Source organism: Jaculus jaculus, chromosome 6 (assembly GCF_020740685.1).
Source record: "Jaculus jaculus isolate mJacJac1 chromosome 6, mJacJac1.mat.Y.cur, whole genome shotgun sequence".
NCBI classification, from domain to species: domain Eukaryota; kingdom Metazoa; phylum Chordata; class Mammalia; order Rodentia; family Dipodidae; genus Jaculus; species Jaculus jaculus.
Genome location: NC_059107.1, coordinates 11,127,927 through 11,200,015, shown reverse-complemented (window position 1 = coordinate 11,200,015; position 72,089 = coordinate 11,127,927). Strand labels below are relative to the sequence as shown.

Below are 72,089 nucleotides of genomic sequence, written 5' to 3'. Positions count from 1 at the left end.
CTTTAATCCCAACACTTGGGAGGCAGAGGTAGGAGGATCGTGTGAGTTTGAGGCCACCCTCAGACTACATAGTGAATCTCAGGTCAGCCTGGATTAGAGTGAAACCCTACCTTGAAAAACTAAAAGTTGGCTGGGATTAGAATGTGGGTTATTATTGTGAGCTATTATAAATGAGTTTTATCATCCTAATGACATTTCATCTTTTGGCTGGGATGAAAGATATGCTCACCAGGAAAGAGAGAGGATATTTTCAAGTAGTGTCCCTCACTCAGAGAATATACAACACAGGATAATTTACATGCCATGATTAGTTTTCTTAGTATTTAGAGGATCATCTGTTGGGAAGAGGTTTTTGTTCAGCTGTGTGCTCCACCTCTCACCCATACGGGCTCCCCACAGGAAGGTTCTGTGCTGCGGAGTGGCTGAGCTAGTGTGACTGGTGTCAAAACCTACCTGGGCTATGAGATGCAGGACTAGCAATAATGCATGGAATCTAATGGAGGATAAACCTTAGTGCATGTGAGGAGTAAACCGAAGTTTCTATTAAAAATGCAAATGTTGCTTGGGAAATATTATTTTATTTGTTACAAAATATGGGGATGAGTTATATGTGCATGTTCACTATAAAAATTAATATCTCTTTCAGTGACAAATCATCACAGAGAGGAAAGTATGGAGCTGGCAGAGGGGAGGATGGGCTGGGGAGATGTCACAGCGTTTAAGTGTGCTTCTTACTCAAGCATGAGGAACTGAAGGAGCCTGAGACCTATCTAGTTTGAATCTCCAGAACCAAATAAACAGAATGGTGTGTCCGCTCACTCCTGTAACCTCAGTCCACATTTTCAAAATAATAATAATAATAATTAACAATTTTAAATGGCAAGCTCTTGAATCAGTAAGAGACTCTGGTTCAAACCAGCACAGATGGAAAAGTAATGGAGCTATATACTTGATGTTCCACTTGGGCCACTTTTGGGGAGTGAAAATATGAGAGTCTGCAAAGGCACATAAATGTGCATATGTCACACATACATAGCACTTGGGAGATTGAAGTGTTGGATACAAATTCAAGTCCAGAGCTGAACATGGTGGTGCATGCCTTTAATCCCTGCATTCGAGAGGCAGAGATAGGAGGATCACTGTGAGTTCAAGTTCACCCTGAGACTACATAGGGAATTCCAGGTCAGCCTGGGCTAGAGTGAGACCCTACCTTTAAAAACCAAAAAGAAAAGAATTCAAGTCCAGCCAGGGGTCAAAATAAAACAGGAAGGAAAGGGAAGGAAGGGAGGGAAGGTAAGTGGGAAGAAGGAAGGAACAATGGAGTGAAGAGAGAGGGAGAGGAGGGGAGAGAGAGGAGTTAAGGTGAAAGGACAAGGAAAAGAAAGGGGTCATGTATCAACTCACAAGGATGCCTATCCTACTTCAGTATTTTATCAAAGATTATTTTATAGGTATTGATTTTCATTCACTTCTAAGCATATCAACTTTAAAAATTTTTCTTCTACATCAACTTTAAGTCACTGCCCTCTACTTAGCAATATAAATTTACAATTAATTCGTCACTTTCAAATAACCACACTGTAGGGGTAATATAAGTATCTTACACTGACAAATTATTCCACTGTATCTTTGTATTCATCAAGATATAACCATGCAATTGACTTTTGCCATCTATCTGTCATTTAAGTCATTTAAGATTAAGAAAAATAAAACTTTAGCTACACTTATTCTTTCTTTATTATAAATTTCTTGAATTACTGTCCTTCTACTTTTCCTTCCAGTATGTTGATCCCATTTGGTCATCTTCCTCATTCTACTTTCCTCCAGAGAAATTCTATTACTACTTCTTGAAAGGCAAGTTATTTAAAAACAAATTTTATTAATTTATTATTTGTCATGGAAAATATTGATTTCTCATTGATTTTTCTTCTCTAAATATTCAGTCTTCTTAGACATTTTAAAATTGATGCATTTTAGAGCAGTTTAACTCACAGTAGTATTGTACAGAGGCTTCTCACTTCTCCTTTGTCTCACACATGCATAGACTACTATGTTAACCATATCTACACCAGAACAGCTCAGTTGCCACTACTGATGAACTTACATGAGACATTTTTATCACCCAGAGTCCATCATTTGCATTATGTGTCACTGGTTTTGGTTCCTGTATGCTCTTTGGGTAATATTTGTTGAAAAAAACAAAACTTTGAAGCCAGGCGTGGTGGTGCACGCCTTTAATCCCAGCACTCAGAAGGCAGAGGTTGGAGGATCGCCATGAGTTCGAGGCCACCCTGAGACTACACAGTTAATTCCAGGTCAGCCTGTGTTAGAGTGAGACCCTACCTAGAAAAAACCAAATAAATAAAATAAAATAAAATAAAAACTTTGACAAGACAAATTTCAAAATGAATTATGTTATGGTTCCTAAACTCCCTTTACACTTTGATGTATTACACGTGCAACTTTAAGCATTCTTAGTTAATATTTGTGTATGGGCTAGAATAAGGGTCTACTTCAATGTTTCTTAAGTGTAAATATCCATGATTCCCAAGAGAGAAAGAAAGACAATCAATTTAGATAGGAAGAAATAGAGTCACATCTGTGTGCAGATTTCAATAATCATATAAGTAGAATATGGTCAAGACACAAACAAGCAACCAAAAATATTAACAGAAATAATAAAAGAATTCAGTAAAATGTCAAGATACAAAAGTAAATTGCATCTCTAAAGACAACCAGTCATCAGAAAATTAAGAAAACTATTTAATTCATAATTTCAATAAATAAACAACAGTTCTAATAATAAACTTAAATGAATAAGTAAAACAAAATCACTAAATCTCCTAATTTTATTTATAGTTTTGCCACAGTCAACCTCTAAAAGAACAAATTGTTATATTCTAGTGACTGTCTAGTATGCTAAAATGTGTTTGTAACTAATCTGTTTCTTTCTTTCTTTTTTTTTTTTTACTGATTTATTTATTTATTTTTTATTTTCTCAAGGTAGCCTAGCCTGACATGGAGTTCATTATGTGTTTTCAGGCTAGCCTGGGAGTAGCAACAATCCTCTTATCTTAGCCTCTTGAGTTCTAGGATTAAAGGAATGTGGCACCATGCCCAGCTGATCTGCTGATTTCTAAGGAAAAAAATGTCATGGATATTGGACGGAGTGTCAAATTTTTACTCAACAAATTTTAACATTCAAGTGCTAAGAGAGAAAGTAATAGCAACTTAGCACCTATTTTGTACCATGAAGTAAGATACTGATATTTATTTGTGCACATACTATGTTCTCTACTACTGAGGATCTCAAAGTTGATAGAGGGACAAAGCCATCTTTAAAATAATCTCCGTGAGTGTCACTGACCTAGAAAGAAGTTGAAGAAAGAGGGGGAGTCTAGAGAAAAAGTAAATATCTCTTTCTTGGGGAGATGATGAGGGCTAAACTTACCAGATGTAAAAGAAGTACTCACGGCATGGAATTTCATCTTAAGAAATATATCAGTCGTGATGTTTTTGCAAGGTGGAGTTAAAGTTTCTCAGTCCTTTGTGGGCTAGTCTTCAAATATTGCTGAAGTACGGATATGTGCTAAACTGCAGGAAGCAGATAAGCATCCAAGGGGCAAGTGAACTTATTCTGGCTGGTCCTCCCTCCTGATCTACTGAAACAGTCCTCCCCAGAGACTACAAAAAGAAGCCAAAGAGGAAAAAAAAAAAAAAAAAAAAAAAAACAGAATAGCAATGCTATATCTTTCACACTAGAATGGGACATCAGTTTTCACATAACTCTTTTGGGGTTCAAATGGCAATGCTGTGAGGAAGGAGATACCACATCCCCACTTTCAATATGGGAAATATAATATCCAAAGCATTAGATATCCTGGACACACTCATGAAACACACAGACAGAAGGAGTAGTGAGCTTCCAAAGAAAAGGCCGGATCTCTGTGAGTATAGTGATTTCTATACTAAATAATAGAATTAAGAATAGAAGACTCAGGCAAACTGAAATGAGTAGCAAAGTATAAAGTGAAACCCACGCTTCGGACTGTCTAATGAATAACATTTTAATTCGTATTCTTCATAGTGTTACAGGATTTTGAGGACACAAAGCTCTAGATCCAGCAGTTTCAACAGCACCGCGCGGCGGCTCGTTGTATTGTCAACTACAGAGACAAGGCGAAAAGCAGAGAACGGAGACTTAAAGCACCCTGAGAGAAGAACAGATAAAGAGACCAGTGGCCCTCAGGTCTCTTCAGGGTACAGATTTTAAGTAGAAGTGGTGTGCGTAGTTAAGCGGTCCTGACCAAAATGTGGTCCTACGAATCACTGTGTCACCTCTGATCCTTCAATATTGATCCATAACTTGTTAAACGTTGTCTTCTGAAGAGGCCGATCAGATACCTGCCACATGGTCTGTTGCAGGGTATAGTCTCGCCATCTCAATAATTTTTTCCCCCCTTGTTAGTTGTCAATCTTGCCTTTAGGCCTTGCTGTTCCTGGAATCCAGGGTGAAAGGCTATGGTAAGTTTCAATACCAGTTTGAAAGAAGGATTCATTTTGGTGGGCTTTTCAGATTGGCCTCAACTGGAACTTATCTTTCTGGCCTTCATTTCAATTTTCTACTGCATAACTCTCTTCAGCAACACCACCATCATCATTGTCTCACAACTAGACCCTCGGCTGCAAACGCCTATGTACTTCTTTCTCTCCCAACTCTCCTTTCTGGATCTTTGCTACACCACCAGCACTGTGCCTCCGCTTCTGGTCAATCTCTCTGGGTTCTCCCAGACCATGAGCTATGCTGGGTGTATGGCTCAGCTCTTCATAGTGCTGTCCCTGGGAGGTACCGAGTGCGTGCTCCTGGTGGTGATGGCCTTTGACCGCTACGCAGCTGTATTTCGACCGCTGCTCTATGCAACCACCATGCATCCCCTTCTCTGCAAGGCACTGGCCCTCACCTCCTGGATGGGAGGCCTTATAAACTCTATGATTCAGACAGGCATCATCATTTCCATGCCTCTCTGCGGCATCCATCGCCTAAACCACTTCTTCTGTGAGATGCCTGTACTCCTGAAACTGGCCTGTGAGGACGCGGGAGGGATGGAAGACAACTTCTTTGTCCCTGCAGTCATAATCTTGGTCTGTCCTGTAGCACTAATCCTAGGCACCTATGCACACATTGTTCAGGCTGTGCTAAAGATGAAGTCAAGTGCTGGGCGCAGGAAGGCTTTCCAGACTTGTGGGTCCCACTTCACGGTCGTTTTTCTTTTCTACGGCTCAGCCATGTACACGTACTTCCGACCTGTCCACAGCTATTCAGAGAATGAAGGGAAGTTTGTTGCCCTTTTTTACACCGTCATCACCCCCATGCTAAATCCTCTGATTTATACGCTGAGGAACAAAGATGTGAAAAGGGCTCTATGGAAGTTACTAGGGAGAGACACAGAGTGAGGGTAGGAAGAAAGAGGGATCTAGTGAAATTATGTATAATTTCTCTCGCTAACAAACCCAAGCAATCTGTGAGGAGTATTGTCACTAGAAAATACCTGTGTGTAGGCCTTATGGATTGTCCTTAGACTATCAGCTTCTTGGATGTCAGAAATCATATTTATGTCTGTATTACCTTCAGGCCATGGAGACACAATGAATACATTTTGGTGCTTTAATTAAACTGAAATATGCTAAATGAATGTCTACAACAAGCTAGGAACCTCATGCACAGAGCTTCAGGAAAGATCATACTAACATCATCTTACTGACATTCAAGCATGTCATTAAAACTTTGTCATCTTTTAAGGTCACAAAACTAATATTAGCAAAACTATTTCCCTGTAGCATATTATGCATCATCAAGTGAACATGGATAACTTTGCGTATGAACTTTTGTTTCCCATGATGTCAAGAAAAAGACTATTCACTTATTATATAATTTGAATAAATGTGTATATTGGCAATAAAAGATGAAATAAGAAATACTAATAAATTACATGTTATAGTTGAATACAAGTGAAAGCAGTAACCGTATTAAAGGGGTTATATATTAGATGCATAAAACATAAAAATATCTTACAATATATGAGAGCTCTTTTAGGTGATCAAAATAGAACAAGTTTGAGGTATGGTGAACATGGTAGGCTTCAAATAAGACATGGAATTTGGTGTGGTCAGTGAAGGGTAGGTAGAATTAGTCAAAATAGGGGAGTAGAAGAAATTTCACATTGAAAATAAGGAGTTGTGTTCTGAGGATACTGAACAAGTCACATTGGTTTAGCAGAACATTGAGAACAGAGAGAACTGACTTAAAGAAACAATTAGTTGATCATTATTACCACAATGGTGAACAGAGGTCTCCAAGGTGACCCCTAGTAATTAACTCACTTTCCACTGCATTGAAGAGTACTCACCAATGCTCTGAGACTATATAGTGAATTCCAGGTCAGCCTGAGCTAGAGTGACACCCTACCTCGAAAAAAAAAAAAAAAGATTTATGCTTAATTAAAAACATTTTCATATTTTTATTCCTAACCACATTTTATCAACAGTCCTTTATAGGTATCAGTATTTTCTCATTTCTTAGTTATCATTTTTTAAAACTTTTTCTTCTTTTGTTAAAATCATTATCACCCACTTTAAGTAGTTTTAAGTAGAACTGACACTGCACATTGATAAATAATTCTTCATTTTCTAATTGCTACATTCTTTAATGGTAATGTAAATGTATTATGCTAACAAATCATATCTCTTATAATTCATAAACTATAATGATAGAATGCACTATCGCAATGATTATTTTGACCTGTTATCTGTTGGGCCAATGAAGAATTAGAAAAAAAAAAAGCTTGGTCTGGAGAGATGGATCAGTGCTTAAGATGCTTGCTTGCAAAGCCTGACAGCCTGGGTCCAATTCCCCAGTATCCACATAAAGCAAGATGCACAAAGTGGTGCATGCATCTGTAGTTCATTTGCTGTGGCCAGAGGCTCTGTTGCACCTATTTTCTTCCTCTCCCCCCTCTCTCTTTTTCTTTGTCTATCTTTATTTCTCTCTCTCTCTTTGCAAATAAATATATAAAAACATTTAAAATAAAAAAGCTGGGCATGGTGGTACATGCCTATAATCTCCGCACTTGTGATAATCTCTGCACTTGTGAGGTTGAAACCACCCTGAGACTACAGAGTGAATTCCAGGTCAGCCTGAGCTATAGCAAGTCCCTACCTTGAAAAACAGAACAAAACAAAAAATATTTAAAATAAATAAATAAGCCTTTTATTTTACCTCTACTATGCCTTCCCTAATACATTTTTATTTCTTCATGGTGATCCAATTTGATCCCTACATTATATCAATTCTCCCTGAGTAATTTTTTTAACATTTCTGTCAAGGTAACTTTTCTATCAGCAAATTGTTATAACTTTCATTTATCATACTAAGAGTGAGAGTGAGTATGGACATGCCAGAGCCTCTTGCTACTACAGATGAACTCCAGATACATACACCACTATGTGCATCTGGCTTTATGTGAATACTAGGGATTTGAACCTCTGTAGTCAGACTGTTCAAGCAGCACCTTTACCTGTTGAGCCATCACTCCAGCCCAGTTATTTGACATTTTTTTGTTAGATTAGATTTTTATTATTCTTAAAGATTTTAAAATAGGATGCTATTTTAGGACAGTTTAACTCACAGCAATATTGCAAAAAGATATACCACTTATCCTCTGCTGGACACTTGCATGGCCTCTCACATTATCAATATCTCCTACCAGAATAGTACAGTTGTTACAACTGATAAACCTACTTGGAAATATCATTATTACCCAGAGTGCAGAGTTTATACTGGGTTTCACTTTCATTGGCTCATTTATGCTTGAGGTCTTAAGTTACTGGAGTACTTGACTTATTAAATATATATACATGCATATATGTTATATATATCTATTAAATGGAATATTGTCAATTACAAAAGGAACAGTGTCAGGCATGGTGGCATACCCCATTAATCCCAGCACTTGGGAGGCAGAGGTAGGAGGATTGCTGTGAGTTCAAGGTCACCTTGAGATTACATAGTGAATTCCAGGTCAGGTTGGGATAGAGCAAGACCCTACCTCAAAAAAAAAGAAAAGAGGGCTGGAGAGATGGCTTAGTGGTTAAGGGCTCGCCTGTGAAGGCTAAGGAACCCAGTTCGAGGCTTGATTCTCCAGGAACCACATGAGCCAAATGCACAAGAGGGCGCATGCATCTAGAGTTCGTTTGCAGTGGCTGGAAGCCCTGGCGTGCCCATTCGCTCCCTCCCTCTCTCTCTCTCTCTCTCTCTCTCTCTCTCTCTCTCTCTGTCACTCTCAAATAAAATAAATTAAAAAAAAAAAGAAAAAAAGGAACGATGTACTGAAATATGTACCTGCATGGATGAAACTTGAAAGAATTGTACTAAGGGAAAGAAGGTAGACACAAAAGAAGACACCTTGTAAACTGCCTTAGTATTAGATACTCAAAGAGGGAAAATGTATGGAGGCAGGAAATACAGTCCTTGTTGCCTAAAAATGAGAATGATGATAAATAGTATCTGCAAAAGGGCATTAATGTGAGGAAACATAATATCCTCAAATGAAACACACATCTGGGCATAATGTATAAAGAATTATCGACATCCTTGTATCTTTTGTATATGCAAACTCCATAAAGAAGAAGACAAAAGTAACCTGGGAGAATCTTTCCACAGCTTTCTCAAGCTTGTCTGAGAGTTAATCTTGATTGTTGACCTGATTGGATTGAGAAGCACACTGGGATCAGTAAAGGAGACTTCTAGCCATGTCTTTGTTTCAGGAAGGAGGAACCAGCTTGAGCGTGTGCTGCACAAACCCCACAATGAGGCACAGATGGACTAAAATTTAAGCCACACAGTAAGCCGTTTGGCACAAGCATTGGCTCTCTCTGCTTCCTGTTGCCATGATTTGACTTACGGTGGTTCACTATGCCCTCTGTACCATGAAGGCCTGAAACAGTCAGTCAAAATAGTACCCCACTTTAGATGCTCTGGCTGGTATTTTGTCATAGTGATGAAAAGGCTGATTAGCGACATCTGCATATGTATAAATTCCGACCTCATCTTTATTGTTACAGAACTATGGCAAAGAGGCTTTGGAGAACCCATTTTCTTCATTCAGGCCTGGGTTTTGGAGCCATGAGTTGGCATTGTGTAGATGTGTAACTGACACTGGGTGGTTGGTGCATGATCACGCCCTACCGTGGGGCAGGCATGGTACTGGGAACCAGCATTAAACGTCACTGAGCATGAACTGAGTCACCACGCTCAGTTTTTAGCAGAGTGCCTGGTATATTTGAAGCTCTATGTAGTTTGAGCCTTATTTTTCCTTTCATGGGTCATCTGATCAAAGTTAAATTTGGCATTGTTGTATAATGATTTTTATCATTTCTATTCATTGTGCGCGAAGCAAGAGTCAGTATGCTACTATTGCTTTCAATAACTGTAATGTGGCTGTTAATGTGTTTGTGATTCTTATATGATGCTAAATACTGTTGGACTATATTGCTACTTTGTGATCATTTCAAGTGCAGTATGTCTTTCTAAGCCTATGGACACCCTTAGAACAGAAGACCATATATATAGTTTGCACCACTTTGGGGCAACAGAGACACTGTATAAATTTTAGTTTATAGTACGCTCCCACAGAATGAATGTCTACTCTCCACCAAGGCACCTCACAAACCATATGGAATTAATCCACAAACAGTGGTAGAGGGCAAATTATGTAGCATAATCATACTGACAGGAAAACTGAAATCAGGCATGCCAGGTCACATAGCTAGCAATGGCAAAGCTATTTTCTAAAAATCAAATTATGATTCTTAAAGTGAAAATAAGTGCATTTGTACATTATTCTCATTTTCAATAGTGTAAAAGGGTGTTATTTGCTCAATAATTGCATTTGAATAAATGTATGAGGATTATAAATCTACTAGCAAAACAAAATGACATGCAATAACAAATCTTAATACATTGAATATTATAATAGACAAACACAAAATTGCATCTCACATAATAAAGGAAATGAATATCAGTTAGCTCAGGATATGGGAACCATATGAAGCTTACAGAGAGAATGAACTACTTGTGTGATACACATAGTAAAAACGCCATGTAAGATATAACAATGATCTGATAAGTGAAGGGCTGGTAAGGCTGGGGTCAAAGTAGAGAAATAGAAGGAATCTAGGTAAGAAGTTACTCTGAGGATAAAAATTTGGTCAGCTAGGTTTAGCAGAGCATGGGGAATAGGGAGAGCCAAGAACTGCAAGTCAGATCTTGAAGAACCAGTCAAGTTCATTATAATTGCCACTATGGGAGCTAAAGTCTCCAAGGTCCTCATTTAGTAAGCAACTCACTCTCAATAGCTCTTAAAGAATTCTTTTGATGACCTGTGGATATAACTCTGCTTGCCTAACATGGTCAAGACCATAGGTTCAGTTCTGTTTCAAAATATATGAATAACAAAAGGAATGTTTCAGAATTCCCTCAGGACTGAAAGAGTATATACAACCTTAGAGTCGGGAGGATATGTGATAATCCACCAGCTGCTTCCTGATCGGTTGGTTAGAGAGTTGAGCAGGGTTTGGTGAACATGCAGCCATTCCCTGCATTTTGATGTCAGTACTTTGCAGTGTATTGCTGTCATTAATTTTTAAGCACAGGAGCTCTACCCTGAAACTTTCCTACCATAAGCAATACGAAGACCAAAGAGGAAAGTGTCTTTTAGACAACAAATATGCCACCAGTCTCCAATGAACCTCAACATCTCTCTTTGAAGTCAATATAATTGAGGGAAGTAGATGCAATAGGTTTCTGTTCTTGAGTTCCAGGTGAGTAATGGCTGGGTGAACTACTTGGATTACACAATTAAAGACTATGTTAAAATAATATTCTATTAGCTAATTATTGATGGGCTCCATAAGAACAAATAAAAATTTCATGCAAATATTTTAGCCATTATTATGTCCTTCATTCTCCATCATCCATTCAGCCTCCATCTACTTTATATGCAAGATGTCAAAAAAATATTTGCATCAGTTATATGAAATTAGGAAAAAGCATATATATATATTTTTTGTTGTTGTTGTTGTTGTTTTTTGTTTGTTTGTTTTCTGTTTTTCGAGGTAGGGTATCACTCTTGCCCAGGCTGACCTGGAATTCACTATGTAGTTTCAGGATGGCCTTGAACTCATGGTGATCCTCCTATCTCTGCCTCCCGAGTGCTGGGATTAAAGGCGCGTGTGTGCCACCATGCCTGGCAGAAAAATATATTTTAAAAAACATAAACAATGAGGATAGAATTAAAATACTTTTATGTTCCTCTCTACACTCAAAGTCTGTGATGACAAGGCATGTATACATAGTAAATTATGGGCATAAGAGTAATGAGAGAAAGAATAGAGGCAAAGTGTTAGAAATAAACCAAGAAGAGTTTCTAAGAGGAAAAATCAACAGAGGAAACTCATCAGCCCTAGTGAAATAAGCAATTTGTTAATTCACTGTGTAAATTTCATCTAACCTATTACAATGCTTGGTTTGGAGATCATTTATTGAAAATTTAGGGGGTATTATTATTGGATATTTGATAGAAATGTTTAAGATATCTCCATAGACACTTGCAGAATAAAATATGATACTATGTGATTTGTAGCGCAAAATAGGTAAGGACTAGACCAGAGAATGAATGAGTCTACAGAGGAACAGGGGTGATGGGGGTAAACATAGTTTTGTCCCTACTTACTTTTTAAAGTGATGTTATGAACACCAATAGGGGAGCTTCACCTCCAGAAATAATGGAAGGAAGTAAAAATAGATCCCACTTTGTCAGTACATGCTCAAGGAATGAAGGAGTGCAGGCATTTGTGGGACCTCCTGCTTTGGCCAGAGAGATTAAATTGTATGCTTTAACATGGATCTGTTATAGTCTGACAATCTCACTAAAACAGTGATGTGGGCTGAAGGATTTAGTACTGCATATGTTGGAAATGAAGTTATCATCAACAAACATTGTGTATAGTAACACAGACATACAGAGAGGTGGATACAGATAATCAGTCTATTCTCGGTGGTTTGCCTTTAGAAGAAGAATGACAAGCAAGTTTACGACCATTTCCAAAAGGAGAATCTTTAAGCACAGATGCACACCAGCACACTTATCCTTATGCATTTTCTCTTCTAACTTATGACTCAACTAGAAGCACTTCTGAAGCAGGATGTTCACATGTGCCCAATCAAGTTTTATTACCACCTGTTCTAAATATGTGCTCAATAAATGTTGTAATCTAAATCCATGGCTAGGAGCATACAAGATATTTAATAGTCAATGTCAGAAATGCACACTGTTGGATTTTTTAAAAAAAATTTTAATAAATTTCTTAATAGCTGACGATGGTTTTTCAGAAAAAGTGGATCCTAATGGTGCCTGTAGGTGCCAGCTTGACATCATGCTTTGACTCTCTAGGATGAAAATTTCATCAGGCCTTCAAGCAGTTGCCTTCACTTGAGAAATATGAACCATAATGAATTTGCATATGACAAATTTCCCTGAAAGTTCGAGTTCAGTTGTTGACAGGTCAGTGCCTTTTGTGGGCTCCACTGAGTCCTGTCCACCTGTCCCATACAGGCACTGAGCTCCCACTGTAAGGCTTGGTTCTGCCTAAACTCTGAACCAGTTTGACCAGTTTCAAAGACCAACTGGGAATATGAGATATCACACTAGGAATAATGTGGGAGACACACCAGAGGCTTAAGTTGAATCCATGTGAATAGTGAGTTGCTATCACTATTCAAGAATTGATATGTTTCCCAGAAAGTTTCTTTTTAAAAAAAAATTAGTTATTTATTTTCAAAGAGAGAGAAAAGAAATAGAAGAAAGAGAGAGAGAGAGAGAATGGGCGTGCCAGGGCCGCTAGCCACTGCAAACCAACTCCAGATGCATGTGTCCCTTGTGCATCTAGCCTATGTGGGTCTTGGGGAATTGAAACTGGGTCATTTGGTTTTGCAGGCAAACACCTTAACCACTAAGCCATTCTTCCAGCCCATAAGGTTCTTTTTCTCATCACTAAATGTGGACATCAGCCAGACCCTATCTACTGACCACAAGGAAGTGTGGAGGAAAAGTATGTAGAGAGGTTTGACGAGTCATACAGCAGAAGCAGCTGCTTCCTGAATGGCAGACAAGGGGTTGTACAAGGTGAGCAAGGTGGGCTGAGCACACGGAGCCACTAGCCTAAGTCTCACTGACGTTTCAATGATCCTGGAGGGGGCACACGAGTGCTATAGTTCTGTATACCAGCCTAATGTCCACAGTTCCCTGATAATTAAAATGTAAGGCACATTCCACAAGCAAGGGACACCTAAGCAAGAATGTAACACACACACACACACACACACATACACACCTCAAAGTCAAGCCTTTTTCACTACTTATTCCCTCAGTATATACATATACATATACACACACACACACATTATATATATATACACACAGTTCAGAATAACTGACCATATCCCAAGGAAGCAGGTCACCTTCCTCAGCCCACTAATACGAATGAAACTGTTTTCTAGCTTCAGGTTTTCAAGGTCATGCCCAACAGTTTGGTGCAGGACAATGTTGCCGGCACCAGGCACTTCATTATTCTGTATTTTTTTTCTTTTTTGGACCTGTTACTGTTCCAGGGACTGACAAAAACCTGTGCAAGCTAGTTAAGTTATTGGTCTAATTTCTGTGAGACAGACTAAAAATGGCATGTTTCCAGAAATGGGTGCTTGGTGCCTGATGGATAAGAGAAAGAGATTCCACATAAAGACAGAAGGGAGTGTGCGTGCGTGTGTGTGTGTGTGTGTGTGTGTGTGTGTGTGTGTGTGTGTGTAAGATGGATGCAAAAGTCCATGAAACTATGAGGCAGATTTCATTGAACAAATTCTTGTTTTGTGTCCTGCATAGGACATAAGGCATCACAGGACAGAAACCACTGGCAGGAAATTATTTTCGAGCCTTATTCTAAGCTACAGAGGACAACATCCTCTGTTCTGAACTCTGCTTGTTTTGATCTTGACTTTACTGTGTTCAACACTCAGCCATGCTGTGTTGACGTGTGTTGAGGCTCTGGTCATTATACCTTTACAGCATCGCCTTCTAGTTTCTTAGTAATTGGCTGTCAAATTTGTAAGTTCCCTGGCACCCACTCTATACTTTTCTTTTGTGGAGGAGGGCCATGAAAGGGTCTCTCTCTCTAGCTCAAGTTGGCCTGGAATTCCCTATGTAGTCTCAGGCTGGCCTCAAACTCATAGTGATCCTCCTACCTCTGCTTCCAGAGTTCTGGGATTAAAGGCGTGTGCCATCATGCCCAGATATATTTATTCATCTAAGGTTTTGAACTAATTTCAATTTTCCAAGTTCTTTGTTATTTTCTATGTTCCACTTTGATAATTGTTTATTGGCTCATTAAATTCTGATTTCTTATAGTGAAAATGTTTTGGATTAGGATTCTAATATACATGTGGTAGTTTGAATAACTATCCCCCAATAGATTCAGGAGTTTTATTAAAACTTCTTAGATTTCAAGCTACTGGGCTGGAGGAGATATCACTGGGTAGATCTTAGCGTTCAGCCCTAAGATATAGCAGTGGGTTTGGCATTCCAGTGTGTGGCTTTTGGGTTTTTTTGTTTGTTTGTTTGTTTGCTTGTTGGCTTGTGGCTTTTCTCTCTCTCCTCACACACTTCTTCTGCCATTATGGAACTTCCTTTAGATCTGTAAGCATCAACAAATATCCATCTTCCTCCACAACCGTGCCTCATTTAAAAGCTCATCTCAGTGACCTAAAGCTGTCTCCTACAATGTATATATCACATAATTAGAATCTCAGCTTCTCTTCACTTCCAAATATAGTAAGTATTTTTATTTATCTCAAAATTATTAATAGATGTGTGGAACTGTTTGGTTAAATGGTTATGCCCTCTACTGAGAAATACTGCAGGTCTGTTCATTTTCACATACTTTATAGGAAAACGGTATTCCTGGGATAGTTATGTGCTCTAGGCATGGTGCCAGCATGCAGGATGTACTCATTAATACCTTCAGAAACAGTCACTGAAACCTTTGTATGATTCCTTTTGCTTTATTGAAATGTTGGTCCCCCCACTTTCTTTGGCTAAGAGATTCTGTCTATGTAGACTAGACTAAACACAAACTCACAACCCTCCACAATACTGGGATTATAGGCCTGTGCCATCATACATGGTTGTGTTCAAAATCTCTAATCACAATCATAATTTGCAAGTAAATGATTTATTTTTGTTTTAAAGCTTGGAAAACTAAAACTCACATAAGTGCATTTTTAGAGCATCTGGAAGACAAGAAGTCTGTGAGCAGATCTGTGTGACCTACCAATGAATATAATCAGCCTATCCCTTACTTATAGGAGCCATCCATATAAAAGCAGCTGGGTGAACTATTTAAGGTACATGTATTTTCTTAGTCTTATAGTTTTCATATTTATATTTGTGGAATCATAGCTTAATGAATGATAATTGACTTGATCTTCCTGTTCAGTAAATTGTACAAGCAACATCAATTATTCTAATAACAATTATTTACACTCTACACTTGATAACATTTTCTTCATTAATGGCTTGTGTGTCTTTTTAAAATTTTTTATTTATTTGACAGAGAAAGAGGGAGAAAGAGAGAAAGAATGGGCACACCAAGGCTTCCAGCCACTGCAAAGAAACTCCAGACCTGTGTGTCCCCTTGTGCATCTGGCTAACGTGGGTCTGGGGGAATAGAACTTGGGTCCTTTGGCTTTGCAGCCAAATGCCTTAATACCTAAGCCATCCCTCCAGCCTGCTTGTGTGTCTTTTATATTATTCATTGTTTGTTTAGACCATGCTCTTCTCCATGTTTGTACATGGGGTCTCATCAAGTTCAGGCTAAAAATAAGTTTCAACTCAAGATGGTCCTCCCTTCACCTCTCAGGTACTGAGATTACAAGGTAGTCATATTTTTTTTAATTTGATTTATTAGTTTTCTTTTCATCAAATACAGGCAGTTTGGTACCATTGTTTAGGCTCATCTATGATCTACCCTCTCCCATTAGACCCTCCTTGTTGATGTAAATGGGTCGTGCATTGTGGAGTTAGTCCCCAGTTATTGGTATGCTAAATGTTTCTGCAAATCATGACCCAACATGTGACTCTGACATTCTTTCCGCCCCCTCTTCCACAAGATTTCCCTGAGCCATGTTGGGTTCATTTTTGGTCTGCTTCAGTGCTGAGGTGTTGGGGGCCTCTGAGGCTCTGGCTCTCTGATTTGGTAGGAGTTGATTTTTCTCTGCATTGATCTCCTTCCCCTTTGTGCTGGTATCCGGTTCACAGGAAAACATCACCCTTGCTTGTTTCACCAATTGTCCTTAGTTTCAGTTGGGCCCCTTTTGAGGTATGTTGGGGCAGCTCTCTCCATAGGATCTGCATCTATCTGAAAAAGAGAAGCAGATTCTCCAACGGAGAGTAAGTTAGCACCCGGAAAATTGAAATAACACTTTTTTGATAGACAGTTTGATAGGTGTAGGCCCTCTTGTACCCCATGATTGATGATAGCTTGATATTATAGAGTGGACTTGTGTTTGGGTATGGTTCTGACTTGTTTCCCAGCTCCAGCTATGAGTCTAGTACCACTGAGTGGATCAGTTAGCCAAATCAAGAGTAGTTGGTTTCCTCACCATGGCTGTGTGCCACTATTGCACTTGTGTGGGCATCACGTCAGGTTATTTGTTGCTAATTAGATTAGACAATGAGTTGCTTGGACAGATATTGGTCATTTCCCCCAGTCGCCCATGTAGCGCCTTCTGGCACTAGACACGCTGACTGTCTGGGGACTGACTCTCACCTGGCTTCCAGCCATGCCATTCGATTTTGTGTATCAGCTGCATATGGAGCAATAGGGTCTTACCACTGGCCTTTGGTGGGTCATCAAGTACTCTGACAGAAGTCTGTCATTGTTTTGTAGGTTTCTCTGATCAAAAGCTCATTGTGGATGGTAGCCCTAAGCTGGAAGTGGGGGTTACAGGTCAGTGCCCACTAATAAATTGAGGAAAAACATAACTAATATACAAGAGTTAGAGAGGAGAGAGATAGAGGGGAGAGGGGGAGAGGGAGGGAGGGAAGATGTAGAAGATTTAGGTTAGTCTTGATCCTACCCTCTCCAGTGTCTTGTGGTTCAGGTGTTTCCTGTAAAGGGAGACTCCTAAAAAAGCTGACTATAGAAATACCAACAGACCCAGTTATATACCCTTACTGGGCATCTACCCTAAAACCTTCAAACCAAAGGCCAGAGAGATTTGCTCAGCCATGTTTGTAGCGGCTCAATTCGTAATAGCTAAAAGCTGGAATCAACCCAGATGTCCATCATTAGAAGAATGGATAACAAAGATGTGGTATATCTACACAATGGAATTCTATATAGCAGTAAGAAAAAATGACACAAAGAAATTTGAGGAAAAATGGTTGAACCTGGAACAGATCATTCTCAGTGAACTTACCCAATCACAGAAAAAAAATCGACACATAGTCTCACTCATCTACAACACCTAACCTGAATCTACCCAAGATCCCTTACATACCCAGCAAGCACCTCATGGACTAAACAATAGGATGGATGGGAGGGCAGGGAGGGCATTGAAGGGTGGAAAACAGTAATCTGGACCCAAACGGTATTGGTACCATAAAATTCTACTTCCTAAAAGTCAGACCAAATGGTAGTCATATTTTTTCATAAACTCGTTTTCTTAGTTCTTTTTGTAAATTATACTACTTGAATATGGTGGCTTGAAGTTGTAATTCCAGCACTTGAAAAACTGATTCAGAAAAGCCAGGCATGGTGACACACACCTTTAATCTCAGAACTCTGTAGGCTGAGGTGGAAGGATTTCCAAGAGTATCAGGCAAGTTTGGGGCTACTGAGTGAGTTCCAGGTCAGTCTGGGCTGCCTTGATAAAAAAAAAAAAAAATCCAATCAAAACAAGACGAGACAAAACAAAACAAAACAGATGCAGGAGGATCTGCAGTGAAACCACCATGGGCATGAATTTAGATCATGTATTTAGTAATAAAGAAGAAAAGAAATAATTAATGAGAGAAAGAAAATGGAAAGCAAGGAAATACACATCAAAATTTAATCGAGAACATTTTATGGTTACCTTACTACCATAGCTTATCAATGACCATTGCAGGACTAGCTTTTCATTCAGCATATCAATTAGTCAATTTTATTTCCTGTTTTAACTGTTTTAAGACATTGCACTAAGGGTGGAAATATACATTGATAGTTATTCCTTTGCTTTCATATGACCATGTTTGGCTGCAAGTATAGTATAAGTATCTTGCACTAACACATTATTCTATTGGCATTAATGTTGCTCATCAAATTATAATCATAGGGAATATTTATGTTATCTTTAGTTGAAATATTTTCTGTCATGACAAGTGAGTGAAAACATCTAACTCATTCTTGGCTATTCCTCTGTCAATCTGACGAAAGACACAGCTATCTCATAAACTCAGGGAAACATCCACACAGAACACTAGTGTTGCAGTTTATGCGTTGGAATCAGTTTTCACACCATTCCTTTGTGGTCCTGATGTTAATATGTGAGGAAGGCAGTACATCATCTCAACTTTCACACTAGTCCACATCGTGTCAAAAGGGTGGAGTAACTTTGTTACTATCATAGAACAAACAGGCACAGAAATAGGGTGCAAGCCAAGGTGATTTGAATATAGGCCCAGTGACCTCTTTATTAGGAAGGAGCTGAATTTAGAAAAAAGTAAAACAGAATGAGACATAACAACAACATCAACAACACCTGTAACTTCAAGTGCTTGGGGAATATTATGATAGAACGTTTTAATTCATGTTCCTCATGAGATACATTGAACTGTCATCCTTTATTTACACAGGTGGAACTCCATGGAAAATCTTAACACCAGTTCCACAGAAGGCTTCGTTTTGGTGGGCTTCTCAGATTGGCCTCGCCTGGAACCTGTCTTCTTTGTCATCATTTCTGTTTTCTACTCCCTAACTCTCTTCGGCAACTCTGCAATCATCGTTCTGTCACGACTTGACCTTAGGCTGCGCACACCTATGTACTTTTTCCTGTGCCACCTCTCCTTCCTGGACCTCTGCTACACCACAGGCACTGTGCCTCAACTTCTGGCCAGTCTCTCTGGACTTGATAGGACCATCAGCTTTGGAAGGTGTGTGGCCCAGCTCTTCATAATGTTGTCCCTGGGTGGAACTGAATGTGTGCTTCTGGTGGCGATGGCCGCTGACCGCTCTGCTGCTGTGTGTCGTCCACTCCGCTACACGACCATGATGCACCCCCGCCTCTGCAGGGCTTTGGTTGCGTCCTCTTGGGTTGGGGGCCTTGTGAACGCTCTGATTCAGACAGGCCTCCTGATGGTGATGCCTCTCTGCGGACACCGACTGAACCACTTCTTCTGCGAATTGCCCACCCTCCTCAAGTTGGCGTGTAAGGGCACGGGTGTTACAGAGGCAAATTTTTACGTGGCCCGAGTCATCATGCTGGTCCTTCCCGCACTGCTCATTCTCGGCTCTTACGTGCTCATCGCCAGGGCAGTGGTGAACATCAAGTCAATGGCTGGTCGCAGAAAGGCTTTTGGGACTTGTGCCTCCCACATTCTAGTTGTGTCTCTTTTTTATGGCTCAGCCATCTACGCGTACCTCCAACCTGTCCACAGGTACGCTGAGCGCGAGGGGAAGTTTGTTGCTCTTTTTTATACCATAATTACCCCCATGCTCAATCCTCTGATTTATACCCTGAGGAACAAGGATATGAAGGGGGCTTTGCGGAAGGTACTAGGGAGAGGCATAGATTCTGGGTAGGAGTAAAATATTTTTAATATCTCTTATATTATGAAACTTCCCCTGTTTTACAGGGCATTTGGTCACTAGAAAGTAGCTCCTACTAGGATTCTTGGATTTATTTCCCTCCTTGCATTGAAGGTGGGAGTGAGTTCTTTCTCATGGAATGCATTCTAGTTTAGCACTTACAATCATTGTGCAGCAGTGAGTAAATGTTGATTTCTACTGTAACATCCCAAAGATGGCAGAACACACATGGGTTTTTGACCCATCTGGAATGAGAGGAGTCTAAATCCAGAATTATACTCCCTGTCCAAAATCAATACAACATGATGCCATGTAGCTGGTACTGCCCCAGAGACAGAACCCAAGTTTTTCTAACTCTTTCATAAGTGATCGCACATCAGTCACACGCTCTCATACTTCGGGATGCATGGCTATCATCGCTTCCCATGATTATGCTTTTCTAATGGGTACAACATTAGGAAAAAACATGAATAACTATTTTATAAACTGCATTAGGTTTCAAATCCGATGTAATTTCCATTCCTTAAAAAAAAAAAAAGAAAGAAAAACTGGAAAAAGCATTGACGTGGCACAGAATGCAAGGAGGTACCAGTAGCTACCACATCACGAGCAACAGAATACAGGCTGTGACACAGAAGGCCACTTCCGTGCTGGCACAATTCACAACCACCTAGTTCAGCCATAAGCAAAGAACACGTGGTGGTTCTTATAAACAGTGGACATTTGATCAGCCAGGAGGAAAATTAGATTCTGTTACAACATGGAGGATGTTAGTTCATGGAAAATATGATGGACAAAGACAATAAATTGTCACAGCTTTTCAGTCATCTTTTGAAGCTCAAAAGTTGTTAACATATAATCAGAGCATAGAACACTGGTTATGAGAGGCCCAAAATGGGGAACATGAATGGGGACAAGTTATGCAGTAGATACAAAAGTGCCCTTTGGAGGACTGCATCTTCATGTGGTCTATTCCAAGTGTGTGGACTATGTTTTCAACAATATAAATATACATACACACATATATTCAAAAATACTAGAACAAGAAAGATTAAAGATGGTTCCCAGGTAGAAATAGTAAAGCTTTGAGGTAGTGGGAGTACAAATTATTTTGGCTTTATTACCTTTTAAATATATGTACAGGGTTGGAGGGATGGCTTAGTGGTTAAGGCACTTGCCTGCAAAGCCAAAGGACACAGGTTCAATTCCCCGGGACTCACATTAGCCAGATGCACTAGGGGGTGTATGTGTCTGGAGTTCGTTTGCACTGGTTGGAAGTCCTTGTGCACCCATTGTCACTCTCTCTCTCTCTCTCTCTGACTCTAATATACAAAAAAATTTAAAAATATATATGTACAAATTATCAAGCTGAGCCTATGTATCCATGTAATTGCTATATGCCTGTTAACTAGAATTAACAAATTGGCTGGAGAAATGGTTTAGTAATTAAGCGCTTGCCTGTGAAGCCTAAGGACCCTGGTTCGAGGCTCGGTTCCCCAGGACCCACGTTAGCCAGATGCACAAGGGGGCACACGCGTCTGGAGTTCGTTTGCAGTGGCTGGAAGCCCTGGCGTGCCCATTCTCTCTCTCTCTGTGTCACTCTCAAATAAATAAATACAAATGAACAAAAAATTTTAAAAATATATAAAAAAATAGAATTAACAAATTATGTCCAAAGAGATAAAGCTCAAGGGAAAAGGAAGTAGTAGAGAAACACATTAGGCAATGACAGGAGAAATGATACAGGAAAAGTTGAATAGGAAGCAACACAAATGAATGTAGAGAAGAAAGAGAGGCTGAAACAGGATTATAGGCAAAACAATATTCCTGTGGGGAGGAATACTTAGAAGTTCTAAGAGGTAGCAAGCTAAGTAGAAGGTGAACGAATGTCAGTGTGATTTTGTTGCATGTGATTAGTCATTTATTTGTTACAAAACCACACATATTTCAGAAGGAGCAAAGTAGAAGATAAGATCTTCTAGGGATCAGGTCAACTGAAACAAAATGCCTTCACAAGCACTACTGGGGCCAAGAAAGAAGCTATAATAACCAGAAATAGTATAATGATAACCAAAGAGTCGTTGAAAAAGGCAGAAAAGAAAGTGTTGCACATCATCCTTCTTTGAACTTCAAGCAGAATTGACAGACAGTTCAGTTAAGGCTGTAGCCTTGAAACCCTATACAGTGCCCATCAAAGTGAAAGCTAGTACCTTGACCTGTCCCTTCAGGCCAACCCACCAAAACTATCACTATCTTGGACAAGTAATTTCTGTCACCATCCCTCCTTGTACTCAGACAGCAGAAGGGTGGACAAGGTGCCAACTGTGAGGCAGAGGGCATGAAAGCCAGTGCAGGACTTCACTTTGGAGCTCAGGGCCAGAACACCACTTGGACAGAACCACTGAGACATCTGTGGTTCCTCTATCCAGGCAGAAGCTTCAGATTAAGCCTCTTGACCTTGTGCAATGTCAAACTGGTTCCCATGTCAAACTAGTAATTCAGAGTCAAGTTTTCACTTGCATCATTTTAGCCTGTATCGTCGCCACTTTTGGAGTGGGCCTCGGAGCACTATTCCTTCCCCCTGGTCTACCGTCAGCAGTGTTAACCAAGGGGCCCTCCTTACCCCCCATTTCCTGTCTCAGGCAGCACAGAGTTACCAGGTGATTGATTGTAGCTAGAGTCTAGAGCTGCCTCATAACCAGGAAGAAGCCTGTGCTCCTTGGTATATATGTCTCTCACCTTACACTATCACCAGCTGAGGGTGCACCGAGAGTCTGCACATGTACGCAGATATAAGACTCAGGATTAGCTCAGCTCAGTGCCAGTCCAGGTGTCCAAAACACTGTTTTGCTCACAGTTCCTCAATATTTGGCATTATAATGGGGTCCTACAATCTCATTTTCTGGGATTTTTAATCACAGGGCCTTGTTTTGGGACTCAGTGCTGGGCTGGTGAAATCTCTCACTGTGAAGATCCTATTGCATTCCACCCTGAGGTTAGTAGTGCCCATGGACAGATCTTGTGGAATAGCCAGAGAAGGCAAAAGGAACGTGTATTGCCCTGAAGTCACACTTCCGTACTGGCTAGGAAGATGACCTGAGGCTGGTTGCAGAGACTGGGTTGATGAATCTATCTGAGAAGTAGGAAGCACATGCTATTGGGTGCATTAGTCTTATTGAGACCTGAAGTGGTATGAGAAGGTCATAGATTCAGTGTGTGAAATACCACCATGGCAACTTTGGCCACAGGTGTGCCTAATGTTTGGGATGGAACTCATCCTTTTATGATGAATCTAACCAAGCCAGGTGAGTTCCATAGCTCCAGACCATGGGTCATTGATTGGGAATGAGCCATTATATAGTGCACTCCATATAGGTCATTCTGCTATCACACTGCCCTCTATAGGATCTCCATTCACTCCTATGAAACACCATGCCAACTACATATGGTGGAAAAATGTGGGCTTGGATAACCCTCTGGCACTGAAACAATGAACAAACACAGGTGGTATTCATGGGGCAAACTACGACTTTACATGTCACCTAGTGATCAAAGGTAGCTACAGGTTAAGAGAAAATAGTATGTAGCCTACTTCAATATCTGGAAAGAGAGGCCCAAAGCCAGGTTACAACGGCTGTAATGAATACCTAGTGCTTCAGCTCACAAATGATGTTGCTTACCAACAAACAAGCAAACAAATGCTCAGGAGAACATGACTTCACCTGACAAAAGAAGGAATCAGAAGCCACTCACGTGATGACCCACATAGGAAAATGCTTAAACGGAGAACACAACACAGGTGTCTGAGGAAACTCACTGAGAAATCTTAACGACAGGACAGAAACCATTCAGTGCTCTGGCAGCAAAACTTCATAGAGGTATGAAAGCAATTCAAGAAGTCATTCAGAAGAGCTAGGGATGTTGTTTAGTGGCATAGGGCTTGTAAAACCCTTGAATTGCTCCCTAAAATTGTAAAAGGATGAAAAAATCAACCAGAATCCTTTGATGTCTGCATATAATTTCAAGTGTGGTTGAAGGCATCAATGGCTGACTAAGCTAAGTGGAAAGGAGAAATGGCACACTCCAAAATAGAGCACCTGAGATACATGGCTGAAAGAGAAAGGAGGTAAAAAATGAAATGGAACTAACAAAGCACAAAGCATATGTATCTTGGTACAATATTAGAAGAGAAATCATGCAATTTTCTGGGGTTCAGATACAGGAGGATCCAAGATCACCAACAAGGAGAAATTTGGTGAATTCTGCTGCAAAGCTTTTGATGATCAACCTGTCTATCATGACATAGAAAAAGAAGATATCAAGGATTCAGGAGAAAGGAAATAGCACATAATAATTCACTAATTTTCATGAAAACCAGTGGACCTCCTGTCTCTAGCCCCTTCACTGCTGAAATTACAGGCATGCTCAGCCATACCCACTTTTTAAAAAATCACTGCTTGGGCTGGAGAGATGGCTTAGCCTTTAAGCGCTTGCCTGTGAAGCCTAAGGACCCTGGTTTGAGGCTCAGCTCCCCAGGACCCACGTTAGCCAGATACATAAGGGGGCGCATGCATCTGGAGTTTGTCTGCAGTGGCTGGAGGCCCTGGCATGCCCATTCTCTCTCTCTCTACCTGCGTCGTTTTCTGCCTGTCACTCTCAGATAAATAAATAAAAATAATAAACAAATAATAAAATAAATAAAAATTAAAAAATCACTGCTTGGGATAAGACTTGGGTCTTCATGCTTGTGCAGCAAGTGCTCATACCTGTTGAATCATCTCCTTAGCCCTAGAATACTCTAATATTATCAACACAATTTGTAAATTAATTAGACCTTCATTGTGAACAATATGAAATAAAACATTAACTACATCAACATGGTTAGAAGTTATTTATGTGGAAATATGTAAAATAGAACACAAGAAACAAAACATGGTGAGGAAAGGAACGCAAGCACAGAGGTTTTATAGTATTATTTCTATTCCTTTTTCTTTTATGCTCATATCACTTCAAAATGGCTTGTCATAAACGAGTTGTTTCTTGTGAAGCTTATGGTAACCACAAAGCAGACAACTATAACAAACAATAGCAAATAATAAATATACACAATTAGAATAAGTCATTTAATGACATGGGAATACTTTAAGAAGACAGGGAAGGGGTTACAATGTGTTGAGAAATCAAGTTACAGGATTAGTAGGATGGAGAATGGGGACAAACAATATTCTCCCTAAAAACCTGAAAATAAATCTGACCCATGGCTGTAGAAAGAGATGATAAGGTGAGAATTTAAGAGAGGGGCACAGTACACAGTGGCTACAGAGAAACAAACCCAGAAATATTGAACATTGGATTTGCAAAAGAAAACAGAGGTCCCTGATATCCAGTGCTTAAAAAAAAAAAAGTGGTATGGATGGAGGAGAATCTCCCTTCTACTCTAGGACAGAAAATTAAAAAGGAAAACCTCTGGGAGAAAATAGTGGTAAAAGATAATATTCAATGGCAATTCTGACACCTGGGGAGGGACTTGGGACGCTCTACTTGCTAAGCTCCTATAAAGGAAGGAGCTCATTCTGAAAGTCTATGACCAAAGCTCTGTGTGGCTCCTCTTCTGCCTCCACACTCTAAAGCTCTCCTCTTCCACTGACCGAGGAGCCTGGTAATTACAGGAACACAAGATGAGGGCTGCCCTGGAAACACTTAGTGGACACAGCCTCAGAGAGAGACTGTCGGACTCTGGAAGCAAAACAACCTGAGCTCTGGTAAAAACAAACAAACAAAAAAAAAACCAGCAATAGGCAGCAGGATAAGTAAATATAGGAGTGGACAGTCCCTGCAGAACTCAGACGGTGAAATCAATATGTGGAAAATGGGACCATACAGACACTGAGCAAAAATGACATGATAGACAATTTGGATGAACTTCAGAAAAACAAGAACTTCAAGACATCTTACTGTGGATCTGGAGTATGACACAAACTGCACTGAATGTACTTGTTGGACATTTTAAAAACTGTATCTGAGAGAAAAAAAAAAAGGAGGGAGAGAGAGAGAGAAAGAGTGGGCATATCAGTGCCTTCAGTTGCTGCAAACAAGCTCCAGACACATGTGCCACTTTGTGCCTCTGGCTTACATGGGTCCTGGGGAATGGAATCTGGGTCCTTTGGCTTTGCAGGAAAATGCCTTAACTGCTAAGCCATCTCTCCAGCCCCTTTTTAAAAAAAATTATTTATTTGACAGGGAGAGAATTGTTGGATATTTTTATCCAAAGCCTGGGTTCAAGTCTCTATTACTTATAAAGTTTAGTTCCTGAAGATAACTGTCCATCAGTGGGTATTATCATCTATTTATGCCATGATGAACTTAAATGGACAGCTAAAGTTATCAAGTCATTTTATCCTGATTCCCGAGTAACATAGACTTGGTGCTTATTGTTATTTGTGTAAGAAATATTCCTCCACATCCTCATGTATTTGAACACTTGGTCCTTGGCTGGAGGCACTGTTGGGAAGGTTGTGAGAACTTTAGAAAGTATATCCTCAGTGGAGGAAGTGGGTCACTGAGATTTTTGTAGCATGGTCCCACTTCCTTTTATTCTGTTTCCTGACTTATCAAGCATTACTCAGAGAATATGTGCATGGAAAAGTGGGATGTTCTTGTAATAAACCTGATCATGTGGTTTACTGATCTTTGGAACTGGATTGTGGGGGAAACGTAGAGGAGTTTCAAACTTTGGCCTAGAAATTCCCTAGAATGCTACAAAACAAAGCTTAATGTGCCACTGAAATGAAAGTTGGGAAGGCTATAATGCCAAGAAAAAAATTATATAGAGCAGGTCCAGCTTGTGAGGTATCAGAAAGGATCCAGGACTCTGTCACGAACTGGACTAGAGGCAGTTCATGTTTAATGCTAGCTAAAACCTGACTGAATTTTGCCCATGTCTTAAAAATTTGAGTAATGGACTCATTCTCTGGCAGAGGAAATTTCAAGACAGCTTAGTATTCATGCTATGACTTTGTGGTGGTTTGAATGTAAATGGCCCCATAGCCTCAGGTACTTTTTTTCTTTTTCTTTGTTTTTTTCTGTTGTTGTTGTTTTGTTTTGTTTTGTTGAGGTTGGGTCTCACTCTAGCTCAGGCTGGCCTGGAATTCACTAGGTAGTCTCAGGGTGGCCTTGAACTCACAGTGATTCTCCTACCTCTGCCTCCCAAGTGCTGGATTAAAGGCTTGCGCCACCACATCTGGCTTGCTGTGGTGGTTTGAATAGATGGCCCCCAATATATTCAGTTGTTTATTTATTTGTAGATTGCATCTTTGCATCTGCTGTCACCTGGCTGGAGGCAATGTCACTGGGTGGCTCTTAAGGTGTGCTGGTGGGTTTCAGATTTCAATCTAAAGATATGCAAAGGGTGCCTAGCTGGAGTTCCTAAAGTGTGCTGTGGCTTTTGACCTTTAGGCTTGTGCTTCTCTCTCTCTGCTTGGTCCTGTAAAGGCAGGACAGCTTCTTCGGCCATTTATAGAACTTCCTCTGGATCTGTAGGCTTCAATAAATATCCCTTCCTCCATAACGGTGCCTGGTCTGGAAGTTCACCTCAGCGAACCTGAAGCTGTCTGCTACCCTTGCCTCAGGTACTTTTGATTAAGCTTCCTATTTAGTCCCCAGCAGGTGGGGCTCTGCTAGAAGAGGGGTGACACTGGGGGCGAATCTTGAGCCCTAATGTGCGGTGAGAGTTAGCTCATGCTTGCCGGTCCTGGCTGCTGTCTCTCTGCTGCGCATGAATGATGAGGTGAGCCAGCTTCTTCTGCCATGATGAAACTTTCCCTGGATCGGGAAGCCATAAATAAGCCCTTTCTTCCACTATGTGCTTCTGGTCAGTTGTGTGTTCCAGCAACGTGAAAGCAGCTGCAACAGTATGTTCACTGCTCAGTGCTCTTATTCAGTTCCCAATGAAAGAGAGCAAAAATAAGTTTTAAAACTGAAGTTTAGGAAGGAAAAGTTTGCGAACACGTTTAATGTTCTGGGCAAGGAGGCAAGAACCTACCAAGCATCTGGGATTTTTAAAGAAATTAACCGGCAACTTCTCTCTTTCTCCTGCGATAACAGACCAAGTGGCTTTAGGGCAAGACCCTACTTGCCAACGGCTCTAACTTGTAAGAATGCAAATTCTTTTGAAAGGAAAAAGGCTGAGGTGAAGAATGTCATGGAAGGGGTTCCATCCTAATAAATACCTAGGAAAGTGTTTTCCTGGAACCCAAAGCCAATGCACACAAACAACTAAATGGGAACCAACACTGAACATTACTGTGAACATGAACTGGCTCATAACGTACAGATGTTACAAGGGTGTCTGGCAGATATGAAGCTCTATGTCGTTTTAGTTTTTTTCGTTGTTGTTGTTGTTTTTACTTTCATGGGTCATCTGATCAAAGTTAAATTCTGCCATTATTTATATGGTAATTTTGCCATTTGTGTTAATTGTATATGAAGCAAGAGTCAGTGTGGTACTATTGTTTTCAATATTTGTAATGTGACTGTTAATGTGTTTGTGTTTCTTATATGAAGTTAAAGACTGTTGCATTGTATTGCTACTTTGGGATTATTTCAAGTACAGAATGTCTTTCATAGTCTGAAGACTCCCTTGGAGCAGAAGATCATATTTTCTTTTTAAATTTTTTTTGTTTATTCTTATTTATTTGAGAGTGACAGACAGAGAGAGAAACAGGCAGAGGGAAAGAGAGAATGGATGTGCCAGGGCTTCCAGCCACTGCAAACGAACTCCAGACGCATGTGCCCCCTTATGCACCTGGCTAACATGGGTCCTGGGGAATTGAGCCTCGAACCAGGGTCCTTAGGCTTCACAGGCAAGTGCTTAACTGCTAAGCCATCTCTCCAGCCCCATATTTTCTACACTACTTTTGAGCAACAACAACACTGTATAAATTTTAGCTTAAAGTGCAGCAGACACCTCACATACAGTATGGCATTAATTCACAAACAGTGGTGCAGGATAAATGATGCAACATCGCCATCCTGATGGGGGAACAGAGACTCAAGAATGCAGGTTACATAGCACAGCTTGGCAAAGCTATTGCCTTAAGTAGAATTATGATTGTTTAAGTGAAAATATACTTTATTTTCATTTTCAATAAAGTATAAAAATGTGTTATTTGCTCAGTAATTGCATCTGAATGAATATATGAGTAGTATAAGTCTACTAGAAAAAAAAAATAGACATAGTAAAACAAATGTTAATACACTGTGGCAGAGAGACCCAAAATCATACTTCACATAATAAAGGACACAAAAACCAGTTGGATCTTCACTTTGTGAAGCTTCCAGAGAAACAGGAAACTTCTTGTGTGGTAAGCACAGTAAGCTCCAAGTGAGACATGGTATTTGGTCTAGTGAGGGAGGCAGCTAGGACTGGAATCAAAGCAGAGAAACAGAAGGAATCCATCACCAGGTAAGAAGTTGTTCTGAGGATACAGATTTGGTCACCTAGGTCTGGCAGAGCATGGGGAATAGGGAGAGCCAAGGACGGCAGATCAGATCTTGAACCAGTCAAGTTCATTATAATTGCCACGCTGGGGGCTAAAGTCTCCAAGGTCCTCACTATATAAGCAGCTCACTCTCTATAGCTCTTAAAGAATTCTTATAATAGTCCGTGGATATACTTCAGTTTGCCTAACATGGTCAAGGCCATAGGTTCATTTCCCAGTTTCAAAATATTTTTTTAAAAAACTAAATTCTTCTAAATTCCCCCAGACCAGAATGAGTATATGCAACCTTTAGAGTCGGGAGAATATGTGATAATCCAGCCGCTGCTTCCTGATCTGTTGGTTATAGAGTCAAGCAGGGTTTGGTGAACATACAGCCATTCCCTACGTTTTGACCTCAGCACTTTGTAGTGTTTTGTTCTCATCATTTCTTTAACACAGGAGCTCTACCCTGAAACTTTCCCACCATGGGAGAAAAGAAGAGCAAAGAGGAAAATGTCCTTTAGATGACAGATGTTCCACCAGTCTCCAACAGACCTCCTCATCTCTCTTTATGTCAATACAATTGAGGGAAGTAAATGCAACAGGTATATTGAACTCCAGGTGAGTAATGATTGGGTGTGAGCTGTGTGGAATACACAATAAAAATAATATCCCACTAGGTAGTTAGTGATGGACTCCATGGTCTAGGGTCCCTGGGATATGAGCTGTATGACTAAGCATATGGTAGGAGACACCCCAGAGGTTGAAGTTGAATCCACATGTGTCAGGAGGTACAATTGCTTTTCAAGAATGGAAGTGTTTCCGGGGAGTTTCTTTCAATGATCACTAAATGTGGACCCAAGCCAGACCCTAGCTACTGACCACAAGCAAGAGTGGAGGAAAAGTATGTGGGGAGTGTTGACAAGGAGTCACACAGAGGAAGCAGCTGCTTCCCGAGTGACAGACAAGGGGACAAGTGGTGGCACCAGGTGAGCGAGGTGGGCTGGGCTGAGGGCAGGGAGTCTCTGGCCTTAGTCTCGGAAACGTTCCATTGACACTGCCCGGGGCATGGGTGTTGTAGCTCTGTCCATAGTGCCCTGGCAATGAAGGTGGAAGGCACATTCCACAAGCAAGGGACTCTTAAGAAAATGTAGACATCAAAATCTTGTTTAGTTTAGGTGGCGGCGGGGAGGGGGAAAGAGTTAATTGATAGAACAGGGTTAGGAAAAAGAATCCTTGACCTTGAGGTTATATGGGTTGGGGACTCTATAAGACACAGTCCAGAATAACTGGCTATATCTTGAGGAAGCAGGTCACCCTCCTCATCCCACTAAGGTGACTAAAACTGTTTCCTGGCTCCATACCTCTCTAAGGTCATGTCCATCATGATGCAGGACAATGCTGTAGGCACTAGGCGCTTCATTATTCTACAGTTTTTGGACCTGTCATTGTTTCAAGAACTGAAAATAAAAAGTGTGATCTAGGTAATTTATAGGTCTAATTCTCATAACAGAGGCTGGAGAATGGCATAGGGATTCCCCCTAAGACAGAGGGGGTGAAAGACAGATTCAAAAGTCCATGAAGAAATGAGGCAGGGATTCACTGAACAAATTCTTTTTTTTTTTTTAATTTTTATTTATTTATTTATTTGAGAGCGACAGACACAGAGAGAAAGACAGATAGAGGGAGAGAGATAGAATGGGCGCGCCAGGGCCTCCAGCCTCTGCAAACGAACTCCAGACGCGTGCGCCCCCTTGTGCATCTGGCTAACGTGGGACCTGGGGAACAGAGCCTCGAACCGGGGTCCTTAGGCTTCACAGGCAAGCGCTTAACCGCTAAGCCATCTCTCCAGCCCAACAAATTCTTATTTTATGCCCTGTGTAGGAAATTAGGCATCAGAGGACAGAAACCACTGGTAAAAATGACTTTTTTGAATTTTATTCTAAATTGGAGAAGTCAAGACACTATGCTTGTTTTCATCTTGAATTTGTTTCTATTCAACACTCAGCCGTGCTGTGTTGACTTGCTTGAGGTTTTGGTCATTATACCTTGACAACTTGTATCTTCTAGTTTTTTAGTAAATGGCTGTCAAATTTCCCAGTTCCCCCCTTCCCCCCTCACCTCACACACATTCTGTATTTGTTAATCTGAGATTTTAAAGTAGTTTGAATTTTCCAAGTTCAGCATAATCATCTATATTCTTTTTTGCTGATTGTGTATTGGCTCATTAAATTTTGCTGTCTTATAGTCAAATTCTTTTGGATTATAACATACACATATGACATAGTTAGAATTCCAAGCTTCTCTTCAATTCATGATATAGTATTTTATTTATTTTAAGGATATTAATAAAACTGTAAGAGCGGGTTTGGTTAAATGGCTATGCTCCCAGCTGAGAAACACTGCTTCTGTTCCCTCTCACCTACAGTAAAGGAAACAAGGATTCCAGGGATAGTTATGCACTCTAGGCACGGTGCCAGGGTGCAGGATGCATTCATTAATACAGTCAACAACATCTGTTGAAACCTTCGTGTGATTCATTTTGTCTTGTTATAATGTTGGATACTCCCCCCTGCCCCGCCGCCTCATTTGGGGTTAGAGAGTCTCCCTATGTAGCCTAGGCTAACCTCAGACTCATAACCCTCCTGCCTCAGTCTGCTGGAATTACAGGCCTGTGCCACCATACACAGTTGTGTTCACAACCTTTAAGCTCAATCAGAATTTGCAAATCAATGTGTTTTTTTTTAAAGCTTAGAACACTAAAGTTCACCCAAGTGCATTTTCAGAGCAGCTGGCAGACAAGCAGCCTGTGAGCTCATCTGTGTGACCTGTCTGTGAACATACACAGCCCATCCCTTTCTTATGGGAGCCATTAATATAAAAGAAGCTGGGCAAACTGTTTGAGGTGCATGCATATGCTTAGTATATAGTGCTCATATCTATCTTGTTGAACTCATAGATTCAGGACTAAGGATTGACATCATCTTCCTGCTCAGGGAACTTTAAAACAATTGAGATGTTATTTGTTATAAAATTCATTCCTTCTGGGCTGGAGAGACGGCTTAGCGGTTAAGCGCTTGCCTGTGAAGCCTAAGGACCCCGGTTCGAGGCTCGGTTCCCCAGGTCCCACATTAGCCAGATGCACAAGGGGGCGCACGCGTCTGGAGTTCGTTTGCAGAGGCTGGAAGCCCTGGCACGCCCATTCTCTCTCTCTCCCTCTATCTGTCTTTCTCTCTGTGTCTGTTGCTCTCAAATAAATAATTTAAAAAACAAATTCATTCCTTCATTAACACATTGTTCTATTTGCACTATTGTTGCTCACAAAACTACAATCACAGGGTACTTGGGTTGTCTTTATTTGAAATGTTACCTGTCATGACATCAAGTGAGAGTAAAAACATGTAACTCATCCTAGTTGTACTTTCTTCTCAATCTACTGACACAGTCTGTTTCATAAGCTAATAAAAGCAAGAAACAGAGCCACACAGAATACCAGTGCTACTGTTTATGCATTGGGATCATTTCTGCATTATTACCCGGTGGTCCTGATGTCAGTGCTATGAGGAAGGAAACACATCATCCGTATTGTTGCAGCAGTCAGCGTCATAACCACAGGAGAGAGAAGCCTGGCTATTGTCATGAACCAAACAGGAAGAGAAATAGGGTCCAAGCCAAGGCCATTTCACTACTAATCCAGTAATATCCTAACTAGAGAACACCTGAATTTAGGAAACATAATGACACCAACAACAACCACAATTTTAAAGTGTTTGGGAAATATTATGTTAGAACATCTTAATTCAGGTTTCCTTATTGGACTGTCTTCCTGTATTCACATAGGTGGAACTCCATGGACAGTTTTAACATCAGTTCAGCAGAGGGCTTCGTTTTGGTGGGCTTATCAGATTGGCCTCGCCTGGAACCTGTCTTCTTTGTCATCATTTCTGTTTTCTACTCCCTAACTCTCTTGGGCAACTCTGCAATCATCGTTCTGTCACGACTTGACCTTAGGCTGCGCACGCCTATGTACTTTTTCCTGTGCCACCTCTCCTTCCTGGACCTCTGCTACACCACCAGCACTGTGCCCCAGATTCTGGCCAGTCTCTCTGGACTTGACAGGACCATCAGCTTTGGAAGGTGTGTGGCCCAGCTCTTCATAATGTTGTCCCTGGGTGGAACTGAATGTGTGCTTCTGGTGGCGATGGCCGCTGACCGCTATGCTGCTGTGTGTCGTCCACTCCGCTACACGACCATGATGCACCCCCGTCTCTGCAGGGCTTTGGTTGGGTCCTCTTGGGTTGGGGGCCTTGTGAACGCTCTGATTCAGACAGGCCTCCTGATGGTGATGCCTCTCTGCGGACACCGACTGAACCACTTCTTCTGCGAATTGCCCACCCTCCTCAAGTTGGCGTGTAAGGGCACGGGTGTTACAGAGGCAAATTTTTACGTGGCCCGAGTCATCATGCTGGTCCTTCCCGCACTGCTCATTCTCGGCTCTTACGTGCTCATCGCCAGGGCAGTGGTGAACATCAAGTCAATGGCTGGTCGCAGAAAGGCTTTTGGGACTTGTGCCTCCCACATTCTAGTTGTGTCTCTTTTTTATGGCTCAGCCATCTACGCGTACCTCCAACCTGTCCACAGGTACGCTGAGCGCGAGGGGAAGTTTGTTGCTCTTTTTTATACCATAATTACCCCCATGCTCAATCCTCTGATTTATACCCTGAGGAACAAGGATATGAAGGGGGCTCTGCGGAAGGTACTGGGGAGAGGCACAGATTCTGGGTAGGAGGAGAAAGTGGAGGCAGTGAAATATTTTTAATATCTCTCATATGATGAGAAAGAGATCACATACTTAATTGCAAGCCAGAAACTACATCTAGTGTTCTAGGTGATTATTTTATTTAACTATCCTAGTGGCCCGACCCACAGCGGGACATTATGAAACATGTTCGGGTTTGCAGTTCTGTACCTTCGTGGTCAGTGGCATATGGCTGTTTTCAGATCATTTAATTGCTCTGGCCTCTGGCTCCATCATCTGCAAAGGACAGAAACTGTGATTACACAAGGTGGGGGGGGGGATAAAGGAAGTTAATAAATGCAAAGCATGTGACATCAAGGAGGACAAGCCCAAGTCATTCTGTATCATGATCACATTCCTTTCTACTTACAGCAAAGAATCAGTAACAAGTCATATACTGTATGCAGTATTGTCACTTGAGCCAGGTCTGGTGACACATGCCACATTCCATTCTGTCTACTACATGATAATTGATAAGTCTGCAGAGCTGTTGTATCTCTCACATGCACACTGTTTTAAAGACACTAATAATGTTATGTTACATGTTTATGGCACTATACTTTCCATAATTATTTCAGCTGGTAGCCCTGCTAATGAAAAACCACTGTGGAGCTCACTCTGTCTACTTCTGCCCTGATGATCTCCTGTCATGCTTTACCTGTCACGATAAAACATTCCCTTGGGACTGTAAGCCAGAAATAAACCTTATTCTTTCACTTAAAAAAAGAAATACTGTAAGATACTGTGCTTTGTCACCCTGGGAGCAGACTGGGACACTGCTATCTTGTAAATCTCCTGATCAAATCAAGAGGCCACGTGGGTGATTAACTTAGAGCACAGCTTGGTTTGTGCCAGAGAGAGGCAGAACCAGGCAATCCCAACAGCAGTGCATGTTCTGCCCGCGACAACCAGAGGAGAACTGGTCAAAATTCCCCTTTTCTGTTCAAGGATCCACTGAATCAGCCATACTGGCAACATCCAATTTCCCAAAATCAGAGACGCTTAGGCCAGAAAGGTGAATAAGTACAGAACATCCACTCTGTGATTGGGATTGATCATAATAGTGGGTCCACAGTTGTTCCCCTGGGCTGCCGCAAAAACAAATCTTGGGCTGGAGAGATAGCTTAGCAGTTAAGGGGCTTGCCTGCGAATCCTAAGAACTCATGTTCAAACCTCCAGGTCCCACATAGCCACACACACAGTGACACAAGCATGCAATGTCACACATGTGCCAAAAGGGGTACATGCGGGCATCTGGAGTTTGTGCACAGCGGCTGAAGGCCCTGGTGCTCACTCTCTCTCCCTCTCTCTCTCTCTCCCCCTCACTCTCTCTCTCAAAAAAAAAAAAAAAAAAAAAAAAAAAAAAAGCTAGACCAAGGATAATGTCCAACAGGGTTCTTCTAAATAAACAGCAAAGGTGGCTCAGACCAGTCCAGACCCCTGGTGTGTCAAGGAAGAGGGATCTATTTCTTTTTTCCTTTTTTTTTTTTTTTTTTTTTTTTTTTGTGGTTTTTCTAGGTATGGTTTCACTCTAGCTCAGGGTGTCCTGGAATTCACTATGTAGTCTCAGAGTGTCCTCAAGCTCAAGGCGATCCTCCTACCTCTGCCTCCGGAGTGCTGGGATTAAAGGCGTGCGCCACCACGCTGGGCTCCTACTTGGGGTTCTGAATGGGGTACCGCAATTACACCGCCCCGGTCTTACCCATCAAGAACCTGTTGAGCTGCTCCATGGCAGCTCTCTTCTCTGAGTCGTAGACTTCCACGGTGACTCGGAAGCCCAGCTCGAGGACTGCGGGCAGGATCACAGGCACGTCTCTTTTGGAGGGCAGCAGCAGAGGGATTTTGCGTTTCCCGGGCTTCCGAAGACCCGATGAGGGCACTAGATTCCTCGGGGTTTGCTGTTGGCTTGGGGGACCGTGTTTAGCTTTTTCATGCTTGGTTTTGCTTTGTGGTATCACCGAGGCTGACGTGCTAGGCTGGTGTCCATGCGCACTGGCTTCCCCTGCGGGCACCTGGAACTGGCATGAGGCTGGGTCCCGCAGCCTGGTATCAGCCGGAGTAGCATCGCCCGCACCATTTCTCTTAGGCAGCAGCCCCGACGTGGAAGTGCAGGAGCTGGCAATCGCATTTCTTTTGCCGCTGCGTCTCTTAGAGGAAGTGTGGGATGGCAAATCCAGGCAGGCTGATGAGTTATTGCAACGGAAATCTCTGTTCAGAGGCCCAGGCCGGGGTACAGATGAAGCAAGCGCTCCATTAACCGTCAGACGCGTGAATGCAGACCGGGTTCTCACACTGCCATCACGGTCTCTTCCCCTACCCCACTGCCTGCGGCTCACTGGGAGGCTCTCTTTCTTGCTAGCGAGCCCTTCCCCGCTGGCTCCCGGGGTGCTGGCCTCTTTCTCTTCCTTGGCTTGCCCTTGACTGGTCTTTTCCAGACTGCTTCTGTGCGTCTCCTTCCCACGTGGGCTTGCGAGGCGGCCAGTGAGGAAATCCCACAGAGTCAGCACTGATCGCTCCAGAAGCAAATGGAGAGAGACATGACCAATCTTAGCAGATGCCACATTCAGGATCACCGAGCTGCAGGGCTCTCTGTAGCCGGGAATGGTGGCCACCGGCTTCTGGTGGCCCCTCCAGAAAACTGAGGCAAAGATTCCCAGGAACCAGTGTCTCGCCTGCTCTGCCAGGTGGCCGTGCCAGCGCAGGTCCACAGGGCGCCCGCGGTGCTGGACCCCACAGGGCAGCCTGCTGGCCGGGCTCTGAAACTGTGGAGCTGGGGGGTCATCGCAGGCGCGGTATGAGGGCCTCTGCGGCTGCTCCCCAGGACACAGAGTCCGAAACAGTGGGCCAGGGCGAACCCAGCTCAGGAAACTACCCATGGGGGACAGTTCTGCACTAAAGGCACCTTCAAATGGAGCCAATGGTACCAGGAGGTTTCCTTGGCTGCCAGAGAATCCCACTCAAGCGCACAGCGGCTTGTGACGCAGGATTGGAACCACGAGCGCATAAAGGGCGCCTAAGGGGGGAAGGGCATGGCCAAGGGTCCTGCTGCTGGTGGGACATGACGTCAGCAGGATGAGCTGCTCTCTTGGACTCCTAAGCTCAGGCCACCCTATTCGGGGGCAATCCTGCAGGACAATGATCCACATCCTTGGGCTGCAAAACGTCTGGATGGCTATCGCCCTCTGGAGGCAGGAGATTCGGTGCCTGTATCTAATCATCTGTGCGTCCTTTCGCTGTGCTAATGGACCAACAGCTGCTCGGAAGTAGAGACTGGCATCGCCGCCAAGTTCCTGCCCTGGACCAGAGACTCGGAGCAGGCTGGCTAAGCGGAAGCAGGTTCTCTGCATCTAGGCCAGGCGGGAGATTGGAGGAAGAATAGAGTTTTAGGAGCTTCCCCTGTCTTCCCCTCTACCCCCTCTTCCCAAAGACATTATATCCAGAAAGTAAAAGATTATGCTATTTATTATTCCAGAGTTTAAGATGAAACGATTTGAACAATATTGATGACCTCTCTAATTTCTTCAGCATGCTGGATTTTAAGGCCTGTTTTAAAATGAAACAAAAATATGATAATGTGAAATAGAATTATCATGGGCATTTAGAAGAAATTCTAAAATGCAATTAAAATTCCATAAAACTTGCTTATCCACTTTAAATACACATCAAATTAAAATATTCATTTTGATTGTGGAACAAGTTAAATATTAAAATTTTAATATGGGCATATCTAAACTACAATAATGGCTTTGCATATTTCCTACAAATATTATCATGAGTAATTCCTTCTTTATACTCTTTTAAAATTTTATTTATTTCTTTTAGAGAGAGAGAGATAGGCACACCAGGGCCTCTTGCCACTGCAAACGAACTCTAGATGCATGCTCCACTTTGTGCATCTGAGTTTACATGGGTACTGTGGAATTGAACCCCAGCCAACAGGCTTCACCAAGCAAGTGCCCTTAACCACTGAGCCATCTCCCCAGCCCTCCCCCCACCCCCCTTTTATGGTTTTTCAAGGTAGGGTCTCACTCTAGCCAAGGTTGACCTGGAATTCACTATGGAGTCTCAGGGTGGCCTCGAACTCACAGTGATCCTCCTACCGGATTAAAGGCGTGCCCCACCATGCCTGGCTTCCCCAGCCCTTTTTAACTTAACTTTTTCATTGACACCTTTCACACCCGTACAGAGTACTGTCATCATAATCTCCTCCGGGACCTTCTGTGCACCCTTCCTCTCATCCTCCCTCCACTGAATTCCAGCTTGTTTACTACTTACTCTTCTGTTTTTGTGATATCCTTTTGACCTTCTCTATTATCCATGATAAAATGTTTGTGGACCCAATTTTGTGCATGTTTTATAAAGTAATGACAGTCTCTGTGGGGTCATAAATACAATAGCCACTTCAGATCCAGAAGATAATAGCACTTTCAAGCAATCCTAATTTTCTGAGTATTGCATTGTTCCTTCCCACTCCTCCATAGTATTTCCTAAGCTCTGGAGGGCATGGCAGAGCTATTTTAATTAATGTTATGCATTCAACCCCATCACTTGGTCTCAGCAACTTTGAAGATTTTTTTTTTTTTTTTTTTTTTGGTTTTTCGAGGTAGGGTCTCACTGTAGCCCAGGCTGACCTGGAATTCACTATGGAGTCTCAGGGTGGCCTCGAACTCACAGCAATCCTCCCACCTCTGCCTCCCGAGTGCTGGGATTAAAGGCGTGCGCCAACACACCCAGCTAACTTTGAAGAATTTTAAGTCTCCCAGTGGTCACCACTGTCTACAAAAAGAAGCTTCGCTGACTAAAGGTGAGAATGACACCCTTCTTTCACACGGTGTAAAGCTTTTGAGGTTTATCTATGATGTGGAATGCATCCATACTTCTTTCTTTCTTATTGCCTAATTCTGGTGAAGTCTGAGAAGGGAGGGAAAGCGTAATTCTTCTGAAGTCTCTGTCTTACAGATGACCACTTCTCTGCATCTCTGTGCTATGGTAGTGGTGTGTCCTACTCCCTCATTTTTATGAGAAATCCCAACGCTTTCACTTAAAAATGTCCTCAATTAGGGCTGGGGAGTTTATTAGTAGTCAAGGCACTTGCCTGCAAAGCCAAAGGACCCAGGTTCAATTCCCTAGGACCCACATAAGCTAGATGCACAAGCTGGCACATGCATCTTGAGTTTGTATGCAGAAGCTAGAGGCCCTGGCATGCCCATTCTCTGTCTCTCTCTCCCTCTCGTTCACAATACAGAAATAAAATTTTTTTTTAATTTCTTCAATTAACATGCTATTTCCAAATAGAGTTACATTCTAGGTACTGAGGGTTAGGACTTGAGCATACAAATCAGGAGAAGAAGACACTTCTTAGCCCACAGTACACCACCCAGCCCACGGGTTCATGTCTTACGTACATACTACACGTCCTCAAGGCCGTCAAATTCAGATGTCCCCTTTGTTCCACTCTCAACTTCAAACCTCATGTCACCAGAACCAAAATATTTTGTGGGTGAAACAAAGTATCAGGCTGATTTCCCCTTCATCAGTGAAGCTGTGAACCCAGATAAGTTATCTGTTTCCAAAATGTGAGGATGTGGTTAGATAGGATAGGTATTCCCATTGGAACAGGGAAAATGAAATATTCAAGGATCGTATGGAAATCCAAAATCTAGTGGGCCAAATTCCATTAGGTTTTTAATTTTGATTTTGATTTTGCTTTCTTTTGAGGCAGGGTCTCACTCTGTCTCAGGCTGAACTGGAACTCACTCTAGTCCTAGGTTGGCCTCAAACTTGCCACAATCCTACCTCAGCCTCCCACATGCTGGGACTAAAGGGGTAAACCAGCACACTAAGGCCATCATTAGAATTTAAAATTTTTTTAATAGAATTTTTTTTTAAATTTTTATTTATTTATTTATTTGAGAGCGACAGACACAGAAAGAAAGACAGGTAGAGGAAGAGAGAGAGAATGGGCACTCCAGGGCTTCCAGCCTCTGCAAACGAACTCCAGACGCGTGCGCCCCCTTGTGCATCTGGCTAACGTGGGACCTGGGGAACCGAGCCTCGAACCGGGGTCCTTAGGCTTCACAGGCAAGCGCTTAACCACTAAGCCATCTCTCCAGCCCTAGAATTTAAAATTTTTATTCAAATATTTTTATCAATAGTATAATAATGTAATCTATAATATAACATGATAATATACAATAATATAAGTATTCTCCAGTATGTCATATTTCTATAGCTCACACTTATAAACAACAATGTATGCAACTAATTTTAAGCAGCATTTCTGCCAAGATCCATTAATGTGTAAGGCCCATGAATATCTTCTTTATCTCAATGATCTGTAACCTGAGCCTGTAAGTTTGGCATCCTGTATCTTTGTTTGTGGCCAGAAGTTTTAGTTGATCTGGAACCAAAGAGGAGGCAGTCCATCCCCTGAGCCTGTAGTCTCTGTACCTAGGACAGCTGTGGCAGCCCTGCTGACCTCTGATCCACCTTCAGGATCATTCCTTCACAGTCTTAAAGTATAACAATAATTCATAACTGGGTGGATCAATAGCCCTGTGCCCTGCCTGTAAGTAGAAACCCAACCAGAACCTTCCTTAGGTTCCTCCTGCTTCTCTCCTCTTCAGTTCAATCCCACCACCAGAGTACACAGTTTCCATTTCTCCGCAGCCTCAACTGTTGTCTCCATCTCTAGCCATCCCAGTGGGTTAACAGTGGCATTTCACTGTATTTTCAATTTTCATTTCTCTAAAGACTAATAATATTAAGCATATTTTCATGAAGTAAATGGCCACTCATTTCCTATCTATTCATGTCTGCACATTTTAAAATATGTCCATTCATCTTCATATTACCAGGCCTGAGTTCTTTATGTATTCTGGATACAAATCCATTACAAGATAAATTGCAAATTTTTTCTCCACATATATGGCTAATATTTGTACTGCATTGTAGGTATTTTTTGGACACAATAGTTTTTTATGCTTATTATCATTATTAACAATATATTTTGTATTGATACATCATGTGTTGGCACCTCTTTTCCCTCGTCCCTGCCCCATTCCATTGGGGACACTTCTCAGTGGGATAGCAGGTATTCCCCATGGCATTCTAGTATATACATTGTGGGAGCAATAGTGAGTTGTTTGGGGGGGAAGGAATGCCTCTGGGCATGATGTCTCAGCCTGTGGCTATTACAATCTTTCTACCCCCTCTTCCACAAAATTCTCTGAGCCATGGTGGGTAAGTTTTAAGTCTACTTCAGTGATGAGCTCTTAGGAGACCCTGGATCTCTACTTTGTTAGGTATTGAGTATCCTCAGGGCCTGTTTCATACACCCTGGTGCTGATTATCAGGAACAGCATGGAAGCAGCGCTCTTGCTCATCTCCCCATTCCTCTGTGGATTGAGCTACAGCTTGGCTGAAGTGAGAGGGGTGGTTTATCTCCTTTGGTCTTGCTACCTTCTATAAAAGAAAAATAGATTCTCCAACAGAGAGTGAAACCAACACAGTGTAAATAGAATTGTGATCTTGTTCCCAATTTAAGATATGAGTTCCCTTAAACTGAGAGGCTCTCTTAACCAATCAGAAAGCTATTGTTTACCCATGAGGCTGTGTGCCACTATTGCACTGGCATTTACAGAGTGTCAGGGTGTTTGCTTCTGAGTGGCTTAGACCTCTGGTTGTTCAGACCATTGTTGGCCATTTTCCTGTAATAGCTCATGTAGCTGCACCAAACATGCTAACTGTCTGCGGACTGAAGAAATCATTGTCTAAGGTTAAAGAGCTTCAAGATCTATGTTGTTTGTCGAGATTTTGTAATTTGAGCTCTTACATTTAGGTAGATGATCCATTGTGAGACAATCTTGTTCACCAAAAAGATGAACTGAGTTCTCTGGTTGTGATTATGATAGGACTTCTAAGTGAAGGAATGTGCTCTTTGTGAATAAAGAACTCTACATATCACCTAATCTAAATGCTATCTTTTTCTTCACTGATTGCACAGAACCCCAGTGCAATGCTAAGTAGGAGTGATGAGAGTAGACATCCTGCCTTCCTCCCAATTTTAGAGAGAATGACTCTGTCTTTTATCACTAAGACCTTTATATGATGTCATAGGTTAGCTGGAATATTTTGCAAATCCCTCATCAGATTGAGGAAATTATCTCATATTCCTAGTTGTGAAGGATTTTATTAAGAATAGATGGTATATTTTGTGAGCTTTCTTTTATTATCTTTCATTTCTTGACTCATTTTTGAAATTCAGTTTCATACCTGTACCTTAGGTAATTTGACGAGACGACACTGATGTCTCTCAGTGCCCACCAATCTTTGCCTCTAAGTCTATAACCATGGCCAAGAAAGCCTTGAGGGGTGACATAGAAAGTGTGATGTTATTAACATCAATTGAAATAATATCAGGTGTTCAGTGTTGTTAAACTTATATTTAATTTATTGGATATTAGAGACTAAGCATTCCTTCACAAGGGGTGAAAAATAGTGCACTTCTGGCTGCAAATGAGATAGTCATATCATGTTAGGTGGAATTCTGACCTTGTTGTTTTCATTTGCAAATGAAGTCTGACATAAGGAAATGTGGTTTGGTATCAAGTTTATAAGGAGTGAGCTACTGATGATGAACTTGTATTGTCAGTTTGATCAGATAAGGAATCAAGTAACAGGCATGCCTCTTGGGTGAGTGTGAGTGAATTTCCAGAGAGGATAAACTGAAGCAGGAAGCACTTCCTCTAGAAGGCGGCCTTTCCAGTGGTGGACTCCATAAGAAAAAGCTCCAGAAGAACAGCACCTTTTCATCTGATTTCCCGCAGTACTCACTGTTGTAGAACTTTTACCTAGCCAGCCTTGCTACTTGCTGGAGTGTGCATCTACTCTGTTTCACATATCCTTCGTGGAAATTGGAACCTAGTGCCATCATTGTCTAACATGGACCAAAGACCAGTGTCTCCTCAGGAATCCCCCAGAACTTCATTACCAGATTGGTAGTGCTAAGGTATACAGCCTTGTGTACTGAGCAGCTACAGGATTCTCACACTCCAGTGTGTGTGCAGCCTCACGGACTGAGCAGTAACTGAGTTCTCTAACTCCAAACTTCGGCATTATAGTGCCCCACTGTGAATCACAATGCCTCACTATGACATCAAAATATAGTGGCTATGACATCATAATACTTGCTGAGATATCATAATACACACTAGCCCAGTGCACTATTACACCTGATATTACCTGACATAACAATGCCTAGGATAAACATCACAATGCCCTATTGTGACATAAAATGCTCTAATGCGACCTCAGGATGTCTCTATCTGAGAGTGCAATGTCCTGCAGTGATATAACAATACCTTACTCTAATTTTACAATGGCCCTTTGTTGTTTCACAATGTCCCATTGACATCACAATGCTCACTATGAAAGCACAATGTCCTGCTATGACATCACAAGACCCAGATAACATCATGGCACACACTGTGATATCACAATGATGACTGCATATCACATTACGCTCCTGAAACACCGCAATATCCAACTGTGGTACTGTTCTACACTGTCTCTCCTTAAGACCAGTGCATGTTCCAACCCAGTACTGAAGGGTGGAGGTCTTCTTGGAGAGCCACCAGTCTCCAGTCCATGCGAGGAGGCTGAGGAACTCAGTTCCAGTGCCGAGGAAGGATGGCCAAGCAGGACAGATGCACATGCAAGCAAGGGCCCTCACCAGCAAGCAGCACTGGCCCCCAGGGGGAGGAAGGGGCTTTGTTGTCCCAGGGTTTTCTTACATAAAGCCCACCACCAGGAGGCCCACCAGTCTGGGGGAAGGGCACACTCTGGAAGAAGGACTTCTTAGTTCAGGTTATCCTTCCTGGAAGCAACCTCAGAAACCTACCCAAGAGGAATGCCTGTGAATTCTTAATCAGATCAAGTTGACAACAGAACTTGACCATCGCACAACCCATGGATGCAAATTAGACTATCCTGAAATGGCTTTTGAAATCTTCCGAATTCTAGTTGTTACGTGATAAATGTACCCCAAATTCCTGCGCTGTCACTCTGAGACTGACATTGTTTACACGCCAAAATTCAGTGCAAAGCTCAGCACCAAACCACTACTGCCAACCACCACTTTTTTTCAATACTTTCTTTGCAAGTTAATATTGAAACAGTTACTGATGAATTGTGGTCTTCAAGTTTTACCTTTGTTACCTGATAAAAATGATTTGCTCAACACAATCTGCACTCATCAGTTTATTCCTGGTTGAATCCAGTTCCATATTTTCCTGTATATATGCCAGTGTTCTAGGTCCTAATCTTAGAGAGCATTCTGGGAGTGAGAGCACTTTGATGGATAAATTACATCATAAAAATTAAGCCTATGATAAAGTATAGTGGATTACAACTATGATTGCAGGATTCTGGAGGCCAGGGGAGGAGGATTTCTGTGATGCAAATCAATATATACACAAGCTAATTAGCATCAGATATTTTCCATATTTGGGCACATATGAAGAGAACAGCTATAATTTTTTACCACTGTATATAAATCACCACTTTCATTCATTTCACTATATACCAAAGTTTTTGTTCTCTAGGTCATGTAAGCATCATAATATGATAAGGAATTTTAAAGCAGTATCAGGTAGAATTGGAGTATTGTATATGACACATACATTTCTTTCAGATGATAGTGTTTCTCCTGAAAACAAGATGGCCATGTATATAGAGAAGGACATGTTGGAACCCACTTAGGACACCAAAGGACACAGGATTTGAATTCTACAAAATATTTACAATATACAAGAAGGCTGCATAAAGTACACCATGTAGGGAGTCTACATCCCTATGTGTCCATCAGAAATACCTCAGATCACATCGTAAAATCATAAGGTAAACTATTCAATGGTCGTTTATTTGCTTTACTTAGGCAGATATTATGGATAGGCATTATATAATTCCTTTCAATTATTATGTCTGAGTTTTGAGTGTCAGAAGTGTATTTTTCCTGGCTTTCAAAGGCCAAAGGCTAAGAATTTGTGATGTAGCATATTAGTGCATATGATTATAGTTAATCTTTTTTTTTTGAAGGTAGAAACTTAGAGCCATCAACCATTATATAGCATTCTTTCAGCTCTTGGATTTTCACACTCAGTTCCCTTGATATTTCACAATTCTACACATCTCATTAGCTGAGTCAATAAGTGTTGAGACATAGGGATGTCAACTCCTTACATGGTGTATTTTATGCGGCCATCTTGTAGCAATAGCAATAGCAATAAAGCCACTTGGACAATCATTGGGGCCTATTTGGAAAGAAGCATAATTGCCTGTCTCTTGAATTGTCCTTTGGAAAAGTGAAAAGTGCTTCTTTTAAACCTATATGCATTTGCCACTGGATATTATCAGTGTCACACCCAATACTTTCTCATCAGATTGAGTACCAAATCCATCTGTAGTGGGTGAAAGTGAGGTTAAACAGAAAACTTCTCTATCATGGCTAAAGCAAAATCTCCAAGCTTTCATGTGTTATCAAGAATGGCTAAAACATGCACAGTTAATTATAACTTGAAGAAGAAATTATTCCCAAATTGATTACATTCATGTGGTTTTCACCTGCATGAATTCTCTGGTGCCTAGTGAGTGTTGTCTTTGACCAGAAAGCTTTCCCACATTCAGAACATCTACATGGCTTCTCACCTGTATGGGTGGTTTAATGCTGAGTGAGTTGTGACTTGGTGGGGAAAGCATTCTTGCAGTTGTTACATTTGTATGGGTCCTCACTTGTATGACTTCTCCCATGCCTAGTGAGTTGTGTCTTCCAGGTGAATGTTTTTCCACATTCATTACACTTGCATAGCTCTTCACCTGTATAACATGTCCAATGCACAGTGAGTTGATACTTCCAGCAGAAAGCTCTTGAACATTCCTTATATTCATATGGCTTCTCACCTGTATGAGTTCTCTGATGCAGCATGAGCTGTGACTTGGTGGGGAAAGCTTTCCAACATTCCTTACATTGTTATGACTTCTCACCTGTATAAACTTGGTGATGTACACTGGGTTCTGGATTCAAGAAGAAAGTTTTCTCATACTTGTTACATTTGTATGGGTTCTCAACTGTATAGGGACCTTTGATGGTCAGGGAGTTGAGACTTCCAGAAGTCTTTCCCACATTTATGACATTTGTACAGAATCTCGTTCATATGATTTCCTTGATGCAGAGTGAGTTGTGATTTCATGGGGAAAGCTTTTGTAAATTCATATGGTTTCTCACCTTTATGAGTTCTCTGATGCCTAGTGAGTTCAGACTTCCAGTTGAAAGCTTTACAAAATTCATTACATTTAAATGGCTTCTCACCAGCATGAGTTCTACAATGCACAGTGAGTTCAGACTTCTGGAAGAAAGCTTTCCCACATTCATCACAAGTATGTGGCTTCTCTTTTTTATGAATTTTCTGATGGAAAGTGAGATGTGACTTGTTAGCAAAAACTTTCTCACATTCTTTACATTAATATGGGTAAATGCCTGTATGAGTTTTATGAGGCTTTGTGAATTCTGTCTTCTGGCAGAAAACCTTCCCACAATCATCACATTTATATGGCTTCTGACCTGTATAGGACCTCTGATGGACAGTAAGTTGAGACTTCCAGAAGAAAGCTTTCCTGCATTCACTACATCTGTATGGCTTGTCATCTGTGTGAGTTCTCTGATGCACAGTGAGATGTGCCTTGATGGCGAATGTGTTCCCACATTCATTGCATTTGTATAGTTTATCAACAGTATGAGATGTCTGATGCCTAATGAGTTCAGACTCCAAGCTGAATGTTTTACTACATCCCTTACATTTATATGGCTTTTCTCCTGTGTGATTTCTATGATGCCCAGTGAGTATAGATTTCTAGAAAAAAGTTTTCCCATGTCCATTACATTTGTACAGCTTATCAGCTACATGGTTTCTTTGATGCTTAGTGAGTTCAGATTTCCATTTACTCTGGTAAGTGTGTACACTTCATTCCTCCATTTATGGACTGGATAGTTTGTATTATTGTTGTTTGATTTTCTTGCCAACATTAGTACAATATTCTACTACAATGACATAAGACTGGCTTTTGTTTCTGGTCTCCCAATTACTACCCTGTTCCTCAGAGCAGATTCATGGTGGTTTTCTCCTTTTTACATGTGTGTAAATATGAAAGTGTGCATAAATTGGGAAAAGCATGTTACGTGATACACATGTGGAGCTGAGAGGACAAATGTGGGTGTCAGTTTTTGCCTTCTACTTTATTTGACAGAATCTCATGCAGGTCACTACTGTGGATGTCATGTTAGCGACAATAGTGAAATATAGGAGACTTTCCCAAAAGCTCTAGGTCAGTACATGAGCTTTTGGGAAAGTCTTCTATATTTCACTATTGTATATGCCATGCTATTTGGACTGGTACCTGTTTCTATCTCCCATTGCATGCCATGTGTTGGGGTTTAAAGAATTCAAGCTCTTGAATCAGGTTTCTGGTATGTTCTGGGTACTTGAACTCAAACTGTCCTGCTTGTGCAACAAGCAAAGCACATTTCTCCACCAAGTGATCGCCCCAGCTAAGGTTGAGATTTGTAATGGCTGTGGACATGATTCTTTTATATTTCTCTCATTATTTTTATCTAATTATAATAGTTGTTCAACATTGTTTTGATCACTGTTATTCCAGGAGAAGGAGAAGCAAGAATAAAAAAAAAAACAACAACAAAAAAAAAACAGAAGAGACTGTATGAGAAAAAGTAAAACAGCAAACAACAATATATTACTAAATAAAAAATTTTAAAAACAGTAAATAAGGTGAGAAGAATAAAATTCAAACATGAGAGATATCACACTATGAAATGAAGTGGAAGCAGAATGAAAAATGTAGGACAAATAGTTTAAAAATAGAGTTCTTAGCAGGAGTCTAATGTACTTCCTCTGTTCTCACAGTTAGAGCTGGTTATATACACTAGCTGATGGTTGGGCCCAAGAATAATGTCGATGACATTCAATATAAGGGATGTGTTTTCATACAATGAGCCACTGGGGAACTAAATAACCTTTAAGCTGATGGACAAGGGATAATTCTGCTCATGATAAAGCCTCCACATTTCTTACAGGTACAGGCAAAGAGACAGTAATATATCAGAGGAAACTAAGATTTTAACTCATTTCAGGGCTTTAGGAACCCAACAAAGAGTCATCCACATGTGATAAGTGGAAGGATTCAACTATCTAATTGACCTGAGCTCACAATTTTCAGTTCTATATTGCAGCTAAACAAGTGAAGTAGTAATGAATGTTTAGAGGCCAATCAACCTGGTCAGTATAGGCTTAGCATTCTCTCACTCTGAAGTCTACTTAAAGTCTCGTGTGAGCTTAAAATCCAGAATTCCAGCCCAGTTAGCAACACTTGCTGTGAAGGTTACCCACTTACTGAGAATATTTCTTCTATACATTTCAAATAATGTCTCAATTGTAATGATTTGTGCTTATGGCCTTAGCATATGTGACTTTCAGGTGTGCATAAAGGATCCAAAGATTTCTAAGTATTCTGGAAGAGAGCCTTCTCTCCAGGAGCCATAATGGTCAGGTTGCTGATCACTACAACAAAGCCCACATTATGCAATGGTTAATTTCCTACACAAGTTCAAGTCCCAACGTGGTGGAATCTCAGCAGTGAAAGTGAGGGCACTGACTGTAAAAGAATGAGATCCTGTGACTTGGAAAGGAGATGTGTGCAAAGACCCTGGTAATGCTGAAGGCATTGAACTGTCAGATTCTAACGGCTTTTATTTTCTTTTTTGCATGAGGATATAGCTTTCCCATACACAGAAGCAGATCTATATCACTGTGCCCCACCCCTATAATATTTTCTCTTTTCCCATTTTTTATTTTTAATTTTTTGGACAGACACACACACACACACACACTCAGAAAGAATTGGTGCTCCAGGGCCTCAGCCACTGAAATCGACCGCTAGACGCTTGTGCCACCTACTGGGCCTGGGTGACTCCTTTCCCTTCTCATGTTCTCTTAATTTTTCCCTGTGGCAGTTTTGAATGTAAATGACCCCCCACAGACTCAGGTATTTTTGACCAAGATTAGTCTTCCTATTTAAGGTGGACCCTGCTGGAGGAGGTGTGTTACAGAGTGCATACCCTAAGTCTAAGCTGAGCCAACTTGAAACCTAGCTGTTCTCTCTCTCTCTCTGCTGTGTATGTGTGCTGAAGTGAGCCACCTTTTTCTTCCATGATGAAGCTTCCGCTGGAATCTCTAAGCCTGAAACAAATAAGCTGTTTTTGGTTGGATGATTTGTTCCAGCAGTGAGGAGAATAACCACTACATCCCCATTTCTATTCACCTCACTCCCTCAGATCTCCTCAGGCCTCCCTCTTTCCTGAGAGCTAGACTTCAGCCTCAGATTCCTTCCAAATTCCCTCTTCCCTCAGAACGTTTTCCCTGATCTCTCCTCCATCAGACCCTCACTGCCTCCCTCACACCATTGCCCCATTCCTGAGACCCCCATGCATTCTCTCTGAGAGCCAAATCTCTTAGGCGTCCCTTAGGCACTGGCCTCTAACCCTCAGTCCCTGGCCACCTCCCTCGCACCATGACATCTTCCTTCACACCTATAAGCCCATCTTCCTCTTACAAATCCTCCTTCCACAGACCCTTGAATCTCTCATCCATGCTAAGTGACTGGGAACCACCAGTGACCCATGCCTCTCCCATCCTTTTTAGAACCCTCTGTGCTCAGTGAAGGCGCACTCACCTGGAACCTGTGGTAATCAAGCCACTGGCCTATTTCCTAGGTGATGGACAATGGGGGACCCACCAACCAAATCCGCAATCCCTGGCATCAGCTTCCTTTACTTTAGAGAAAGCCAAGCTCCATATCCAGCTGATCTCCTAGGTTTCAAGGCTCCAGAGGGAGTTCTGGTAGGGTTTAAAGAAGCTCTGGCTGTGCCAAAGCAACTCTTTGTTCTTTCCAAGCTGCAGCCACACCACACTGGCCAGCAGAGAGCAACATCACTCCATTCTCCAGGAAAAAAAAAAGTCAAGGGTGGGACCTGGTTTATGTAGGTGCCACTGAGATAAAGTGATTGGGAATAACCTTAAGACACAGGCCACGCTCTCTATCCCTGAAATTTATGCAATTGGTTTTTCTTTATTTGAGATAAAAATTTCATTAGGTGACAGTTTGGTCTTAAAATCTCTCCGTACACCAGGCTGGTATGGAACTTGTGACCCTCCCTCCTGCCTTAGCCTCCTGAGTGACTGTTTCACCTCCATGCCTGCTTTGGAAGTGACGCCAACCCCAGGTCTTGGTGAACTCCCCTGTTTCGCCTTAACAAGGCACTGAGGGAGGACACCGAGACAGAAAAGAATCCTCTGGACAGCGCAGCTCCCAGTACCTGCATCCAGTGGGAACCATCCACCTGGATGAGGTCTCAACCAGCAAAAGTGCCTTCCCAAACCAGGGCTCCATACTGATTTTCATTGTCTTACAAAGACGCCGCAGACAGAGAAAGAGAGACAAATATGAGGAACAAGGGCTGGAGAGAGGGCTTAGTGATTAAAGCACTTGTCTACAAAGTCAAAGGACCCATGTTCAATTCCCCAGGACCCATGCAAGCCAAATGTACAAGGTGGCATATGCATCTGGAGTTTGTTTGTAATGGCTGGAGGCCCTGGCAAGCCTATTCTCTCTGTCTTTCTCTCTTCCCCAAATAAGTAGAAAATTTTTTACAAAATTTAAAAAAATACCAAGTAACAAAAAGAGTCAGGTTGCTGGAGGTTGGTTGGTGCTCACGTGTATGAATCTCAATACTTGGAAGGCAGAGATGAGAGGAAAGCTTGGGTTGTGGGTTCCAGGTCAATCTAGGCTACCGAGTGAGTCAGCGATATCAAGGCTCACAATGCCTAGCAATACCTTCACAAGATCCTCATAATAGGAGAAAAAGACAATGGCATCAAAGTAAAAGAGAGAGAGAGAGTAACAGCGAGAGGGAGAGGATATGATAGTGGAGTTGTGAAGGGGAAGGTGGAGGAGGGGAGGAAAATATCATGGTTTATTGTCTGCAAGTATAGAAGTTGTCAATAAAAAAAATGTTTTAATAAAAATAAAGAAAAGAAAAACAGGGAAAGAACAGAGAGACAAATTTCCAGAGACACGGGGAGAGCCAATGCCTGGGAAAGCTTGGGATACATGCCTCATTCCTCTGCCCCCAGGATCCACCTGATGTTCTGGGGGGTCTAGTGGGAGAGATATATTAAGCACCCCACCCTGCCGGGCCTGGTCTGATCAAAGTGAGTCTCAAGGTAACACACACACACACGCGCGCGCGCGCGCGCGCACGTTTCACCTCCATGCCTGCTTTGGAAGTGACGCCAACCCCAGGTCTTGGTGAACTCCCCTGTTTCGAGCCTTGAACCGGGGTCCTTAGGCTTCACAGGCAAGCGCTTAACCGCTAAGTCATTTTTCCAGCCCTAGATAATAAATTTTTCAATGCTGCTATTTTAAGGCAAAACTTCCTGTGGGAGATCATGAATGAACTCAATGCAAAATCTGCACTGAACCTTGTATCGGCATAGGAAATACATATACAAATGGGAAAATTCTGACAATCTTCCTGTTCTAATTTCGTGTGATTTTTTTTCCCCCAAGAACTGTTTTGTTAATCAGCCTGAGCTTTGAAATGGGAACCAATCCCTCCAAACAACTCAAACTGTAGTCACAACTCCCAAATGCCCTTAAAGATAATAGAACCTGTCTATTACCTTTAAAATTGCTGGTATATGTTTTATTTACTTTCATAGTTAACCAACCTGTACTTAGATGCAAAAACAGCATTTTATCCAAATCATGCAGTGTACCAGTTCAGAGACTACCATGGGGTTCCTTGCTGGGCATGAGTCCATCTTCACTCATTCCACTTTTGGGGAAAGCTTCCTTTTGAATTCCTGTCTTCAACCTTCAGCAAGCCTACCTGGTGGACTGTAAGGAACCTCCTGTGCTTCGCTGGTCCACGTGAAGAGTAAGGTAACCCAATTACTCTTTCATAGGTTTGCTCTGTAAGGCAAGGCAGGCACAGTACTTGCTTCAGCAGCACGTACTAAAATTAGAATGCAAGGGGAAAGATTAGAATAAGCCCGTTGGCACTGTCAAAGGAGTGCGGTACCTGAGTATCTCCTCTCCGTATTACACGTGGACACTTACTACACACTCAAGTGGAAAGATTTCGGCAACGATGCATTCAATAAAAGTATTCTTAACTCATAAAACTTGCATTTTTAAGGGTCCTGTTTTATCCACCTGCAGCTTGTGGGAGATAAGATGAAGTGGAAGTTTGCTGGGCTGAGGAGTGGGGATGGGCACCTTCCCGTCACGAGCAGGTCTGAGCTCGGTTTTCCCCAGCTGCTTTTCACAGGTGTTCTGAGCTGGGGAAACTCTTGTGGAAGGGGCAACACGGACACGCCCCTCACCTCTTTGGAATGCCAAGTGCCTACGCTGCTTAGGTGCAATGAAACCTGATGGCCACCAGGTGGCGATCCAGGCCTACTGGTCACCTCCAGAGGTAGATACTCACCTGGAGTCACGAGCGAGGCCGACTTGAGTAGGACTTGGCTCTGCTGGGTCGAGATCTGGTCGCACAGGCCTCAGCTGTGAGCAGTTCCTCAGTTCACGGGCGCGCAGAGCTCAGGGCTTGCTAAGGCGACACAGCACAGGCCACGGCAGGAGGAGGCGTCACAGGGATTGATCTGTCTGGAGTTGACTGTGATGAAGTGCTGGCGGCAGCCAAAGCCTTTGGAAACAAGGAGCAGCCGCACGGGCCGCTTGGCTTCCGCAGCTGTGTGCTGGGGACCATCTCAGCCGTGGCACGGGGCTGTGCTCTGGACGGCACAGGTGGCATTTCAAGGCCCTCTGAGTGAGCACACGAATTAGAGGGTGTCATCCCCCCATTCGGTCACAGGTCAACGCCACATTCAGATGTTCTTAAAGTGACATGCAAGGCTTCAGCCAATGCAGTGCAATGTAGTAAATTATTTGTGTACAAATGATACATTGCAATAACAGGTCTGAACAAGCCACAACAGCCATCGATAAAGCTATTGTCACTATTACACAACACAAGATGGCTGCAACCAAGTATTATGTCGGAATCAGTAGACATAGATTTTTTTTTTTTTGGTTTATTTTTATTTATTTATTTGAGAGCGACAGAGAAAGAGGCAGCGAGAGAAAGAATGGGTGCGCCAGGGCTTCCAGCCACTGTAGATGAATTCCAGATGCATGCACCCCCTTGTGCATCTGGCTAACGTGGGTCCTGGGGAATCGAGCCTCGAACTGGGGTCCTTAGGCTTCACAGGCAAGCACTTAACCACTAAGCCATCTCTCCAGCCCCAGTAGACATAGATTTTTATACAGATGAAAAAATTACGACAATATTGAACAAAAGACTACCTTTAAAATATGACATAAGGACAGATATCTGAGAAAACAGCAGGAATAATGGAAAGTAAATGGGATAAATGATCAATGTGCTAAAAAGAGGGGGCTGGAGGGATGAGTCAGTGGTTAAATGCCCTTGCTTGCAAAGCCTGCTGTTCTGGGTTCAATTCTCCAGTACCCACATAAAGCCAGATGTATGAAGTGGCAATCCATCTAGAGTTCACTGGCAAGAGGCCGTGGCATGCCCATAGTCTTTATCTCTCAAATAATTAAAAATAATGTTGTTTAAAAAAAACACTGAAAACAAAACAAGGGTTTGAGCTAAAGAGACAACTTAGCAGTTAAGGTGTTTGCCTACAAAGCCTAGATTCAACTCCCCAGTAAGCCAGACGCACAAGGTGGTACATGAGTCTGGAGTTGATTGCAGTGACTGGAGGCCCTGGTGTGCCCATTCTCTCTCTCTCTCTCCATCTACCTATTTCTCTCTCTTTCTCACTTATCAAATAGATAAATAAAATATTTTAAGAAAACAAGGGTTAAACAAGTGTAAGTATATTTCATGTACTTAATAATAGAATTTATCATAAAGATGCTAATATTTTAACCAAGTCAAAGCTGGTCCATGACCTTGAGCTGAGAGAGGAAGTCGGGGACCCTGAAGCAGCGTCCAGAAGTCACCGCCAAGAAACTTCCCTTCCACTGCTCTGCTTCCTGCTGTTCCTGCTACACGTTTGGTATTGTTCACAAAAAATTGTTGATCCCGTTTGTGTGTGACAGGAGCCATGCAGACAAGTGGAGCCATCTCTCACCCGGTTTTTACAGGGAGAGACATAGCAGCTGCCCATTGCAAGCTGAGTGACACCACAAAATTTATTACTGACTTGTAAAATTAACATATAACAAGGAAAGAGCAAATATGGATAGCCATTCATGGACAGGAATGAGGAGAGCGTCACCCTGTGGACAAGGTGGGAACTGTAGCGTTCTGTCATGACCGGCTGTGGTGCAGAGCGAGGCTGGTCCATCCCACGGGTGTGAAATGAGAAGCTTCCTGCTCCATCCACTGAGGAAAGGAGCCGCGCTTTAGGCAAGAAGTGCCACAGGCAAGCCAAGCTTACGTGGTATGGAACTTATATGGTTTAAATTAATTTGGTTAGGTCAATGTTAATTGCATTCTGTACATGTATATGTGCTAAAAAAAATGGGAAAATCTGCTGTAGGTCATTGCTTATAAATCACTGAGTGTTGTGGTTTGATTCAGGTGTCCCTCATAAACGGAGGTGTTCTGCATGCTGGGTTCCCAGCTGATAGAGATTTGGGAATTAACGCCTCCTGGAGGGAGTGTATTGTTGGGGGCAGGCTTATGGAAATGTAGTGGTTTGATTCAGGTGTCCCCCATAAACTCAGGTGTTCTGAATGCTGGGTTCCCAGCTGATGGAGATTTGGGAATTAATGCCTCCTGGAGGGAGTGTATTGTTGGGGGCGGGCTCATGGGAATGTAGTGGTTTGATTCAGGTGTCCCCCATAAACTCAGGTGTTCTGAATGCTGGGTTCCCAGCTGATGGAGATTTGGGAATCAACGCCTCCTGGAGGTGGTGTATTGTTGGGGACGTGTTTATGGGTGTTGTAGCCAGTTTCCCCTTGCCAGTGTTTGGTACACTCTCCTGTTGCTGTGGTCCACCTTATGTTGCCCAGGGGGTGATGTCCACCCTCTGCTCATGCCATTGTTTTCCCCTGCCATCATGGAGCTTCTGTAAGCCAAAATAAACTTTTCCCACAAGCTGCTTTTGGTTGGATGGTTTCTACCAGCAAGGCGAACCTGACTGTGACACTGAGGAAGAGTATGTCACTCCTTTGCCCCATGACCCCCAAAGGGAGTAAGACCTGGGCTCACGAGCCCGCAGTGCGGAAGTAGGGGTGTCTTCTGTGGCGCCCCGCAAGCCTCTGCACTTGAGACTCTCTCTGCCAGGCTCCTTCCCCATCACGCACCTGTCCTGCTCGCTCGCTCAGCTTAAGGGTTTTCGCAGGCGTCACGTTGGTGATTCAGCCACCACTAGTCACACCGCGGGCTCTCAGGTCCATGGTCGTGTTGTCCTGACATTCTAGGCATCACCCTTGGTTATTTCATTCTCTTTCCCCCTGGTGCCATGTAGACACCAGGAGGACAGAAGGTTGGGCTTTATAGCCACCCATCAGAAGGATGCCACACGGTAGATGTTCTCTGCCTCCTCCTCCTCCTCCTCATTCCTGAACTCCATCCTTCCATACGCGCCCACAGCTGCCTAACATGCTTATGTTAGAGAGGACTTTCATGAAAGGTGCTGAAAACTGTAAAAATACATAGGAGAAAATGCAAGTTTTTTAGCGCTCTGGGGAATGAAGATGTCTCGACACTTGGAAGCCCATCACTGCACGGAATCCCACAAACTAGTGGCAATCATTTGTGTTTAGGATTCTAGAAATGGCGTTCTGGAGACAGATGGAATAGCAGTGAATGATAAGATGGGATTCCTAGTGGGCTAGTTCATTTTAATCTCCCAAGTGTCATAAAACTTCTTTTTTTAATTTATTTTTTTTAATATTATCTGCCTTGCAAAATATGCCTTACTTAGACTTAAATAAAGCCGGAGAATTTATCAGCTTTGGTCCAAATCCCACAATACTGAAGAAAATACCAGTTCATTCATGGAGTACAAAATGTGTACAAGGCACAGTTACTTAAAGTGACATGTTTCTGATACTAGCCGTCAGTATATAAAGGACAACATACGACTACTTTGGTTACTAAATAATTATGCTGTCAGGCTAAGCCAAAGCTAAACAGGTTTAGTCTTAGTTTTCCTCTAAGTAAACAGATCTGTGAGATCTGACGTCAGGGCTGGAGTGATGGCTGAGCAGTTAAAGCTCTTGCTTACAGTGTCTGACAGCCTGGGTTTAATTTCCCAGTACCCACATAAAGCCAGATACACAAAGTGGCACATGCATCTGGAGTTCATTTGCATTGGCAGGAGGGCCTGGTGTGTCCATATTCATATTTTCTCTCTCTCTCTCTCATAAATAAATAAAAACAAATTTAAAAAAAGAAATCAGAGGTCATGATTCTGGGGTACAGTCTGGGCCACCTTTTACTCTTCTGCTTACTGGCTTATGACAGCATTTCCGGTACTCACACGCTAACTGAAAATAGCTTTTGAAAACTAAAATATGATAACCTTTGTTGTTGCTTTCAAGTTTTTTTGAGGTAGGGTCTCACTCTAACCCAGGTTGACCTGGAACTCACTGTGTACTCTCAAGCTGGCCTTGAGCTCACAGGGATCCTCCCACCCTGCCTCCTGAATGCTAGGATTAAAGGCATGTGCCACCATGTCCAGCTACAATAATATGAGACTTTACAAATAGGTCTTTTAAATTAAAAATAAGTTAATGTATACTGAAGTAGAAGTTATACAACAAGGTTTGGGTTATACTTTTATAGAGCTTTTTGTATTTCATTTACAGAGTTGGGGATAAGAAAAGACAGTCTTGATAGAAAGTTTGGAACCACTGTTACAATTAGGCATTCAAAAATCAAATACGCTGGGCATGGTGGCGCCCACCTTTAATCCCAGCACTTGGGAGGCAGAGGTAGGAGGATCGCTATGAGTTCAAGGCTACCCTGAGACTACATAGTGAGTTCCAGGTCAGCCTGGACTAGTGTGAGACCCTACCTCGAAAAACAAAAACAAAAAATAAATAAATAAAATAAAACAGTCTGTGATAGGTTTGCCCATTCATCCTAAGAACATGCAGAAGTCAGACGCTTTCTGTTCCAAATGCGGTTTCACTCAGCTTCAGGATGAGGTCTGCATTAGTTACTTTACTCTTGGCTGTGACAAGATACCCAACAGGAAGCTTCTTAAGGAAGAAAGCGGCTCATTTTCTAGTTTCAAGGGGAGACAGTCCATCAAGGCCTGGAAAGCCTGACAGCAAGAGCTGGGGGCCAGCTGGTCACATCACATGCAGAGTTAGGAAGCATATAATAAACAGGAAGTGGGGCCTGGAGATAAAACCTCAGGGACAGCCCTGGTGACACGATTCCTGCAGGAAGCCTTTGCCTCTTAAATGTTCCGCAGTCTAGGTAATTGCAGCTGATAGATTTTTGTGGAAATTCTTGACACAATTGTAGCATTTGGTTTAAATTTTAAATATATTTTAGCTTTTTACCTCAAATAAATATTAAGAATTTCTTAGCTGCTGACTGGCGTCATGCTATAAACCAGGTAAAAACCAAGCATTGAATGAAAACAGGCAAGGTTCCTGATCGAAGGTTTTTATTTGTTTCAGGTTTATACCAAACTTTTCAGATTATAGAATTTTCTGGGTATAGTGGTTCATACCAGAACTTGGGAGGCTGAGGTAGAAGATGGCCATGTGTTCCAAGTCAGCCCGAAGTGTGAGACCATGTCTTGAAAGAAAGCTAGAAAGCTAGGATGACAAGAAAGGAAGGAAGAAAGGAAGGAAGAAAGGAAGGAAGGAAGGAAGGAAGGAAGGAAGGAAGGAAGGAAGGAAGGAAGGAGGGACAGAAAGAGAGAGAGGAAGGAAGGAAGAAAGAGAGAGAAAGGAGAAGGAAGAAAGGAAAGAAGGAAAGAGGGAGAGAAAAATGAAGGGAGGGAAGTAAGGAGAAGGAAAAGAGAAGCGAGGAAGAAAGGAAGGAAAGATGAAAAAGCATAAACAATAGAATTAAAGAAATTGAATGTTAGTATTTTTCCAATTGAAGCACTAGTATTTTGATTGACTCGACTTAAGACTCCAAGTAGAGTGAGTTCTTACATACAATCAATAACTTTAATAGTAAAGTTTTCTTTATTTCATTGTCTTATTTCTTTAAATTATTGCCTTAATAATCCCTTCCCACATCACTATTATTTTTTTAAATTTTATTTATTTATTTATTTGAGAGCGACAGACACAGAGAGAAGGACAAATAGAGGGAGAGAGAGAGAATGGGCGCGCCAGGGCTTCCAGCCTCTGCAAACGAACTCCAGACGCGTGCGCCCCCTTGTGCATCTGGCTAACGTGGGACCTGGGGAACTGAGCCTCGAACCGGAGTCCTTAGGCTTCACAGGCAAGCGCTTAACCACTAAGCCATCTCTCCAGCCCCTTTTCATCCCTTATTACAGAACATCAAGTGGTGAGTGTGCCAAAGTCTAGCTCCCCAAAGTAGCCATATTGCTCTTCACACAGGACCCCTGAAAGCAAGACTAGGAAAGGGAATGTTTTCTCCTGTGTCTGGACAGATAACTGATGTTAGACCAAACAGATAGATTCTATTTTTTTTATCAGCCCTTGTGAGGTTTGAGAAATAAAACCAAAGTTAACTAATATAGCACCACATGTTGCTCCTCATTTCAGCTTTATTTCATCTTTAAGTATCAGGTAAAATGACATGAGGCAGAAGTCATGAAAATGCCTGCGGCTAACAAAATAAATTTCACAGTACATTTTTTTTTAACCTTGTGGTTTCATGCAGTGTGAAACCTATGTCCATTTCTTCACAAGGGAGAGTTGCATAAGCAATCGCTGAGCCAGGGTAGGCAAAGTTCAGACAGCGTGCTCAGCATGAGAACACGTGTCTACTCGGATGGAACAAACAGCTTTCTCAGAGCCATCTGCATATCTGAGTTCCTCACACAGTGGACAATGGGATTCAGGCTGGGAGTGAGGATGGAATAAAACTCAGACACCAGGCGCCCTCTTGTGGGGGAGTAACGGGAAGTGGGTGTTAGGTAAGCAAAGCTCCCCGTGACATAAAACAGTGGCAAGGTGAGAAGAACAGGTGGAGAAGGCCTTCCGACGGCCACCAGCTGAGTGAATCTGAGCAATGGTAGAGATGATGAAGACATAGGAGATGGTGGGGAGTGCAGAGGCCCCAAGAATGATGCACCCACCCACAGCAAATCCAGCTAGCTCATTGGCGTGGGCATCACTGCAGGAGAGTCTCATGATGGGGGAACTGTCACAGAAGAAGTGCTTGATGACATTGGGCCCACAGAACAGGAGGGACAAGGCGTTGACTGTGTGGAAGAAGGCATGGAGAGCTCCGCTCATCCAGGCAGCAATGACAAGCTCTACACGTAGCTTTCTGCTCATAATGACCCCGTAGAGGAGAGGCATGTGGATGGCTAAGCAGCGGTCATATGCGATGGACGTGAGCAAGGAGCACTCAGAGGCACACAGCGTCACTGAGGAAAAGAGCTGCGCCACACACTCCCCCAAAGAAATGACTTCAGAGCCCACAAGTGAATTGACCAGCGCTTTGGGGACAGTGACTGAGGTGTAGCACATGTCCAGGAGGGACAGATTTTCCAGGAAGAAGCACATAGGGCTGTGGAGGTGGCTGTCTATGGTCACAGCTGCAATGATGGAGCTGTTTCCCAGGAGGGCCAAGACGTAGATGAAAAGGGAAGATATGGTGCTGGCCAGACTCATTTCAGGTGAGTCTGAGAAGCCCTTAAGAATGAATTCAGCTACAGTGGTCTCATTTGACATTTTATTTCCAAATCGCAGGAGTGAGTCAACTAGCATTCAAGATGGTTGAGATCTCTGTGATAGTTTCAGTAAAAGACAATCACAAAGTGGTTCATAGAGGGGGTTGAAATCAAACCTGGTCCCGGCCATATCTTATGGTTCCATAATGCTTTGCTTTACCTCTTGCCAATCCTCTGCTTAGTCTGAGACATAACAGTGTCTAGGCAAATGTAACAAAATAAGTATGAATGCATTAGAAACTGGTTGTGCACATATAAATAGAAAGGGCAGCTATAGGATAATGCAGGTAAGGGCTGGAGACATGGCTTAGCCGCTAAGGTACTTGCCTGCGAAGCCTTGGTAACCTGAGTTTGATTCCCCCATAAAGCCAAATGCATAGTGGCACATGCATCTGGAATTCATATGTAGTGGCTAGAGGCCCTGGTGTGCCTCTCTGTCTCTCTCTCCCCCTCTGTGCTTGCAAATACATAAATAAATATTTTTAAAAGGATAATGCAGGTAATGCAAAAGGTATAGTTTTAACCATCAGTTATTAAACTCCACAGCTGCTGTAAAGGTAATGTTTTGGGGGAAAGGCAGGAAAATTATTATACTGCAGATATTTATAGAGGCAGAGCAGATATGACTGTCTGAGCAGGTCAGCATCAGGTGGTGGTGGAATGGGTCCAACTAATTGTGACAGCTTTGCAAGATTCCAGGACTATGCAGCTAAAATCTTCACCCTTTTCAGTGGATGTAGAAGTTTGCTCAAAATAAATAACAAATGAACGTGTGTGTGTGTGTGTGTGTGTGTGTGTGTGTGTGCACACACGTGTATTCTCTGTCCACTAAACAGAATAACTGTGGGTGTCTACTACATGCTCGGCTATGCACTCTTTAGGTCTCCCATCCCAGTACAAAGCTTCCAGTGAGAACGGAGCTGCTAAGCACATGCCTAGCCTTGTTTTCAGGCCCACCTGCCCTGAAGATGGCCTATACCTGCCACACTTGACTGGAAGATTGTTCATTTTTCTTGCTCCACTAGATGGGGTCATCACAGTGCATCTTCAGTGTAGGATCTCATTTAAAGAAAGTCATGGGCTGGAGAGATGGCTTAGCAGTTAAGGCATTCGCCTGCAAAGCCAAAGGACCGAGGTTCGATTCTCCAGGACTCACATTAGCCAGATGCGCAAGAGGGCGCATGTGTCTGGAGTTCAGTTGCAGTGGCTGGAGGCCTTGGGATGCCCATTCTCTCTCTCACCCTCTTTCTCTCAAATAAATAAATAAATAAATAAATAATATTTTTTAAAAAAGGAGAGCTAATCAGCTGGCATGCCTCATCTGAGTAACAAAGTCACCTAGAAATCAAAAATCTTGAAAGACTTATTTCCAACTAGTGATAATGTTATAAAACAAGCCAAGACCCTTTTAAATTTTATTTTTTAAAATATAGACTGAAATTTTCTTCTGAGTCTGTCACCTCCAACAGTTCTATTGTTCACAGCATACTTTGTGTATCATTATCAATCAATCAATTCTTTAAAAATATTACCTTGGGGAAAAAGGTTTGGACTATTTAGACTATGGTATAAAAGTATGTTGGCCTTTATGTATAAAATAATGGATCTATCTCTTGAAATGGGATGCCAATTAAAGAAACTAAACACCTGCTTTATAATCACATTTTATAAGACACTAAATCGTCAGAACTATATCAAAAGCTGACTGAAACGTTCCACCCTCTCCAGGAATGCACAGGCATGAAACATGCACATGGGGCCAGTGAGGCTGCCATGGCCAGATGCCACGCACTGTTGAAACAGCAGAAATTTATTTCTTCACAGCACTGGAAAACAGAGGTCCCATCATAGATGTGAGCGAGTTTCCTGTCTTGTGGGATCTGCAACAGCAGGATATTCCCCAGGCTTGCCTTCCTGTCGTTCCTCATGGCATCCTTCTATACCTCAGGCCAAACTGATTCCTGTTAAAAGGACACCTGCCATGTGGAGTTAGCACTCCCAACAACCTCGCTTGAACTTAATGACTTCGGTAAAGAACTTATTTCACGTATATCATATTCTCAGAGTTAAAATGTCAACCTGTGAATTTTGCTGAGGGAATTATTCATCTAACAAAATTCTACAAGAAACAAAGAAGATTATAGTTTCTGCTCTTTTGGGAAGGAAGAATACGATGACCAAGGAGGCCAAGAGCAAGAACTGGAGGCAGGATTCCTGATAAGTCCTGCAGTGACCTCTGCTGGAGTCTGGGCAGAGAAATTTTTTCTGACTGATTGCAGTTGCCAACCAGCACCAACCAGCATTGCACTGATAATGAAAACAGCCAAGCTTCCCTCATGCATCTAATATGCACTTGAAGAAAAGACTGAAGCTGTGGGTTTTGCAAGTCGTGGGGCTAATGTCAGAATGGTCTGTTCAAAATAAGCTTGACATTTACAAGTCAGTTAACATCTATGCATAGCCCGCTGCCTCTTTTAAGTTAAGAACTTGAGTTATGTGTCTATGTTGAGATGGCAAGGTCTTCTCATTTTCCTACTTGAAGAACCTTAGATACCAGGACATTGGAGTCCCTTCCTGGTATAACACTTGGGTTGTTAGTTGAATCAAATGGAAGGTTCAAAAACAGCTATAAGCAAACAAGCAGTTTGTATGCGGCTAACCTCACAAGGCTGTGCTGTGCTCGGGCTGGATCCCACCATTGCCCTGCAATAGCTGAGGACAAACAGGGCATCAACTAGTGCTTTATTCCTCATGACTGTTGCCTCTGAGGGGAGGATCCTGTGCCAGCCACCATCCTCTCAACATGGTGAAGATGTGAGCTATGCCAGACAGAGCTAGATTTCAAATGGAGTCAGTGAAATATGCTTACATGTCAGACCGTGTTGTGTAGGTCTGAGTTGTGATTCAAGAATTAAGATGAGGGGCTATTAAGGTGGCCGAGGGGTTAAAGCCTGGTGAGCCAAGTTTGATTCCCAGTACCCATGTAAAGCCGGTTGCACAAAGTGTAACATGCATCTATAGTTGGTGAAGTGACAGAAGACGCCCTGGCATGCCTATTTTTCTCACTATCTCTCTCAAATCAGTAATTTTTATATTTTTGTAAAAGAAAATAAGACAAGGGTCATTCTGATAATCAGGATGCCTTGTTTATCAAGTGAGTTCCTGTGTTGGTATAACATTGAAGTGTGTCCTCATTACATTCACAAAGCACATTTGTTACTTGATTCTAATATCCATTTAGAACTGTTTCTCAGAATGTTGAGTGGATAAGTTTTTTGTCTTTGATTTAGTCCAGGTTCTCATCAAATTCAAAGAAATAATATGGTGTTTGAAAACCATGCTGAGGATCTGTGAGCCCTAATGCACACTGACCACAGGAACAGCCGTACTTTCAGAAGTCAGGCCATGATCTCACATCCAGGCAGAAACAAGAGGGTCATTCTTTGTTATGATGGATTCATTGTGGGAAGATTAATATAATAATGTAGATAAAGTGAGACATTTATGACATTTCTGTTTCTCTTTAATAAATACAAAGCCACTTAATAATGAATATAGAAAATAGCATGAATCCATAAAACTTATAATTAAGTTAACAGAATAATGTGTCTTTTATTGATTTGGTTTTGTATACCTGTTTACTAGTGCAACTGCTGTTCACTGGGATCTGTGTTGAGGTTGTTCACCTGCTAATCCTCAATGCCAAGTATATATTCCATCCCCTTTCTCCATCCTGTGGGTCAGAAAAAAATAAACTCCAGGGTCCTGTTCCCGCCCAACCTGCCCACTGAGAAAACACTCTTGTTCGCCTGTACTAAGCATCTGCTTCAGTAGATCAGTTCAATTCCTGGGCTTTGAGGTTTAAAAGTAAAGCTCTTGGAACCTCAGTATAGCTCAGTGGCAGAGAGTGTGCTTACCAAGGCCCTGAGTTCAGTCTCCAGCGCTGCAAAGTCATCAGTTAAATAAACCTCCTGTTCTAAAACCTGGACATCACAGATCCAAAACCCAACAAAACACAAAAATATTTCCAGAGGTAGACGCTTGCTGGAAGCATGAGCTACAACCAGAAGGATAGGTTGTACAGCAGATTCACGGGCCAACTCTCTTGGACTTCATTGTCTGTGGTGGATGCACAAGCTCTTCCTCAGTCAGCTGTCAGATGCCTTAGCAAGTGCTCTAGAAGGTTCCATCATCCACAGTAGCGAGGTGTATGACTACATTCCCATCATTCATCCAAAGCAGTAGTTTTTATAATATAAACTCTGCATTTTTCATCGCTTAAAGATTGGAAAGTTTTAATCCCAGAAGGCTGACTACAGAGTATTCCCCAGACTTCGGGTCATCCAAAGGGGCTAAGGTGGCTCTCTGTGGAGCTAAATTGCTGGCAGAATTTCTAAGGCCTTCCCTAATTAGGTCTCTCAGAATATCCAGTATTCATTGAGTCCTTATGTGTCAAAAAGCTTACTTTAAATGTCCATCAACTTTTAGAAGATCAAACTGTTAACGTAAAAGTTAAAGTTACATTGCTGCCCGCTTAACTGAACTGTTCAGATGTATCTGACCACTCAATTTCAAGCTGTATCTCCCCACAGTTTGTTTAATCTCTGCCTGCCTATGTGGTACATTTCAAAATTTATTCATAGTTAAAACCTTAAACATATTACATATTGACTTTATGACACAATCTCTATTTATTTATTCCATTTTTCTATAATTAGCAACTAGTGCAATATAAAATAAATTTTTTTCAACCTAAGTAATTTACTGAATTTAATGTTTAAAACCTTCTTTAATAAGAAAATATACTGCAAAAATATTAAGGAAATACATTCTATTTCATTTAGGTATTTTTAGAATACATATGAGAAACAACATGTTAAGCCTGCATACTAAAATGATAACCACTGTAACTGTGAATAACAATGCTTCAGTGAATATGGGAGTGCTGATATCTTTTCTGAGATGCTAATTTTAATTCCTTTGGATAGAGATCCAGTAATGAATTGACTGGATTATAATGTAGTTTTATTTTAAGTCTTTTTAAAGAACTTGCCTGATGTTTTCATTTTCTCTTCATCTGAAAGGGTACATTTAATACGTCCCAAACCAGTAGGTGTCTAAAAGTTTTATTCCTAGGACAGCAGTCTGGCTGAGAATAACTAACAGCAGAATGACTGGAGTACAGCTTCCATCTCATGCAGTTATGGGCTTGCTTCTTTCTTCTATCAAGTGTAGTTACTGAAAAAAAAAAAAAAAAAAAAAACTAAAACTTAAAACAGGCCTGGAGAGATGGCTTAGCCATTAAGGCATTTGCCTGCAAAGCCAAAGGACTTTGGTTCTACTCCCCAGGACCCACATAAGCCAGATGCACAAGGGGGCGCATGTGTCTGGAGTTCATTTGCCATGGCTGGAGACCCTGGAGCACCCATTCTCTCTCTCCCTCTCTTTGCCTCTTTCTCTCTCTCTCCCAAATAAATAAATAAAAATAAAGTTAAAAAATAAAATAAAACGATTATGTTGTATGTCAACATAATCACACTTTCACCGTGTATACTTTATTGTAAAGTGCAGGCAGGATAGTTTGCTACTGTCTGTGCTGCATGAACTCCCTCCACACTCCGTAAAGATTAAAAGCTGCAGGTGGGGTTTCCAGGGACTTACAAATCTGCTTCAACAACACGGTTATAAGGCTGGGGAGACCACTCCTGTGTGGAGCACTTGCGTGAAGATCAGAATCTGAATCTAGCACGCACATGAGTGACAAGTGGGCATTGCAGCCCTCTGGTAACCCGAGTGCTCAGGAAGCACTGATGGGAGGATGCGCGGGGAAAGCTGGCTAGCTAGATTAGCCAATGGGCAAACTCTGGGCTTAGTGAGATACCCTGTGTAGTACTTACATTCTCATTGCTGGGACAAAACCCTCAACCAGAAGAAGCTTATGGGAGGAAAGGTATTGTTTTGGACTTGTAGTTTCAAAGGGAAGTCTCATCATGGTGGAGAAAGCAAGGCAACAGGCAGAGCAGAAAACTAGCTCGCATCTTCACACCTCAGCAGGAGAGAGACAGAAAGACAGGAGCAAGAACAAGCCAGCCATGAACATCGAGTGCACTGGGTGAGTAAACGTCAAGGTCCACCCCCTAGTGACACACCGCTTTCAGCAAGGCTCCACCTCCTAAGGGCTCCACGATCTGGGGACTAAGTAGGAAGCTTAAATGCAAATACTTGAGGGTCTGGGCAACATTTTCTATTCAAACCACCATACCTTGCCTCAGTAAATAAGGTGGGAAATGATAAAGGAAAACATCCTACATTAACCTCTGGCCTCCAAACATACAGGCACCCCCACACATAAGAATATGCACATGCACCCACACATAACTCACACACATGCACATGCACACACACACACACAAATTAATACAATTATCTACCTGGCTTTAGCTGATTTTCTCTCCAATCAGAGGAACAAAATGAATCTTCAGTAACTTACAATAAATAAATAGAGATCTATTCATTAGTCCCAGAGAATTCAGAGTAGCTGTCGTGAAGAAGCTCAGTGAGCCACAGGGAGTTTAGACAGACAGCCAACACAATCAGCATTAATAAAATCAGAACTCGTGTGCAGTGCTGAAGGACTATTGGTAAAGCTGTGCTTTGAAACTGTAGCTAGTTTCAAATACATGAATGTCTATCAAGCAAATAGATGTGCTTTCCCAGTGGAAAATAAGAGAGCCTTAAGGAAAGGGCACAGTGTCTTGCTGTGCATCCCAGGTTAAACTCAAGCACTCAATCTTCCTGCCTCAGGCTTACCTCAGTTTCCACAGCAGGCCGAAATTCTATTATTTATGGTGACACAACCAAGCCTATGAAGAGTATAGTCACAGAGAGGTGACACTGTGTGATCTCACTTGTGGGCATCTAGAACCACCACAGCCGTCAAGATAGAGAATAGAATGGTGGGTTCTGGGAGTGAGGGTAAGAGGCTTTGCTAACAGCAACAGCATTAGATTAATTTTTTCTTTTAAATGGCTTGGATCAACCATACGTCCCTTTCAGTTCGCAAAAAGAGGGCTGGAGAGATGGCTTAGCGGTTAAGCGCTTGCCTGTGAAGCCTAAGGACCCCGGTTCGAGGCTCGGTTCCCCAGGTCCCACGTTATCCAGATGCACAAGGGGGCGCATGCGTCTGGAGTTCGTTTGCAGTGGCTGGAGGCCCTGATGCGCCCATTCTCTCTCTCTCTCTCTCTCTCTCTCTCTCTCTGTCTCTCTCTGTCTTTCTCCCTGTGTCTGTCACTCTCAAATAAATAGTAAATAAAAAATGAACAAAAAATATTTTAAAAAAATTTTTAAAAAAGAGATGAACTTACTCAGTTATAAGTAATGATATATTTGTTATATTTTCTTTCTTGTACTGATACATAGCTCAGGCTGGCTTTGAAATTTTTGAAATTGGCTTTCCTATCTTCCCCACAAGTGCTGAGGTAACAGGCATGCACTGGGACACACCCCGCACATTTGGAATGCATGGTTAAGTGCTCACCTCGGCAGCGTGTGTACTAAAATGGAAACAATACAGAGCAGAGTGTGCAGAGTGGCAAGATTGGCAAGTTCACGAAGTGTCCCATGTTTGAAGACCAACAAGAGCAAAGTGGTGTGAAAATGCCATCATGAAACTCATTACTTTGCTAATTTAAAAAAGTGAATAGTGGGCTGTAGAGACGGCTTAGCAGTTAAGGTGCTTGCCTGCAAAACCTAAGGACCCAGGTTCAATTCTCCAGGTCCCACGTAAGCCAGATGCACATAGTGGCACATGCGTCTGAAGTTCGTTTGCAGTAGCTAGAAGCACTGGAGAGCCCATTCTCACTCTCCCTCTCTGTCTCTTTCTCTGTCTGTCTCTAATAAATAAAAAATAATAATCTAATAATGTGTGTGTTTAAATAAGAAATGACGTATGGAAATAACAGCTAATATAATATTCCATTAATCAATAAATTGAATACAATATTCTGCTAATCAATACTGAGTCTGTGATCAGGTTTTATTACTTTTTTAAAGATATTTTTTAATGAAAATTTTTTTGTTTATTTATTTGAGAGCGACAGACACAGAGAGAAAGAGAGAGAGAGAGAGAATGGGCATGCCAGGGCCTCCAGCCACTGCAAATGAACTCCAGACACATGCACCCCCTTGTGCATCTGGCTAACGTGGGTCCTGGGGAATCGAGCCTCAAACCAGGATCCTTAGGCTTCACAGGCAAGCACTCGACTGCTAAGCCATCTCTCCAGCCCTGGGTTTTATTACTTTTTTGAGGCAGGGTCTCAGTTTAGTCCAAGCTGACCTGAAATTTACTGTGTAGTGTCAGGGTGGCCTTGAATTCACTGTGCTTTTTTTTTTTCCAACATGGTGAAACTTTTTTCCCCAACATAAACTATTTTTATTTGGACAACAACTAAAAACTTCACTAAAAGTGAAAAATTAAAATTTCATAACTTAGAGAAAAATATAAACATTTAAATATTTAATCTTTTGATTCCCTGAGGATAAAAATGTGGACCATGGGGAGGATCACAATTTATACTCATGCGTTCTCTCTTTTCCATACTTCGGTGAACAGGTTTATAGTTTAAGTAGTTATGCCTAAGAGTAGGAAGTTCCCTTGTGCAGGTCCATTTGCTTTAGACTCTAGAAATGTGGGTGCAGCGAAGACAGACTTCATAGCTTATAGCCACTTCCTTGCCTGTCATGTCCGTAAAGCACCCAATTTCCCAGAGAGAAGTTTCTTCAGTGCCTCTTTCACATCCTTGTTCCTTAGCGTGTAGACGATGGGATTTAAGGTGGGAGTCACCATGGTGTAGAACAGAGAGATGAACTTGCCTTGCTCCTGGCTATAGCTGTCACTGGGTTGCAGGTACATGTAAATCACAGTGCCATAGAAAACGACCACCACCGTTAGGTGGGAGGAGCAGGTGCTGAAGGCTTTGTGCCTTGCCTCTGCTGACTTGATCCTCAGTACTGCGTGAGCAATGAAGCCATAGGAGATGAGGATAAGGGCTGGGGACATTACGAGAAACAGGATGCTGACCACGAACAGCACCAACTCATTCACAGTGGTGTCCACACAAGCCAGCTTGAGGAGAGCTGGGACTTCACAGATGAAGTGGTCCAGCCTGTGGTTGCCGCAAAGAGGCAACTGCAAGGTAAAGGTAGCGTGGATGAGGGAATTGGCCAAACCACTGAGCCAGGAGAGGGATGCAAGCCACTGGCAGACCTGCGGGTTCATGATGACGGTGTAATGGAGGGGCTTGCAGACAGCAACATAGCGGTCCAAGGCCATCACAGCCAAGAGGATACATTCAGTGGAGCCCAGTGCCAGAGAAATGTAGAGTTGTGCCACACAGCCACCGAAAGTGATGGTCTTTTCAGGTCCTCGCAGGTTAACTAAGGTCTGAGGGGCAAGGCTGGTAGTGAAACAGAGGTCCAGAATGGAGAGGTTGCTGAGAAAGAAGTACATGGGGGTGTGGAGGGGGGGATCTAGATAGGAAATAATGATGATGGTGATGTTCCCCACAAGGGTCAGGAGGTAAAAGGCAAGGACAAATACAAAAAGCACAGCCTCCAGGTGAGGGTGGTCTGAGAAGCCCAGGAGGATGAACCCCATGAGGGAACTCTCATTGGCCCATCCCATCCCTCCAGGGAAGCTGCACCTGCAAAAGGAGGAATGGAACTAGTGATCTGAGACAGCTTATTCTAGAAGAGTGGAACGTGAGCCAAGAGGATGAGGGAGGCTGACATTCTGAGCTACGCGTTTATTACCCCACTGAGTTGCCTACTCAGGACACGAGTCCACGTTTCTTGACTGTAGCCCAGTGACTCTAATTTAAGAACCATGGATGCTTTCAATTTTGGGACTGGAGACTGAGCATTAAAAACCATAAGGCTGGGCTTGAGAGATGGCTCAACAGTTAAGAGTACCTACTGCTTACGCATGAGGGCCTCTTGGGTCAGAGACCACTAAGTTCAACCCCCCCAGAACCCATGTAAAAAGCTGGGGATGGCCATGTATGCCTGTGACCCCAGTCCAGTGGGCTTGTGAGGGAAAGACCAGAGACTCACTGGTGCTTGCTGAAAGGCAGCAGCTCTGGATAAAGTGAGAGACTTCGTCTCTAAAAAATAAAGAATACAGAGATGAGCAATAGAGAAGGACACCAGTCATTCCCCTCTAGCCTTTGCACATTTGTATGCACATGCATATACATACACTTATATGTCACATACTACACATCACACACTACACATGTATTCTAGACATGCACACATGCACAAAATAAAGCAAGTATTTGCATGCATGTCAAACACTGTATGACTTACAGTTGAAGATAAGTGACTTCCAAAATAAAGACATGAATATCTCCACTGTTTTACACTGTTAACAAAAAAACTGCATCAAAATCTGATCTTAGATGCAAATTGGGTAGGGAACTTGACATATCACTCTCCACACACTTTCTTACAATCTTATTCTGAATCTTTATGTATTGCCTCAAAAGAAATGGGTAAGGTGTCCTTGAACTTGATAGTCTATCTAGGAAGACAAAAAATTGGGGCTGGAGGGATGGCTTAGCATATAAGGCACTTGCCTGTGAAGCCAAAGGACCCAGGTTCAATTCCCCAGGACTCATGTAAGCCATATGCACAAGGAGGAGCATGCATCTAGAGCTTATTTGCAATGGATGCATGCCCTGCTGTGTCTATTCTCTCTCTCTTTCTCCCTCCCCCCCCCCTCTCTCTCTCTCTCTGCCTCTCTGTTTCTCTCTCTCAAATAAATAAAATAAAAATTAAAAACAATAGAAAGACAAAAAATGAATAGTTATGTAAAAATTATGTTTTAAAAGGATAAAGATTGAACAAAGTAAGCATTTTCCAAACACGTTTCAGAAAATAATACATGAAAACAATAACTCCAAATTTGAAGATTGGAAAGAATTTTTTGACAAAACTAAACAGAGGAAAGACTTTATGTGGGCTGGACCAGCATGACAGAGGATACAAAGTCATCTCTACATGTGTATTATGAAGAATAATAACTAGCAGGAAATGAGAAGATATGCTTTCAGGAGCCAAATACTTGTAACATAAATCCATATTTTCTCATACAGGTTCACTTAAGTATTGAATTGTCAAAATGTAAACATTGTTTCAGAAACATTTTATTTCCATATTATTTAGACAAATTGGCTAAAAGTCTTCAATAGCTATAAAGAAGAAAATATATTCATAATAATATACATAATTCACAAAGATCTAAATTATGTTATTCTCATAAACATGAAATGTTTCAAAGAACATGGATACACCTATTAAAACTTCTTAACATTCAACCTAGCTAATACACAAATTAAATGTTAAACAGAAATTCAAAAGGCTTGTGGGAAAGGTAAAAACCTGAGATCAGTGGATAAACACTAGTAAAGTGAGCAGGGTTCCCCTGAGTTTGTAATAGATTTAGGAAGCTGGTGCCACAGGTATTTAAAGTCAAGGTATTTGGAATTCACTATAGAAACCAGTGAGAAAATCAATCTTGTAATGTTCATTTACAGCAGTGGATCTTCATGGAAGACTTGGAATGATAGGAGACTGCTAGGTTTGCTTCTGTTTGGGAAATATTGACCTGATGCAGAGGGAAGAAATGTTATCAGGAGGTTGAGCTAGGTAAGTTTCAGTAATTCTCATGACATAAATTAGTTGTTGAAAATTACAACTTTTTGTTGTTGTTGTTGTTTTTGTTTTTCGAGGCAGGGTCTCACTCTGGTCCAGGCTGACCTGGAATTAACTCTGTCATCTCAGGGTGGC

The 72,089-nt window shown here is 42.0% G+C and overlaps 4 protein-coding genes and 1 pseudogene across 4 annotated transcripts; 3 read left to right on the top strand and 2 right to left on the bottom strand.

Moving 5' to 3' along the window:
• Positions 1-4,521: 4,521 nt before the first annotated feature.
• Positions 4,522-5,454, top strand: LOC101597784 (olfactory receptor 2Y1-like). The gene has a single exon (XM_004657455.1). It carries the CDS (start codon positions 4,522-4,524, stop codon positions 5,452-5,454), a length of 933 nt encoding a protein of 310 aa, XP_004657512.1.
• A 13,560-nt stretch (positions 5,455-19,014) lies between these two features.
• On the top strand, positions 19,015-19,950 carry LOC101597494 (olfactory receptor 2Y1-like). The gene has a single exon (XM_012948595.2). It carries the CDS (start codon positions 19,015-19,017, stop codon positions 19,948-19,950), a length of 936 nt encoding a protein of 311 aa, XP_012804049.2.
• Positions 19,951-33,285: 13,335 nt separating this feature from the next.
• LOC101597197 (olfactory receptor 10-like) lies at positions 33,286-34,221 on the top strand. The gene has a single exon (XM_004657454.2). The coding sequence runs from the start codon at positions 33,286-33,288 to the stop codon at positions 34,219-34,221; it is 936 nt and encodes a 311-aa protein (XP_004657511.2).
• Positions 34,222-59,327: 25,106 nt separating this feature from the next.
• Positions 59,328-60,243, bottom strand: LOC101613049 (annotated as a pseudogene).
• An 8,736-nt stretch (positions 60,244-68,979) lies between these two features.
• LOC101612756 (olfactory receptor 2G3) lies at positions 68,980-69,924 on the bottom strand. The gene has a single exon (XM_004657293.2). The coding sequence runs from the start codon at positions 69,922-69,924 to the stop codon at positions 68,980-68,982; it is 945 nt and encodes a 314-aa protein (XP_004657350.1).
• Positions 69,925-72,089: the final 2,165 nt, after the last annotated feature.

Bases quoted from the DNA above. Each gene is read 5' to 3' on its own strand.
- LOC101612756 (XM_004657293.2), bottom strand. From the start codon at position 69,924: ATGGGATGGGCCAATGAGAGTTCCCTCATGGGGTTCATCCTCCTGGGC.
- LOC101597494 (XM_012948595.2), top strand. From the start codon at position 19,015: ATGGAAAATCTTAACACCAGTTCCACAGAAGGCTTCGTTTTGGTGGGC.
- LOC101597197 (XM_004657454.2), top strand. From the start codon at position 33,286: ATGGACAGTTTTAACATCAGTTCAGCAGAGGGCTTCGTTTTGGTGGGC.
- LOC101597784 (XM_004657455.1), top strand. From the start codon at position 4,522: ATGGTAAGTTTCAATACCAGTTTGAAAGAAGGATTCATTTTGGTGGGC.